Source organism: Solanum dulcamara, chromosome 10 (assembly GCF_947179165.1).
Source record: "Solanum dulcamara chromosome 10, daSolDulc1.2, whole genome shotgun sequence".
Taxonomy (NCBI): Eukaryota; Viridiplantae; Streptophyta; class Magnoliopsida; order Solanales; family Solanaceae; genus Solanum; species Solanum dulcamara.
In genome coordinates this window covers 48,821,189-48,893,277 of record NC_077246.1, presented here as the reverse complement: position 1 = coordinate 48,893,277, position 72,089 = coordinate 48,821,189, and the positions used below count along the sequence as shown (strand labels likewise).

At 38.5% G+C, this 72,089-nt stretch overlaps 1 protein-coding gene, 1 long non-coding RNA gene and 1 pseudogene across 3 annotated transcripts; all 3 read right to left on the bottom strand.

Moving 5' to 3' along the window:
* Nucleotides 1-20,844: 20,844 nt before the first annotated feature.
* Nucleotides 20,845-20,964, bottom strand: LOC129871801 (5S ribosomal RNA; annotated as a pseudogene).
* Nucleotides 20,965-27,666: 6,702 nt separating this feature from the next.
* Nucleotides 27,667-35,319, bottom strand: LOC129871475 (uncharacterized). The gene is made up of 2 exons (XM_055946393.1): nt 35,230-35,319; nt 27,667-32,307 (listed from the first exon to the last, which is right to left on the bottom strand). Exon 2 carries the CDS (start codon nt 32,285-32,287, stop codon nt 31,538-31,540), a length of 750 nt encoding a protein of 249 aa, XP_055802368.1. The 5' UTR covers nt 32,288-32,307; nt 35,230-35,319; the 3' UTR covers nt 27,667-31,537.
* Nucleotides 35,320-39,861: 4,542 nt separating this feature from the next.
* Nucleotides 39,862-44,281, bottom strand: LOC129871476 (uncharacterized). 2 transcript variants are annotated; one of them, XR_008762261.1, is made up of 2 exons: nt 43,908-44,281; nt 39,862-40,164 (listed from the first exon to the last, which is right to left on the bottom strand). It is a non-coding gene; the product is annotated as an uncharacterized LOC129871476 (long non-coding RNA). The 2 variants fall into 2 exon arrangements; XR_008762262.1 differs by having other exon boundaries at nt 39,862-40,023.
* Nucleotides 44,282-72,089: the final 27,808 nt, after the last annotated feature.

Below are 72,089 nucleotides of genomic sequence, written 5' to 3'. Positions count from 1 at the left end.
TGGTTTTTAGTGGTGGATAATGTAATGACCGAAGGTCATTTTTAGAAACTTTTGCAAAATGACCATTTTACCCCTCCCGATAGTTGCCCCGAGCCATATTTGACCCATTGGTGTGATTGGTTTTGGAGTTTTGAGGAAAGGTTGAGTAACATGTGAGTTTTTGATCTTTAAAGGCTTAAATTGATCAAAAAGTAATTTTTGGTACCAATCAAAGTTACGAGTCTCGAAATGAAATTCCGTTAGTTCCATCAGCTCCGTATGTGAAAATTGGTATAAGAGAATCGTCGCTTTTAGATTTGAGGTTGTTTTGTGGAATTGAGGTCCTAAGTTGGAAATTTGAGTTAAAATGGAACAAGGTTTGACTTTGGTCAACATTTTTAGTTCGTATACTCCAATCAGATTTATGGCCTAGAAGAGGCTTCGTCATAGTTTTTGGGAGTTTCGGGAGCATTTTGGTCATTTGAGCCTTAAGTTGGTTTAATTGAAACTAAACAAATTTCGATTCAAGGAGACCTCGATTCATCTTCTGACAATTCTTTTGAGTCTGAAATATCATTTTTAATCTAGTAGCATATTTGGTTTGTGTTCGGGAAATGCCGAATGAGTTTTGAGTGAGTTTTTAAGCTTTTTGGATGCTATGGTTCTGTTTCAACAAATTGTGATAGCTAAAAGGTTCATTATTAGTTTTAAAGATTGGAATATTATTTCAAAAGTTCTGAAATTTTGAGTATGAAGTTTAAGACTTATCTGCAAAGTTTGGTGCATTTTCGCTAAGCCGAGATTGAACTTTTATCACAAAATATGAAATAATAGTTTACCGAGCAGAAATAATATTTTACTGAGCAAACAAATATGAAATTGAGTTTTGATTGAAGAAATAAGTCCGTATCATTATTTAGGATATTTAGGAAAAAGAATTGGGTCATTTCGCTATCGTATGAGAAAGTTATGACCTTTTTACCAAAACAATTCACTGCTGGTTTCTGGTGCAAAAACAACCCTATAATGATATTTAAAATTTCAGACTGTGTTCATTTGGTATTTTGAGCATATTGGAAGTTGTAGAGCTCGGAATGAAGTGATTCTTGCGGGATTCTTCTCAAATTAATGTGGGGGTTAGTATCTGATCCTCAATTTGATATTTTTTCATGATTTCTTCATCTAGTTTTCTTTCCCTATCTGTAAATCTTTTGAGAAAAATTGGTATTTTATCAATTTGGATTCTATTTTTGATGAAAAAAGTATATTTAGGATCTTCGTATTATGGATAAACTGATTTTGACATAAACATGTTGATTTATCGATTATTTTCATCATATAAACCACATATAATTTGGATTTTTCTCGATAAAGTTAAAGTTTGGTAAATTGAGGATTTCAAGGCCGATTTTAATTACATTTTTGATGAAATTTCATCTTTGAATTTTTCTAAATATTGGTAAGATATTTTTCAAGAAATATTTCAGATTATAGTCGAGGTTTTAGATCTGGATATATTGGGATTTTCTCAAGAACATGAATTTTAGCAAGTCAAAATTCAAATTGGTTTTTATTATTAGTTTCTAAATACTTCAAGGATCATTTTCATATAGAAATTTCCTGATTTTTTGTTCGTTTACAAAATTGGGTTTTTCGGGTCAGATTCGGCCCAATTTTCAAAAATATTGATTTAGGTATCATTAGACTCATTTTCTTATTGAGATTGCATATTTGAATAGATTATCTTGATTCAGAATTTTGGCGTAAGAGTAAAGCTCAGATTTTAGAGTAGTTTGGGTTTGAATTCGAGGCAAGTGAATTTCTAAACCTTTGTTTAAGCTTTTGTATCATGTATTCTTGTTTTGTATGTTGAAAAATGATGGGAAGCGATTTGAGACTATTTTCTTATGTTATTGAGCTTTATAACGAAGAAATGGGGTAATAAATGGTAAATTTGATGAGTTATAATGATGTGTTCGATATGATTAAGTCTTTGACTAATTGTGGATATGTGAAGAGATTGTTGTGATATGAGTTATGACTTGTCATTGATATTGTTCCATTATTTTGATTTACATGAACATTGGCTATTTGAATAGGTTTTAATATTTATTGAGATAGAAATGTGGATAGATTGTTGTGATATGAGTTATGACTTCTTGTTTATATCATTCCATTATTGTGATTTAAATGAGGATTGCCTATTTGTATTGATTCTGATTTATTGAGATGGAATTAATTTGAGTATTATGCTAAAAGGAAATGGTTTCAGCGATGCCCAAGGAAAATGGTTTCAACGATGCCCAAGGGAAATGGTTCTGGCAAGTGATGATTATGCCAAAGAAAAATGGTTCCAACGATGCCCAAGGAAAATGGTTTCGGCGATTGATATTTATGCCGAAGGAAAATAGTTCCGGTGGATAAATGGTCCATGTTTGGCCTCCATGGGTTTCGGCCTGCTAATCAGCGGATGTGTATCATTAGAAAAAACATGCATCACTATACGTGACATTGCATTACACGACATTGCATCATACATCCTTTGCCATTTGTGGATTGTGTTTACCCATGATATTCTAGTGATTTATATTATTGATTGGTGTGATTTAACTGAGATTTAAGTTGTATCTGTTGATGGTACATATATATACTTGCGCTGTTAGAACTGTTAGACTGGGTTGAATTCTATGCAGGTTGTAGTCTAAGGTGTTCAGTTGGTATGACAGGAGTACGTGTATCTTATTAGTTTAGCTTAGTCTTAGTTGTTCACTTGCTGGGTACGGTATTAGTGGTACTCACCCTTGCTAACTACACTTGTGTAGGTTTCGAGTTCGGACAGTGACCCAATTCTCTTATCTTTATTCGAGGCTTTTTGAGGTGATTTGAGAGGTAGCTATTGATGCTGCCCATCTTTCCTATTTCTCTTTATTTATTACTTTGTTCTATTCGAGAAATAAAGATTGAGACTTGTATTTATTTTGGTATCTTGTATTTAGAAGGCTTGTACATGTGATAACCAGTCTGTGGGGGATTTTGTAGTGATTAAGATTTCCGCTTTTGTTATTTAAATTGCCTATTTTAAAACTGTTTACGTATTTATTTGTGCATTTATTGGGTTTAGGCTGACTTGTCCAATGGGAAAAGATAAGTGCCATTACACCAGAAACTTTTACCATGATTTCATCACTACCCATCAATTATTTACTGATTTAAGCTTGGATTTGGGGATTTCAATTGAGAAAATTAGGGTATTTTCAAGAACATGAAATTTTTGGTAAATTGATGATTGTGAGCTCATTTTAAGTCCAAATTTAATTTCGTTTTCACTTATAGATTCTAAATTCTTCAAGGATCATTTTTATGTAAAAATTTCTAGATTTTCTATTCATTTTTGGGATCGGGTTTTCTGGGTCATTTTCAGTCCGATTTTAAAATATTATGATCTAGGTGTCGTTAGACTCCTGTTGTTATTGGAATTGCATATTTGAACAAATTTTAGTGATTTGAAATGTTGGTGTAAGGGAAAGGCTCAGATTTTGGAGTAGTTCAAGTTTAATTTGAGGCAAGTGAACTTCTAAGTCTTTGTTTAAGCTTGTAGGATCATGTATTATTGTTTAGCATGTTGAGGAGTAGTGGAAAGTGGTCTGGGATTATTGGGTTATTCAATTAAACTTGATAACTAAGAATGGGGTAATAAATGGAAAATATGATGATTTGACGTGTTGTGTTTGATATGATTAAACCTTTGGCTTATTGCGAATACTTGAATATATTATTGTGATATGAGTTGTGACTTATTGTTGATAGCATTTCATCATTGTGATTTACCTGATCATTGTTTATTTGCATTGGTTTCAATATTTTGAGATGAAAATTTTATTAGAGGATTATGCCGAAGAGAAATGGTTTTGGCGAATGATGAATATGCCGAAAAAATAGTTCTGGCGCTTCTAAGGGAAATGGTTTCGGCGATTGATGATTATGCAGAAGGGAAATGGTTTCGGCGGATGCGTGGTCCATGTGTGTCCCCTATGGGTTCCATCCTGCTAATTAGCGAATGTGTATCATTAGGGCAGACATGCATCACTATACGTGATATTGCATTGCACTTCATTGCATCATACATATTTTGCCATTGTGGACTATTTTACCCCTGATATATCCCTGATTTGTATTATTGACTATTGTGATTTGATTGAGACTTGGTGTTGTTAAAACCGTTAGACTAGCCTAATTTCTACGCAGGTTGTAGTCTGAGATGTTGGATTGTATGGTAGGAGTATGTGTATTTTATTAACTTAGTTTAGTCTTAGTTATCCACTTGCTGGGTATCGTGTCATTGGTATTCACCCTTTCTATTTACACTTATGTAGGTTTCGAGCTCGAGCAATGACCCAATTTCTCTTTTCTTTCATCCGAGGCTTTTAGAGGTAGATATTGATGAGGCCAATCTTTCTTGTTCCTCTTTACTTTTAATTTGTTCTATTTGAGAGACAAAGATTGAGATTTGTAGTTATTTCAGTATCTTGTATTTAGAGGTTTATACATGTGACAATCAGTCCGTGATGGATTTTGTAGTAGACTAAGATTTTCGCGTTTGCCTTTTTATTATTTGTTTTAAACCTTTTCCACATTTATTTTCGCAATTGTTGGGTTTAGGCTGATTTGTCCAGTGGGGATGGATAAGTGCCATCACACTCGTATTTTGGGTCATGATAAGCTCACATGGTCTTAAATGTCAGTTAAGGTTAATATCCCACTATCTATATGCTTCTTATTACAAGTTCCTTAAATGATGGTTTTATGATGCATTGGCCTTATGGAATGATGTTTTATGATATTTTCTAGTTTTCATGATACTTGGTCATGCATCATATGTTCATATTGATTATGTTCGATTATTCTTGTTCATGCATTTTTCTCACATACTTAGTACATTCTATGTACTAATGCATACTTTTGTCTATATTGTATTATAATGTAGGATCCGAGGATCACTCGCATCCCACTCGTGCCTAGACATTTGGAGTTTACTTTCCTTTGTTGGTGAGTCCTCATGTTTCGAGGATGCAACACTTATTATTTTTTTGATGTTTCTATGACTTTCATTCATATGTTTTGGTCAACTAGAAACTTGTCCATTGCCCCATCTAAACTAGTAGAGGTATGTTAGATTTGTTATGTTTATGTTGTCCCATTCATTCAGAGATTTAGTTTGATTTCTTTTATATCAAGATGTTCATGTTGAGACTTCTATTTCACATTTACGTCTTACCTTATTGTCTTATTTACTTTATGTATGCTCTTGTATGATATACTAAGAGACTTGGTTGGGGTCTCTCAGGATCCTAATCATCGTGTCATGCCTAGAGCCTAGTTTGGGTCGTGACAAACATGGTATTAGAGCACAAGGTTTAAGGTATCCTAGGGAGTCTAACATGCCGCATTGAGTAGAGTATTGTTCATGGGTGTGAAGCGTGCCACATCTATGAATATGAGTCTATAAGATGTTTAGGAAACTTCACTTCTTTCATCATTCTTATGTCATGCTGGTGATAACATGCTTTAATTAATTGAAATTTTCACGTGTTTTGTGGTATGAACCCGGTTCCTTCATTGGATTTTCACTGCTGTTTTTGAGAAGGCACTTTCTAACACTTTTACTAATTTTAAATTGGTTTTAATGGGAGTCTTACTACCTGGATCACTTAAAGTACTAAATTTTAAGATTATGAGGCATCATGGATGTACTCCTTTTTCTACTTGAAATATTAGAGGCATCTAGGATGTACTCCGTTTTTACTTGACTAGCCGATGCATCGACACCCTTTCTTGCATGTGAATGGTCTTACTGATTCCCCTGGGTTACTTTTGCTAGCTGGGGGGTGCCTACTGCTAAACATAAAGCGAGTTATCGAGAAAGGGTTCAAAGTCAAATAGAGGGAGAAATATCTCTTGAATCGTCGCCTTACCCGAAATATGCCACTTCAGCTCCCGATGAGCACCACTAAGCAAAACTTACTGATACAATGAGCAACTGAGGTCTTAGGCACTAGCTCAAGGTATACCATTCGAAACATGCCCTATAGAAAGTTACGCCTAGGTATAAGGTCAATAGAGCATATGCTAAAAACACCTAAGGCTCGAACCTAGCATAAGGCCATATGTAACAATTCTAAAAAGGATAATAATGCTAAGGAAATACCACAACAAAGCTCATATCCCAAACTAAATATTTCATAGGACACTTCTAGTCTAAGGCTCAATCGGGAATCAAGAAAATGGAATGGGAGAAGGAAAACCCTATTCTCGGCAAGTACCAACCTAAATCATATCTACTATATACTAAACAATATCTAATAAAGCTCAGTCAAAGTGGGAGACCGTAGCCTATATCGAAGCCAATCACGCATGCTTTGAAACCACCAATTTGAATCTTTCCACCTTCAAATCACCTCCAATTGCCTCCACGCTAATAAAATATTTATCATGACATCAATAAAGACATTTTGACACCAAAATCATATTAATCAGAAGTGGACCCAAAATTAGGTCTAAAATAAGATTGTGGGACCCATGGTGGGAATCTTGAAATCGAATCTGTGAAAAGGTCATTTGAGCTTACTGAACTTGTGTCCCAAAATGGGACACAATTCGATGTGTAAAAGAGAAAAATTAGCTCATGCAATTAACTAACCATTAAAGCTTTAAAGGGAGAGAGGGCAACAACTAAAACTCAAAAATTACCTCAAATAGAGGTCCTCTGAGAGTCCCCGAGCACTCCAATACATAGCCACGATCCATACAAACACCTAGAACTTAAATTTTACCAAAAAGGTGCTCTAGAACTAGAGCTGTAAAAATGGGGTTAGCCTATGAGGTCGGCCCAACCCAACCTTTGAATTAAGTAGAGTTGGTCTAAATTTTTTAAGCCCATTTACGAACAAGGCGTTTTAGCCAAGCCGCATTTGGCCCGCCAATCTCATGGGCTCAACAAACGAGCCTTAGAGGCCGACCCGTTGGTCATGAATGTTAAAAATATTTATTATATATATTTTAGACAGTGTTTTATTTTGTCAAATTTTCAGAAATTAGGCAATTAAAGTTATTCTAACTATGAATCTTTAACCTTTTTTACTTTTGTATTTATGCCTAAATTCTCGTTTCTCCTTTCTTATCTTGTTTAGGAAAAAATGATCATTTAATGTATATTGTTATGATGAATCTTATGATTGTTGATTGTTGTATATTGAGTGTTCTATTGTTTTATAATTATTCCACTAAAGTGTGTAAAATTCACAGAGATGTGAATTTTTGACGTATTGGTGTTGTGTTGATCAATGTTCGACAGTCTTTCTAAGAGGTCAATATTGTCCATCTTTTGATTGAAGGGATAACCCATTCCAACCCGCAGCCCACTAGGGCTAGGTTGGATTGCTATTTTATAGGTCCTTTAGTTAAAAAGGACAGCCCGTCCTAACCTATTTCACTTGGTAGCCCTTTAGGGTTTGGTTGGGCCAGCCAAATTTGACAGCTCTATCTAGAACTTGAGATATCAATGTTTGAAGATATAAAGTAATGGTTGAAATTTAATTCCCAGTGATGGTAACAAAATCCAAGAAATTGTTACTAATGCGACCATCTCTTTAGCCACACTTGGTCGCAAAAGTGACTCTCGCTTAGGACGAGCTTGTTGCTAAAGAGACAGTTGGGTCGCTAAAGCGATTCTCGCAACACTCATCCCACTGATTCCTTTTGCAAAAAAAACTTTTGGTCGCTAAAACGACGGCAACAACCAACTTTCGATATGTAAATCCATGGTACCAGAAACCAGATAAAAGGCTAAGTGTCCCAAAACTTAACCAAGCCTTCAGAAATCGATTTGGAGTCCAAATGACGTAAACCAAAATGCAAACTACTTGTAATTGAAATTTTGGACTCAACGATAGTCGAAATTTCCACCCAAGGTCATCTCGGTGAAAAATAGGTCCCACATCTAAGAGCCATTTTAAGCCAAAATACATAAAGGGGCTCGGAATGAGACTGAACGCCTCAGGACCTAGATGAATGGTCGTTCTGGACCAAAGTCGACATTTCAGAGCTAATCACACTGGTAAAATTTTGATCCAAGTGCGTTTACCAAGGATGTTGACCAAAGTCAAACTTAGGCCAAAGCTTAAAGGCTAAAATTCTTAATGGCTCAAACTCGTACCGAAAGCCTCGGGACTCGAGCCGTTCATACTACAAGCCTAAAATGACCATTTCGGAGCTGATTGAACTATTAGAATTTCATTCTTTGGCTGTTTTCCTAGAGCTTTAACCAAAGTCAACTTTTTAAACTCCAAGATCTCCAAAATACAGAAACTAGCATAAAAACCAAATAATGATCAGGAGATTGATCTATCAGTGCCATTAAGTTATAAATGACTTGGGGTCGCTACATGAAAGCTCTAAATGCTTAAAAGATTGAAAAATAGAGGAAATAACCCGAGGGTCATTATAATATCTACTACTAAAATTACTTTTATCCGCAAAAGTAGAGGGACAGTTACTGCGTAAAGGCATGAAAAGACAAGGGTATTGAGCTGCATGCTTTGCTATATTCTCGGACACCCTCTTGGGCTGATCAAAGCCATCACTTAAATCAGTTTGATAGGAAAATCCTCAAATTTACCTCAAGGCTCCAAAACTCCTTTATTTCTCTTTTTGTCCTCCAATTCTCATCCAACAAATCCAAACTTGCCTTATGGTTCAAATTCATCTTCTTCTAGTCACCAAGAGCGTTGTGATTGTCCTTTGCTATTCTGAACATCTCTAATACCATCTAAAACTTGCTTACAAAACTAATCCACACAAACCTCAAAAGAGTTACATGCTCCACCATAATATTAGAAAATGAAAGCCAACAAAACAAGGAACTCAGCTCATGTCGAAGCTCAAAACCCAATCATAACTTCAAAAAAAATGAATAGGTTAAGTGGAAATACCACCTTCTGGAGCTAACCACTCTAGTTCCAAGTCGATCATCCCATTAATGATAAGGTTGCATTGAGCCCAGCTCCACGAATTTACCCTTAACATAGAAACTTCAATAAAAATGACCCCATGTGCCCATAAACCACTTTGCCATCTCAAATTTGAGCCAACCACCCCAATCTAGGGGAACCCAAGTCGGTAGGCGGCACACAAACATAGTCAACTGACTAATGTGGCCCAATGGTACTAACTCCCAACAAAGAACAACCCAAGCACCCAATAGGCCAAAAGTGAATCTTGTATCCTAAACGAATTCAAAATTATAGATTCCAAACTACTTTGAACCTATCCTGTAGGTGAAACTTCTAAACATCTTCCCATCCTCCAGCTTAGGATACATCTGAAGCCATCAATGAACACCATTGCTCCAACTCAAAATGACAAACAAAGCCTCGATAGCTACCAACATAATTGCAGAGAACCAACAACAACAGTTACAAGGCATAATGAGATATCACGCTCCCAAAATTCTCAACTAGACATAGTCAGCACCCAAACTCTCAAAAAAGATGATTTTAAAAGATTGAATGAGAGGACCACCATTTCACAGCCGAGATTAAAACTAAGGCAAAGGAAAGAGATGACCAACTAGGATTACTGCAATACCTCAGAAGGCTACACCACCTTTCTCAAGACTCCAACAACTACAAATCTCTCAACTACAACTAAACCCAGAAAACAAGACTTCCATAAAGGAACCAACTATGTAGGTAAAAGAGTAAACTTCAACTTTGCAGCCTAAGGACTAAAGATACTAATAAGGCATAGGAAATAATCGACAAGTGGGATCTAGCTCAACTTCAAAGATGCTAAACCTCCATTCACTCACCTCCTCAACAACCAACCTTTCATCTACAAACCAAACATTGCCAGCTAGCGAAGATAGCCGTCTAAGCCAAGAAAACTAGAATTGCAGTAGAGGAATACTAATAAAAGAAACACTAGCTATGCCCAAAGGTAAGAAGAGCCATTGAAACACTAGTCCAATAGGATCGAACGCAACTAAGGAGACCTTCTAAACCAACTAGATCCACCAGTAGTGCCACTTCCAGAACTAGTAAGCCTGGTCTAGCCATCTTCTAACAAGGATTGGTACCAAAGCAACAACAACTATCTAGGGAGACTAAAAGGAATAACTAACTAGTTTAGCTGCAAACTCATAACACTGTCACCAAGGAAAAGACATGGGGAGTTTCTTAACCACCTCTTCTCAGCATAAACACTCAACCTCATTGATCTACTACTAAAAAAAGTCTACTACAACACTAAAAACTCACACATATAAATCCAAATAAGGTTGGTACACAATTATAAGATGAATGGCAAGTCAAATAGGCACGGATGGGTATGAAACCCCAAGCCACACAATATAAATAGTGAATGAAAACACAATGAATTCGCACAAATATAATTGGTACCTGGGTCCTTAGCCTCTGGCTGACCTATAGAAGTATGAAATGGATCATAACTAACCTCAAACTGTGCACCCACACTACCACTTTCTACACTCAAGCACCATCACTGATAGATGTGTTGTGGACACATGAAACTAACTTGGCTGAACAAACTGCACCATGTTCCCATACTAAGGACACAATCTCGATCTGTGCCCAATCTCTCTATAAATATGACAAGCTCCGACCACTCTAGCCTGGGGAGTAAAAGATGCCGATGATGCCTAAATAATTAACTCCCATATGAGGAAATCCCTAGACCAGTGCCCAAGCTCACCACAATCAAAAAAATCCACCTAACCTAAGTTTCGATGTGAATAGTGTGATGATCTGCGTTGACTACCTATGAAAGGATGAAGACCATCACTGACACCTGGGGACCACCCCTATCTATCTGCACTAGGGCCCTATGACAATCTCTCTCTAAGTGTCCCAACTAACCGCATTTGAAACATGAATCACCAAATACAATTGGTTAAAATGACCCAACTAGACTAGCATGGGCTTTATGATCTGAATGTCCAGAGGGCAAGCCCTGAGAAGTCAAACCCATACTTTGTCTATTGCAGGCACCATAATCTGCCTTCGTATCCCCTGGAACCTAAGGTGTTGCTGCCATGGATTTGATGGAAGGAAGACCCTCACAAAATGGATACTCACTTCGAAAAGGGATTCTATCACCATTGTACAAATGATAAGTCTTCTTATTGCTATCTTTGTATGCCTAAATACATGCCTTCTCCATGACCCTCATATGGATCACTACCTGGGAGAAGGTAGACCCAGCTGTAATCAAATGATCCGATGCCAACCAAAGTGGCAAAGACAACCCCCCTGACAAATTCATAACTCATATCTCAATCCATAAGGGATGATGTAGGGTTATGCCCGACCCACTCAAGAAATCCCAAGACAATCTTCGATACTAATGCGAATCCTGCTGGGGAACTATCAACCTATATCTGTCCTGAGAACGATCAGCCAAAACGCTGGTAGAACATACTGATACTCCGATCGTGTTCATTAAAAACTTGTGCTATCCATCTAAGAAAGAATGTATTCCAAAGGATCAGTTTTGGAGGTTAATCAAAGTAAAAAATACGATAGGGATTCAATGAACAAAATTTCCTAAGAATCACCTATAACCCATACAGATAGGATATAGACGTCTTTGCACTGATCTGGAGGATTCTTCTAGGCAGTGCCTCATACCAACGATGCCGATCAACCTAGAACTCTGATACCAACTTATCGCGACCTAATTTCTAATGTCATGATGGAACCTACTACAACCCACCAGTAGGTAATCCTAACCCATATCCCGAAACCAGAAGCAATGGGCTATCAAATGGAAGAGGAACTAATGAAGCAATATATGACAATAAAGAGAAAAAAGAGGCATCAACATAAACATATCTAAGGAACCGTCCTCAAGACCTAGCATTAGTCAGTAATACAACGTCTAAACAAAATAAGATTACAATACAAAATATACAACATTAAGACTAGCCTAGGAAAAATAAATGAAAATCAACAACTCCGTACGCCAAGAGCTCACCAAATCACCGATTCCTAACTGCTCTTCACAAAGTCTAAATCACCAATGCCAACCCATACTATGATTTGTAGGGTGCAACATAAGTAACTAATCAGGAACTAGCATAAGGTAGATAAGGAAATAAGAACGAAGACATCGGATATAGAGAAAGGACCAGAGTCAAGGAACACACCTGAAAGTGCAAGATAATAACCTACTAACAATAATGATGTAGTGTAGGAGTCAACTAGTAAAGAACAAAAGCCGATGATCATCACTAATCACATAGTCACCTAAGGACCAATCCAACTCAACCTAGTTGGGAGTAACAACAACAAATACAAAATAAGACCCCCTATTAACCAACTATAATTAAAATATCAGATAGGTACAGTTATAATTAAACAATAACCAATCAGATGCCTATATACTCGAAAGGTACAAACAATACAAACATACCCCTGCCCCTATAAAACCGATGGACAAAATAACAAGCATGTAGACTAGTGATAGGCGATGTGTATAAATGCAAGTTCATAGTCAAAACTAATAATATCATCTGTTACCATCAGTGACCATCTGTAACCTCTAAGAATAAATACCTTAATAAGGGCTTGCCCAGCCAGCCAGTAAACTCTTAGGGCACTAGCCCAGCTAGCAAGAGTAAACCTAGAGGCTGTCCAGCCAGACAGTAAGCTCCCAGAGGCACCCGCCTAGCTAGAAAGTGTAACTCGGGGGAATTAGTAAGACCATTCATATGCAATAACGGGAGTTGACGCACCATCTAGTCAAATAAACATGGAGTACATCCCAAATGCCTCTAATATCTCCTGTAGAAAAAGTAGTACATCGCTGATGCCTCGTAATTTTAAAAATCAGTACTTCAAGTGACACAGGTTTTATGAATCTTGTTAATACTAGTTTAAAATTAGTAAAAGTGTGAGAAGATGCCTTCTAAAAAATAGTAGTGAAAATCTAATGAAGGAACTAGGATCATACCACAAAACTTGTGAAAATGCTCAATTAATGCAAGCATGCCATCAGCAACATCCAAAAAAGATACATGAAATCAAAAATGTAATTTCAAATCTAATCACATCACTATGGCAAAGAAAACTGACCTGGGATCCAATCGCTCCTCGAATATGGCCTCAGGTCCAACAATATCACTAGTTAATAAGGCATCACAAGCCTACTGCTAAACATAAAGCAAAGTAATTGAGAAAGGGCTCAAAGTTAGATAGAGGGAGAAATATCTCTAGGATCGATGCCTTACTCCAAATATGCCTCTTCATCTCCTAATGAGCAAAACTAAGCCAAACCTATGGCTATGACGAGCCACTAAGGTCTCAGGTACTAGCACAAGGTATACAATTCAAAACAAGTCCTACCGGAAGCATATGCTAAAGAACCTAAGGATCGAACCTAGCTTAAGTCTATCCATAAAAATCTTAAATAGGATAATAATGCTAAGGCAATACCACAACAAAGCCCATAGCCTAAACGAAGGATTTCACGGGACTATTCTAGTATAAGGCTCAACAGGGAATTAAGAAAATGGAACAGGAGGAGGCAAACCCTATTCTTGTGAAGTACCAACCTAAATCACATATAATACATACTAAGCAATATCTAATAAAACTCAGTCAAAGTAGGAGACCGAAACCTATATCAAACCGATCATGTGCTCTCTAAATCCACCAATTTCAAGCTTTCCACCTTCGAATAACCTTCAATTGCCGGCACGCTATAAAAATATTGATCACAATATTAATAGGGATGTTTTGACACCAAAATTGCATTAATCATAGACAAATCCAAAATTGGGTCAAAAATAGGATTGTGGGACCCACAATAGGAATCCCAAAATCGACTTTGTGAAAAGGTTTAGTTGAGCTTAGTGAATTTATGTCCCAAAATGGGATATAATTCGATGCTTGAAAGTGAAGAAATCATCCAATGCAATTAATTATCCATTAAAGCTTTAAAAGGAGAGAGGGCAGCAACTAAAACACAAAAATACCTCAAACGGAGGCCCCTTGATTATTCCCGACACTCCAATATGTATCTACGATCCACATGAAAACCAAATATTTGAAATCACCAAAAATAGAGATCTATAACTTGAGATATCAATGTTTGAAGAAATAGAGGAATGACTGAAATTTAATTCCCAGCGATGGTCATAAAAGCTAAAAAATTATCGCTAAAGCGACCATTGCCACCTAGGAGGCGCTTGTTGCTTAAGCGAAAGTTGGGTCGCTAAAGAGATGACCCTATTGATTTTGTGACACCTGTCTTACTTATCACGACCCAATCCTGTAGGCCGTGACTGGGTCCGACCTGGACCACCTTATACATACCTATCACCTATAGTCAAACCGAACTACGAATAATGTGAAAACATACATAAGAACCCCAATGGGTCATAACGTTTTCATATACATATAGCCCTTTCATTTGTCTCCTGAGGAGTCACTACTAATTATATCATGATAGGACATGCAAGCCGACAAGGCTGCCATTGCATATTAACATTCACAATATATCGTATAGACACAAATGAAAAAAACTTATATACAACCCACACACATATGTTTATAGACCTCTACGAGTATAAATAGTATCATATGGCGGGACAGGGCCCCCGCCGTACCCCTATACAAATAAATATATACATCAAAGTTGAGTACCAAAAATCTAGGCTTCGCCACAATAAAGCACTCCAAAATAGCTGAGTGAAGAATCGTAAGCTGACAGATCTCTAAAATGAGTATTTGTACCTGCGGGCATAAAACACAGCCCCCCAAAGAAAAAGGGTAAGTATGACATATGTACTGAGTATATAAAGCATAATATATTATAAATGAGATCATATCTGACGTAGAGATTCAGGAGACAAGTATGATACTCAATAAATCACTGTACATGTGCCGTATGAAATTAAATCATGCATGATCATATCATATATCATATCCGGCCCATTATGGACTCGGTGAATTTGTCATATACCTGTATCATATCTATTAGTGTGGAGAAACATACGACCCGATCCATATATATGTATAATAATGTCAAGGAATATATGGCTCGATCCATATATCATATAATAATGTCGAGGAACGTACGACCCATTCCATATTTACATATACCGTACCTGGTCCTCTAGTGAGGGACTCGGTGAATTAACCATATCATTGCATCATCATATCATCATATAGCGTATCCTCTCTTTAGTGAGGGACTCGGTGGACAATGCCATGAAACTATGCACGAATACATACCCGACCTGGGACTCGGTGAAAGATGTGTTACAGTATACACGAGTAGAGTAGTGAGTAGCCATATACAATTTAAATCATCATCTGAGACTCAATAGAAGAAATGGAATAAATCATCGTGTGAGGATCAGAATAGTGATCATCCCTAGTGCCCTCTAAATGTCATTAGGGGCCATATAAAATAGAGTCTCAGGAATCATAAACATTTATCAGGATAACGCCAAACTGCTTATGAAATCAGAGACCTTTATCATCGTAGAGTCCTTAGGAATAAGAGCTTATACTTCCAATTACTATTCAACATATAGAAGGCTCGAGGGTAGTAACTCAACTACTTTAAGAGTTTTATCATCAAAGAGTGAATAGAAGACACGAATCATATTCAAAACTTAGGAATGGAACTACCCCGGAGCTCGTATCATATATCACTTATCTTTGAGACATGCCCAAAAGAAAAGAAGGAATAGGCTTTACATACTTACTACTTTCTATCATATAGAAGACTTGAGAGGCAATAACTCAATTATTGTAGGAGTTCTAACATCAAGAAATGGGTAAGAGGCATGAATCATAATCGGAGCTTTATGAATGAAATTATCCCCACATTTCATATACAAACCACTTATGACTAAGACATGCCAAGAGAAAAGAAGGATAACTTTACATACCTCTTATGAATTAATCATAACCACGTTTGCTTCATCGCCCTATGAACCTATTTAACACGAAATTAATACTAATATTAATAACCTTCGACTTTCCAGCTTCTAAATCCACAACCAATCATCCATAGGAATCATTTCCTCATTCGCCTTTCTCAACTAGTCTATTAGTTAGTTAAGAAGTTAACGGAAATTGGGCAGCATCTCCCCTATAACTCGCCCTATCCGAACTTCCAATTATCCTCTGATTAACATAACCATACCAACAACAACATCCACCATTCATATACAATAAAACTACTCCAACGTTATTCAAAATGAGTTCCAAACAGTCCACTCAAAACCGCGATGTCAAAATATGGTTTTCGATCTTTATTTTGATAAAAATACAACCATACTGAATGGGACATGATGTGGCTGAAACAATCAGCACCCATACCCATTTTCACCATGTCTCCATCCCTTTAACACACAAAAACTACCTTCAAATACAACACCATGATAATAATGACACTACTCAACTTTAATCCAACTAGAACGACTTCAATTCCGTTTGTTTACAACGTCAATCAGAATTATGAAATTTTCTTACTTCCAACTTCATTTAAACCATGTAATATTTTCATTACAACATCATTAAATCTAATTCGAAAGGAAGAACCTTACCTTGCTGAAAATCGACCTCGAGAGCTCCTCAACATGGCTAAAAATTGGTGGACTGTTCGTTGCACTTTATTTCTGCCCCAAAAAGTAATTTACATTGTTAAAAACCTTCACATAATCAAAGAGTACCTTAGATAATTAATTTATGGAGCAAAAGTCGAGGGCTTACCTTGTTCCTTGCAAAGCCGTAGCTATACTCTCTTTCTCTCTAAGATTTTCTCTTAAGTTCTAAGTATAAGTTGATGAAGAAATGAAAGACTAGTCATCAACTTTTATATATATACCTTCTCTTAGAAGATTACATATGTCAGCCACTAAGGGTGACATGTGTCCAGTCCCTAGGATGCCACCTCACTTCATGCACCCACCCTCTGGCTGCCACATGGCTGGGTGGGGTCTATCCAAGTAGGTGCATCACCTACTTGGTCTAAGTATATGCATCACCTACTTAGTCCAAGTAGGTGCATCGCCTCCTTATTCCTCTTCTGTGGGTTCGTAATCTCGTCTCAATTTAAGAACCTATGTATTCCTTGATTCTCAAGTTCGACATGTACTCAAGTATCTTAATTATGTAAGACATCCAAGTTGGTAGATTACGCAAGTAGGTTGATGTCACGACCCAACCCCGTAGGTCGCAACTGGGGTCCGACCTGGACCCCCCGTACACATATCTATTAGATGTGGTCATATTGAACTGTAAATAAAACAATATCATATAACAGAGCCCCACTGGGCAATAATATTTACATATACTTGTAGCCCTTTTTGTTCGTATCACAACATGACCGGGCACGCAAGCCGACAAGGCTGCCATAACATAACAACATGTACAATATATCATATAGACCAGGCTGAACCAAACTGACATATACAACCCACATATACATGTCTGCAGACCTCTAAACATATAAATGACAACATATGGCGGGACAGGGCCCCCGCCGTACCCCTGAATGGATAAAACAATTTCTATACATTCGTGGACAGTATCAAAACTAGGCCCCGATACAATGGATACTCTTCCAACTGAGCTGCATGGAACCCTAAGCTGACGGACTTCCAAAATCTGTATTTGTACCTGCGGGCATGAACACAGCCCTCCGAGAAAGGGGGGTCAGTACGACATATGCACTGAGTATGTAAAATGTAACATAATACACTGGGGGTATATTCGAAATAGAGAAGTAGGGAAATAAATTATTAAATCAAAGTCATGTACCTGTACTCTGTGAATCATAAAAGCATGCATGCTCAATTTATACAATATAGCCGGCCCTTTCAGGGGTCCGATGAATCACATCTGTAGGACCATCATAGGCCCAGCGCCATCACCACCTTATTACAACACATCATCATATATCTATACACGTATCCTGGCCCTCTGTTGAGGGACTTAGGGAATAATGCAGTGAACTGTGCACGAGAACGTATCCTGGCCCGGGACTCAAGGAAAAAAGTGTTATAATAAGGTGGTGATGGCGCCGGGCCTATGATGGTCCTACAGATGTGATTCACCGGACCCCTGAAAGGGCCGACTATATTGTATAAATTAAGCATGCATGCTTTTGTGATTCACAGAGTACAGGTACATGACTTCGATTTAATAATTTGTTCCCCTGCTTCTCTATTTCGAATATACCCCCAGTGTATTATGTTACATTTTACATACTCAGTGCATATGTCGTACTGACCCCCTCTTTCCGGAGGGCTGCGTTCATGCTCGCAGGTACATATACAGATTTTGGGAGTCCATCAGCTTAGGGTTCCATGCAGATCAGCTGGAAGAGGATCCATTGTATTGGGGCCTAGTTTTGATACTATCCACGGATGTATAGAAATTGTTTTATCCATTCAGGGGTACGACGGGGGCCCTTTCCCGCTATATATTTTCATTTATATGTTTAGAGGTCTGTAGACATGTATATGTGGGTTGTATATGTTAGTTTGGTTCAGCTGGATCTATATGATGTATTATACATGTTGTTATGTTATGGCAGCCTTGTCGGCTTGCGTGCCCGATTATGTTGTGATACGAACAAAAAGGGCTACAGGTATATGTAAATGTTATCGCCCAGTGGGGCTCTGTTACATGATATTGTTTTATTTACAGTTCAATATGACCACATCTGATAGATATGTGTACGGGGGGTCCAGGTCGGACCCCAGTTGCGACCTACGGGGTTGGGTCGTAACAGAAGTGGTATCAGAGCAGTTCGTCCTTGGAGTGTCTGCAGACCGTGTCTAGTAGAGTCTTGTTTATTGGTGTGTTGCGCGCCACATCTATAAACAGAAAGCTACAGGGCATTTAGGATGTTACCTTCCTTTCACATCTGAGATCGTGCTATAGATCCGAGTCATAGAAAAACTCCTTATACTAACCTTGGATCTTAACAGAGGGAGAACACTAACAAAGGAGGTAACTAACGACGTAGGACATTACGAAGAACGCAGGTAAGTAAAGTAAAGGCACGGAAGATATCCGTTTGGTAAGGTATTGAACTAATATTGAAATGTAAAGTGAAACCTGAAAGGAAAACAGATAAGAAGTGCAACGAATGCAGTTTGAAGTTGGACATATGAGGTAAGTCCAGTATTTTTATATTATTGTGACATTGAAAACCCTGTGTGGCTGTGACATGAATATATATATGTGTTGGCCCTATGAGGCATTATTGGTATTTTCTGCGTGCAGGTTTTGGGATAGTAAGAAGTGTAGAGGAAACTCTGCCGAAATTTTCCCAGAACGGGGAAAAGGAAATGAAAGATATATTTTTGAGATGTTTGAGAAGTTGATACCAAGTACCCCTACTGTGTTCAACTAAAGTTGTAAGAGGTATCCTTCAGGTCGCCGATAAGGGGCATCCTTTTCACTTGAAGAATTTTATTTCGGAGGAACAAAAGCATATTTAAGTAGAAAGTTCAGACCATGGTATTTCCAGTCGTATTTGTACTGTAGGAATCTAAACAGAGGGCTCAGGGTGAATGATAAGATGTCCCGCGAACGAGTTTTACTCTTTTTGAAAAAAAAATACCAAGCCCTCAACTCCTATTGTAAATTAGATGAGTTGTTCGTAACTCGAAGATAAACTCGGAATGAGACCAGGAGGGTCAAGTATTAAAATGAGTACTGTGATGTTTCAGAGATTCTGGGTTCTTTCAACAATGATTGGGAAATGATTTATGACCACCGTTTATAGTTCTCCACCGACTAATTGGGGAAAGAGTTTCTAACAGAAGCACCACAAAGAGATGTCAGGAACTGAATGCGAATACGAATTAAAAGGGGGATATGTAAGTATGAATTGAACAGTGTGATACGAGTATGCAGGGATAAAGTGGAACCACTAGTCAGACGCACATAGTACGCTTTGACTAAGTTAAAGGCCTACATTGAAAACGTAGTAAGAGCATGGGGCTTACGATACAAAAAAAATGACGCGTGTACACAACGTCGCCCCAAAAATAGTGGAACCCTTAAGGGACGAGGATGGCAAACTTAAGGAATAAATGGCGCAACTTCTATTCGCCCCAAAAAGCACAGGATATAGGTTGGGATAAAGCTACTACTCCAAGAAAACCTTATCGTCGGAATATTAGCACTGCCTAATTGGAATTGGAACGACTACAAGTACAAACAAAGGAAATTATGAGTACCCTCTAAAGGGGGGAAGTTAATGAGAAAATGACAAAAGTAAGATGAAGGCAATCGATATGGGAATATATTTAAGATGGACGTCTAAACATCAACAAGATAACTTACCGAACCAAGTTAGAAAGGACCGGAAGCTACCAATAATTAGATGGAATCCAGAATGCTATATAAGGCAGCGTTAAGAAGTTTTTGACGAGACCTTGACTGACATAACACTAGAAGGCAACTGCGGATAAAAACAAAAGAGTGTAACCATGAAAGGATATCAACCAACTTAAGAGACATTACGAAGGATAATGACAGCATGCTAGACCAAAAGCCAAAATGTTGGTTATAGAGTTAGTCGCAAATGATGTTGCGATAGATAAATCACCAAAGAAAAAGGAATAGAAAGCCTCCTATGGTAGAAAATAAGGAGAACATAAAGTGAATAGAGGATAGTGGAGTTAAAGGTCTACGTCGGTACTGGATGCAAGATAACAGATGAAAGGACAGGGCGAAACATAAAGACTCGCGAGATAACGCTGAGGTAAATCTTGGGCTAAATCGAGTGCCCGCACATCGTGGAAAGGATTACAACGAAATGCGACACGAAGACTTCCTAGGGAGGTCACCCATCCCAGTATTACTCTCACCCCAGCACGCTTAACTTCAAAATTCTGATGGAACTTAATGTGTTAGTGCTGGTATGATCACACGAGATGGAAGAATCTGAACTAGCGACGGAGAAACGATATGAGATTATGTACCTGGAGTATTATAAGATACGTTAAGGTAATTCTAATAAGGACTTAAGCAAAACAAGAAGGATTAGCTAATTGCTAACTGACGACACATTCGAATGCCACAGTTCGTCAACATAGTACCTGTTAATAAGAGGCAAACCACCGAAGGGCTATATGGGCCAGTGGGCGAGGGAATTTTCGACACCACTGGGCAACCAACTCTGAGGCCAAGAAAAAGCAAAACCCAAAAGGTAAGGATATCAGTTGATGTAACTTACGGATGACAGGAAGTAATACCCAAGGTCGAAAATTCCGCAGTATGACCTGGGCTACAAGACTCACTTCACACTCCATTGACAGATGGCTCTAGAGGGAATGTTACCTGTGAATTAACGATATTAGTCCTTTCTCCTTCGATCACAGGTTACCTACTCCGCTGAGAAGGTATAAAGTTGTAAGGTAAAAAAGTGGTAGGACCTTACGGAGTCTCCGTAGCTATTGTCCTAGGCAAGGGAGCCCAAGTTATAATTAACTATCGAGAGATGCAAAGATAGGTTAAGTCAAACTATCGAGATGGAATTAATACTACGGGTGAAGTAAGACATGATCCCGAATGGACCAATGATCTACCCCGATATCGAGGGTAGGATAAAGGAGAAAAACACAGGGTAAAATAGGAACACTCGCAAGGTAACACTAGGGTACCTCTTGTACCCTCTCATAATCTTGCAAAGGTAAAGAATGACACGAGACAATGTGTCTAGAGGATTACAAGTGGGGGTAAGGGAAATTGTGAAAGGGTCTAAGTAAAACTGGCAGAACTAGCTGATTACTACAGGATTGCGAGCTTCTATGCCAAAATTCCTTCAGAGTTAGATCATGATAGGAAAAGCACAGAACGACTATGAGATCTACTATATGAGAGGACTTCTGCATTATTCAATAACCAACCCCTAAGGATTGGGAAAAAGAGAAGAGGAACCCAAAAGATAAAGTGCCAGTTGAAGTCTGGGAGAGAGTCGAGAAGAACTATACGAGGTTAAGGAGCCCTAAGTTATCAACGTTATTATGAACCTATCTTATACTCTGTAAGAGTAGGGTGCTATGTGGGTTATTGCGAATAGGTCGATGAATCATCCCATTTGCTCCAATCAAAAGCACCTATGCAGCTGAAATTAGGTGGAATTATAAAATATGAAAAAGGGTAAAGTTCTGTGAGGTTTCCCTAGTTAATATCTCAGATAGAGGGACTTTGATTATGGTTAACGTCTAGAGATCAGTCCAAGAAAAGGTTGGGAGCGCAGACAGGTCTTCATACCATATTCTTCCTCGAGCTATTGAGTAGACTAAGCATACTATTATATGGTTGGCTTAGGAGCATCTGAGATGATCGTCCACCACTTATTAAGATTACCTACCATAATGGCTACCACTCTGGTATCCCAATGGCTCCATACAAGACTGGTAGAGTAAGACGTGTAAGTCCCCTATTGGATGGGTAGATGTTAGAAAGACTAAGCTAAGAAGGCCCCGACATGATTAAGCAAGTTATTGACTAAAAGCCCAAAGTCGGCAGAAAATGATATACAGATAATCGACATCGACATTCAAAGTTTAAACGGATGATTGGATGTTCATAACAGAGTCACCCAGAAAAGGGGACTTAACCCAAAAATATATTAGACTGTATTAGGTTGCGTGTAAGGTGGGCAACACGGCTGATAAGTTGAGCTCACCACCTAATTTGGAAACCATACGCCCAGTCTATCAGATATAGAAGTTTCGCAAAGGTACTAGTGATCCACCCATAGTATGTCTCATAAATAAAGTCCATGAGATAGAAGAGTTATCCTACGAGGAGAAACTTATTGCCATCTTTGATTGGCAAATTGGAACGTTACGAACTGAGGATGTGCCTTCCGTTAAGATATGGTGGAAAAACCAAAACCAAAAAGAGGATGACCGGGGAAATTAAAGAGAACATGAAACACAAGTATTCGCACCTGTAACCGATGTCTACAGGTAACTCCAACTCTTGAGCACTCGTATGTTAATAATATAGATGGAAATGTATGTGCTAGCATAAAGGAAAATAACCCCTCTATAATTTTTATAAAGTCTTAAAGGAAGTTGCATTTAACATTCGGGAACGAATGTTCTAAAGGAGGGAAGGATGTTACACCCCACATATTTGAACTCGGAAGGTTCCTCAAGTTACTTAGAAGCTAGTATGTGAGCTACTTAAGTTACGACCCTATTGAACAACTCTAAGAAGGGAGAATGTGATACCTCATGGTAGGGAAGGTTGGAAATAGGGTCAAGAGAGGTCGAAAGGAGTCGGAGGCCAAGTAACGCATCGTAGGACTTGACTTATCTACGTAAGATACTAATTTGGAAGTCTTACATACATGAGTTACTTGATTACATACCAAGCTTACGTAACAAGGGTCTCATAGGCTCTTAAAGTGAGACGATATTACGAACGAGATTACGAACCCATGAGGGAGGAAAAAAAAATTGGACATGTGGCAGCCTAGGAGGGTGACACATGGCAGCACCTCAAGCAGGCAGGTGACCCACCTGCTTGGGGTCAAGTAGGTGACCCACCTGCTTGGGGGAGGTGGACCCCACTGCCACGTGGCAGCACCCCATTGGCCGCATGTTTGAGGTGGCCCAATAAGGGCCTGACATATGTCACCCTTAGGGGATGACACGTGTCACCTCATATACATATGTGTATATGACTCTTCATGGATTCATTTATCCAAAAGCAGTAGCAACATAGGGAGAAAACGTGAAAGAGAAAGGCAGCCATAGCTTGGAAGCTTAAAGGTGAGTTTTCTAATTTTTTCTCCGTGAATTAATTATATGTGACGTTCCTAAAATACGTGGAGGTGTATATATGTATATTACGATGCTTACAGAACCATATTTTCAGTTCTACACTTGAAAAACTAAAAGAAGCTCAAAGAAGAAAACCTAGAGGATCAAAGGGAGAAGGCTACGGGTTGGGCCCTTTTGGGGTGAGATTCCGGGTTTCGTTCCGTGAATTAATTATTTGAAGTGTCCCTCAGCTGTATAATGATGTTTAATAACATAAAATTTTAATTTGGGGCAGCGAGGAAGTCGCACAAACAGCCCGCTCAAGTTCAGCGCGTTTGAAAAAGTTCCGAGTTGCGATTTGGCTAGTTTTGGCCAATTTCGGGTAAGGTAAGACTTCTCCTTTAAATTTGGAATTTGTGGTGTTATTATAGGGTGTATTACACACCTTTTGGGCTGCTGGAAGTTGTGGAAAAGTCGTAAAAAATTCGACGTTCGGAATAAACTAAATTGAAGTCGCTATAGTTGAATTGTTGCCGAAATAGAGTGTTGTTCTTGTGAGGTGCTGCTGCAGGGGTGTGTCTTGTGGTTGCAGGGTCTAAAATTTTTCTAAATGAGGTGGGGGATCTGCTGGTTTCAGACACACGACCCCCCGCTTCGTACAGTTAAAGGTTTGACAAAAATGGAAACTAGAAATCCTATTTTGATATCGTAATTTTGAATAAGTCGTTTGGAATTTATGTTGTTTATGGTTGGTATGAATTGCTGCAGGTTGTTGTTGTTGGTTGGCTGTAGGTCTTAGGGACCTAATTGTAAATTTGGATAGGGCATATTATAGGGGAGGTGCTGCCCAATATTCGTCGACGCCTTAGCAAATAACAGAACTAGTCGGGAAAACGACTAAGGAAATAGATTCCATTAATACTAAGATGTAACGTAAGGTGCTGGAAAGTTAAGAGGGGTTGATATTCATATTACTTTCATGTTGAATAGGTTCAAAGGACGACGAGGCGAACAGGATGAGGAATAACTCAGACAAGGTATGTAAAGCTTTCTCTTGGCATGTTTTGGTATAAGTTCGTACAACTATCTTTCTTTCCTTTTCGCAATGTTTAGCCTTAAGTGAATTGTATATGAAGTGCGGGGATAATTTTATTCCCAGAATTCTGAGTACGCCTCATAACCCCTATCCACTGTTCAGTATTAGAGTTCCTGTGAAGATTAAGTATTGCCTAGTAGGGCTTCTATGTGTCAGAATGTAATGTATGGGAAGCTATTTCTCATTTTCATTGAGATGTATTTGATACGAAAATGAGGTTACAATGCCATAGTGTTTCACCGATCCCCGTGAAGGGTCGGGTACGAAATATGTATATGAAGATCACCTGAAGGAAAGTACAGACTAGATAGAGCTTATTCTCTTTCTTCTTTTGGGGCATGTCCTTGTCTTAGTTGTAAGTTGAATCTGATCTGAACTCCGAGGTAACTCCATTCTTAAACATCTCTTAATTACGTTTGAATATCGAACTCTGATAGTAGTTGAACTATTTCCCTGGAAACTTTTATATGTTAAAGAGGTAACAAATGTACAGGCTCCAAGTCTTATAGACTATATGTTAACAAATGTTTCTAGTTCCATAAGCGATTTGGCTTCACTTTAGTACATGTCTAGGAGCCCCGAGATTATAATTGATATTGCCCATAATGGCATTTAGAAGTCACTCGAGATGACTACACTACTACTCGAGTCCTCCGACAAAATTTTAAATCTTCTTATTCGGTCAAGTCTCTAATAATGATTTAAATTGCATATAGTTACTCACTACTCTACTCGTGTATATTGTTTTATTTACAGTTCAATGTGACCACAGCTGATAGATATGTGTACGGGGGGTCCAGGTCGGACCCCAGTCGCGACCTACGGGGTTGGGTCGTGACAGTTGATTACCACGATTCATTATTTGGCCTCCAACTCCTTCCAAATCCCTCTAGACATATTTCCAACCATCGCTACTCACATAGAACTTCATAGATAACATGGATTACATGGCAATCTTTTAGAAGAAAAAACATGTTCCAATGTACAAAAGTGTGGGGTATAACATCCTTCCCCCTTTTAGAACATTCGTCCTCGAATGTTAACTAGTCTCATAAGGTCTTAAAAGGATTTTGGGAAATCTCGGTAATAGTTGGCATATATAAGTCTCTTATTAACCAATACAAACGATTTAGGAGGTTAGATTACCTATAGACATGGGGAACAAGTGTGGATATTTATTCTTCATATCTTTCTCGGCTTCCCAGGTCATCTCTTCTCTATTCTTATTTCTCCACAATACTTTGACGGAGGCCACATCCTTGGTACATAACCTTCTGACTTGGCGATTAAGTATGGATATAGGGTGTTCCTGATACGAGAGTTCCTCTATCACCTGGACATCATCCACAGGGAATACTCTAGAAGGATTACAAATACACTTGTGAAGCATCGACAAATGAAAGACTGGTTGTACTGCTTCCAGATTCGGTGGTAAGTCCAACTTATAGGCAACTTTGCCTATTCTACAGATGATTTGATAAGGACCAATGTATCTTGGGCTAAGCTTCCCTTTCTGGCCAAACCTTATTACCCCCTTTATGGGTGACACCTTTAAGAATACCCAATCATCAACCTGAAAGTCTAAAGGTCAACGTCGATTATCTGTATATAATTTTTGTAGACTCTGGGGTGCCAATAACCTTTCCTGAATCAGCTTGACTTTATCCACAGTTTGCTGAACCAGGTCTGGGCCTATTAGATCTGTTTCACCAATATCAAACCAACCAATATGTGACCTACACTTCCTTTCATACAAACCCTCGTACGGCGCCATTTGGATGCTAGAATGATAGCTATTATTAAACTTCTTAACTCACTAATAGACTAGTCAAGAAAGGCGAATGAGGAAATGATTCTTATGGATGATTGGTTGTGGATTTAGAAGCTGGAAAGTCAAAGGTTATTAATATTAGTACTATTTTTGTGTTAAATAGGTTCAGAGGGCGATGAAGAAAGCGTGGTTATAATTAATCTATAAGAGGTATGTAAAGCTATCCTTCTTTTCTCTTGTCATGTCTTAGCCATAAGTGGTTTGTATATGAAATGTGGGGATAATTCCATTCATAAAGCTTCGAGTATGATTCATGACTCTTACCCATTTATTGATGTTAGAACTCCTACAATAATTATGTTATTGCCTCTCAAGTCTTCTATAAGATAGAAAGTAGTAAATATGTAAAGCCTATTCCTTCTTTTCTTTTGGGCATGTCTCAGAGATAAGTGATATATGATACGAGCTCCGGGGTAGTTCCATTCCTAAGTTTTGAATATGATTCATGTCTCTTATTCACTCTTTGATGATAAAACTCTTAAAGTAGTTGAGTTACTACCCTCGAGCCTTCTATATGTTGAATAGTAATTGGAAGTATAAGCTCCTATTTATAAGGACTCTATGATGACAAAGGTCTCTGATTTCATAAGCCGTTTGGCGTTATACTGATAAATGTTTATGATACCTGAGACTCTATTTGATATGACCCCTAATGACATTTAGAGGGCACTGGGGATGATCACTATTCTGATCCTCACACGATGATTTATTTCACTTCTTCTATTGAATCTCAGATGATGATTTAAATTGCATATGGCTACGCACTACTCTACTCGTGTATACTGTAACACATCTTTCACCGAGTCCCAGGATGAGTATGTATTTGTGCACAGTTTTATGGTATTGTCCACCGAGTCCCTCACTAAAGGGCCGGGTATGCTATATGATGACATGATAATGCAATGATATAGTTAATTCATCGAGTCCCGCACTAGAGGGACGGATACGGTATATGTAAATATGGATCGAGCCGTACGTTCCTCGATATTATTATATGATATATGGATTGAGTCGTACATTTCTTAAAATTATTATATGTATATATGAATTGGGCCGTACGTTCTTTGTCACTAACAGATATGATACGGGTATATGACAAATTCACCGAGTCCATAATGGGTCGGATATGATATATGATATATAATATGATCATTCATGATTTGATTTCATAAGGCACATGTACAGTGATTTCTTGAGTATCATACTTGTCTCCTGAATCTCTATGTTAGATATGATCTCATTTATGATATGTTATGCTTTATATACTCGGTACATATGTCCTACTGACCCCCTTTCTTCGGGGGGCTGCATTTCATGCATGCAGGTACATATACTCATTTCGGAGATCCGCCAGCATAGGACTCTCCACTCAACTATTTTGGAGTGCTCCATTATGCCGGAGCCCAGATTTTTGGTACTCAGCTTTGATGTATATATTTGTTTGTACAGGGGTACGGTGGGCCCCTATCCCTCCATATGATACCATTGATACTTTTAGAGGTCTGTAGACATATGTGTGTGGGTTTTATGTAAGTTTTGTTCAGTTGTGTCTATACGATGTATTGTAAATGTTAATATATAATAGCAGCCTTGTTGGCTTGCGTGTTCTTCATTAGTGGTGACTCTTCAAGAGACAAATGAAAACCCTATATGTATATGAAAACGTTATGACCCATTGGGGTTCTTATATATGGTATCATATTGTTCATAGTTCGATTTGACTATTGTTGATAGGAAACTCCTTTCAAACCCCTCTAGACCTATTTCCAACCATCGCTACTCACATAGAACTTCATAGATAACATGGATCATATGGCAATCTTTTAGAAGAAAAAAAACATGTTCTAATATACAAAAGTGTGGGGTATAACATCCTTCCCCCCTTTAGAATATTCGTCCTCGAATGTTAACTAGTCTCATAAGTCTTAAAAGGGTTTTGGGAAATCTCTGTAATAGTTTCCATATATAAGTCTCTTATTACCCAATACAAATGATTTAGGAGGTTAGATTACCTGTAGACATTGGGAACAAGTATGGATATTTATTCTTCATCTCTTCCTCGGCTTCCCAGGTTATCTCTTCTCTATTCTTATTTCACCATAATACTTTGACGGAGGCCACATCCTTGGTGCGCAACCTTCTGACTTGGCAATCAAGTATGGCTATAGGGTGTTCCTCATACGAGAGTTCCTCTATCACCTGGACATCATCCATGGGGAATACTCTAGAAGGATTACCAATACACTTGCGAAGCATTGATACATGAAAGACTGTGTGTACTGCTTTCAGATCCAATGGTAAGTCCACCTCATAGGACACTTTGCCTATTCTACAGATGATTTGATAAGGACCAATGTATCTTGGGCTAAGCTTCCTTTTCTTGCCGAACATCATTACCTCCTTCATGGGTGACACCATCAAAAACACCCAATCGTCAACCTGAAACTCTAAAGGTCGTCGTCGATTATGTGTATATGATTTCTGTAGACTCTGGGCTGCCAATAACCTTTCTTGAATTAGCTTGACTTTATCCATAATTTACTGAACCAGGTCTAGGCCTATTAGTTTTGTTTCACCAATATCAAACCAACCAATAGGTGACCTACACTTTCTTCTATATAAAGCCTCATAGGCGCCATTTGGATGCTAGAATGATATCTATTATTATAGGCAAACTCAATAAGTGGCAAATGATCATCCCAGCTGCCTCTGAAGTTAATTATACAGGCCCGCAACATATCTTCTAGCATTTGATTAGTATGCTCGGCCTGTCCGTCAGTCTGAGGGTGAAATATTGTACTAAGATTCACCTGTGTTCCCAATCCTTTCTATAATGATCTCCAGAAGTTAGCTGTAAATTGAGCTCCTCTGTCTGATATAATAGACTTGGGAACCTTGTGAAATCTTACTATTTCCTTGACGTACAATTTTGCATAGTCCTCAGCTGAATATGTAGTCCTAACTGGAAGGAAATAGGCTGATTTTGTCAGCCTATTTACATAAACCCATATGGAATCATACTTCCATAGAGTGAGAGGTAAGCCTGTAATAAAATCCATATTAATCACTTCTTATTTCCAAGTCGGGATTTCCTTTTCTTGTAACTGTCTGCCAAGCTTTTGATGCTCACTCTTAACCTGTTGATAATTCGGGCACTAGGCTACGAACTCTGCTATGTCCTTCTTCATGCCATCCCACAATATAAACATCTGAGGTCATAATACATCTTGGTTGACCCTGGATGAACAGAATAACGGGCATAGTGTGCCTCTCCCATCACCTGCTGTCGTAGCCCAACAATCTTAGGTACACAGATTCTGCCTCTATATCTTAGCACTTCGCCAGACGTGATCTCGAATGGGGTCTTTTCCTTTTGAAGAGATGAGTCCCTATACTATACCAGAATAGGGTCCTTATACTGGCATTTCTTTACTTCTTCTATGATAGAGGATTTAGCAATTCCTCGAATAGAAACTCTACCATTATCCAAATCAACTAAACTGACTCCAAGGCTAGCTAACTGGCAAATCTTGTGGACTATCTCTATTCATCCTGGTTATACATCTGCCAAGCTACCCATTGATTTACGGATGAGTGCATCTGCTACTACATTTGCTTTCCCTGGGTGGTATAGGATGTCAACATCATAATCCTTCAGCAACTCTAGCCACCTTTTCTGCCGTAAATTCTGCTCTTTCTGCTTAAAGATGTATTGGAGGCTTTTGTGATCCATATAGATATCAACATGTACGCCATATAGATAGTGCCTCCATATTTTGAAAGCATAAATTACTGCTTCTAACTCCAGATCATGAGTTGGATAATTCCTTTCGTGCTTCCTGAGCTGTAGGGAGGCATATGCTATGACTCTACCATGTTGCATCAGTACACAACCTAGACCAACACTGGAAACATTACAATAAATAACATAGAAATCTGGTCCTTCAAGAAGAGTTAAAACTGGGGTCGTAGTCAACTTATCTTTCAGCAACTGAAAGCTTTGTTCACAAGCATCAGTCCACTGGAACTTAGCCCCCTCTTGAGTTAGCCTTGTCAAAGATGGGGAAATCAAAGCAAAGTTCTTTACAAACCTTCTGTAATACCCTGCTAGCCCTAGAAAACTACGTACCTTCATAGGTGTTGTAGGTCTTAGCCAAGCCCATACGATCTCAATCTTCTGTGTATGTACTCGAATGTCATCCATTCCAATAACATGCCCCAAGAATGCTATTGAAGTCAACCAGAATTCACATTTAGGGAACTTAGAATACAACTTCTGGTGTTGGAGCTTCCCAAGTACCATTCGCAAATGATCCATGTGTTCCTCTTCCGATCGTAAATAGACCAGAATATCATCAATAAATACAATCACGAACAAGTCTAGAAATGGTTTGAACACTTGGTTTATTAGATCCATAAACATCAGTAGAGAATTAGTCAGCCCAAAAGACATTACTTTAAACTCATAATGCCCGTATCGGGTTCTGAACGCAGTCTTTGGGATATCAGCTTCTTTTACCCGTACCTGATGATAGCTTGACCGCAGGACTATCTTCGAAAAACACTTAGTACTCTGCAACTGGTCAAACAGTTCATCAATCCTAGGGAGGGGATATCTATTCTTTATTGTTACTTTATTCAGCTGCCTATAATCAATACACATTCGCAGCGACCCATCTTTCTTTCTCACAAATAATACCGGTACTCCCCAAGGTGATGTACTGGGCCTAATGAAGCAATTTTCTAACAAGTCTTTTAGCTATTCCTTTAATTCCTTCAGTTCCGCAGATGCCATATTTTAAGGAGGGATAGATATGGGCTGAGTATCTAGTAACACATCTACAGTGAACTCTATCTCCCATTCAGGAGGAAGACCTGGGAGTTCATCTGCGAATACATCTGGATATTCATTAACTACTGGCACTGACTGAAAAGTCAGTACCTCTATTTCCAAGTAATGTACACGAACTAGATAATAAATATACCCTTTTCTAACCATCTTCCTTGCCTTGAGGTATGAGATAAATTTGCCCCTCGACAATGTCGTATTCCCCAACCATTCGATAATTGGCTCATTTGGGAGCTGCAACCGAACTACTTTGTTTCTACAATCAATGTTAGCATAACAAGAAGATAACCAGTCCATACCTATAATAACGTCGAACACCGTCATATCTAATTCCAGCAAATCAGCCAAGGTATAACAACCACATATACTCACTGAGCAATTTTTGTATCCTTGCTTTACTCTAATAGAGTCTCCTACCGATGTAGCTATCTCAAACGGGTCTATTGATTCGGGTTTTATTCCCACTCTACCATCAACAAAGGGAGATACATATGATAAAGTGGAGCCTAGATCTATCAATGCATATATATCTCGAGAGAAGATTGATAATATACCTGTAACCACATTTGGTGACGCCTGTTGATCCCATCGGCTAGCTAAGGCATAGATGTGATTTGAAGGACCGCTAACACTGGAAGTTCCACCACGGCCTCTACCATGGCCTGCTGATATATGAATACCCTGCCCCATAGGGTGCATAGCCACCAAAGAAGATGAACCTGCAATTGACCCAATAGGCTGAGCCGCACCATTTGGATTCCCCCTAAGTGGACACTCTAGCATGATATGGCATTGACGGCCGCAAGTAAAACAAGCACTTGTAACACACAACATTCCCCAAAATGAGTCCCACCACAACAGGGGCACTAAGGCAAAGGTGATCTTGACTGTCGTGAACCCCGATTCATTTGTGAACTTGAAATCTTGGAGCTCTGACCGGCTCCTGAATACCCTGTGCTATCGAATCTCCTACCTATGAATTGTGGGGGTACACTCTGAGTTGGATGGGAAGGATGCCTACTATACCGATGAGGCTGCCCACTTTGAAACTCCCCCCAAATAACCAACCGACCTAGCTCTCTTATGCTGGCCATTATCATAATATCTATCGGGCCGACGCCCTTTGTGCCGATCCTCTACCCCTTAAGCGTATGCCTATACCCGAGCAATATCCATACCTGGCTAAGAAGCCATGACCATATAACTATCAACCAAATAATGATCCAACCCCATCACATAACGTTGCACTCTATCAGCCATATCAGCTACAATAGTGGGTGCATGCCTCGCCAATGAGTCAGACTCAAGGCTATAATGTCTAACGCTCCTGCTATTCTACCTCAACTGTAAAAATCTATCAACTCTGGCTCATCTCATTTTCATAGGTAGAAAATGGCCAAGGCTTCTACAATTTCATTCTATGCTGCTAGAGGAGCACCCTCGCCCTTCGATAATTCCCAAGACTCATACCAATTAACAGCTACATCACGTAGCCGATATGAAGCCAATTCAATAGACTCAGTCTCCGAGGCCCTAATTATTCTCAATATACGCCGCATCTATCAAATAAACTCCTATGGGTCCTCTGCAGGTCTTGACCTATAAAACTCAGGGGGTTACAAGTCAGGAAGTCACGAACCCTCAAACTCTCATGTCTATTTGCATCATCCCCTCCTAGCCCATGCCTTTGAGCCTGCCCTGCCATTAATCCAGTCAGCAACTGAACCGCATCTCTCATAGCCCTATCCTCTGGCCCTGGCAGCAGCATCCAACAACAACTCCTTTCAACAACAATCCAAGCAACCTCCAATACACAAGGAACACCTACAAGTTCTTGTTTGTATTTTTATTTATCTATTAGTACAGGTACATTAAGGAGCTACAACAATTGGTTATGGACTTCCAGCATGTTTACACACAACAACAAGCTCTTCAACAACTAAAAACCTGTAACAATCTCCAGAATTGTAAAATCAAGTCTTGCAAAAACTCAACCAACAGTTTCAAAAAGCTATAAAAGATGCAGGTTGCTGGAGCTAAGGTGGATTGGAAAGGATACATCTGCATTTGCAAAGCTGCAACACCAACTCCAACCAACAAAGTACTGAGCTGCAACAAACTCCACTCCTGCAGCTACTCCAAAGATGTTGCAGTTGGGCTCCCTTGGATGCAAGCTGCAACTTACAACAACAACATCCAACAACAACTCCTGAAATGCTTAGCTACATTGGGACAGAACTAAAGCTGCATTTTGGCCATCCTTTGGACATTAACATCTTCAGCTTTCACTCTTCAACAAGAGGAGCATTCACAACTCCTAGACTGAGTATTTGCAAAGCTGCAGGGACTTAATTCCTCCACTTCTTGGACAATCTTGGTATGACAAGATTAATAAGAACAAAGATGAAAATAATTTTCTTGATCCATGCAAAATAGAAGGTTCGTATACTTGCTTTTCTTCATACTAGCTATGTTGATATGTAGCTTATTTGAATAAGACTAGTATAGGCTACTTTATTGTATTCTCATGGAAGGGGAGAGTCTCCCTCATTTACGTTTTTTTCTTAGTCATAGTGTACCGAGAGGAGTCCTCTCATTGGTTTATCTTTTTCTAGTTAGTAGATAGCACCTTTTTGTATCGGAGATAAGTTAGCCGACCTTAGTAGGTTAGTCGACTTGCGAACCAACTTAGGTTTGAGGTAAGGTTTTATGTCCCCCTCCTTGTATCTTTCACTTTATGTATAATAAGGCTTGGGGTGCTGCTTAACCCTGGCTGTGCACGAGAGGTGGGAGCCTTGTGTAGGGTCTGTTCCCGCAAAAAAAAAATCCTCTGGCCCTGGCTGTGGGGCTCGAGGATTCGGTACTAAAGTCTCAGGATCTATAGCTGTTGTTTCTCTAAGATCCTCTGGAGGTGGTGGCATAGTAGAGCTCGCCGACTGGAGCACAATCCCCGGTATAAACTGGGCACGAGCCCTAGTAACTCCCAGGGTCTGACTAGTTTCTCCCGCTACTGACTTGCCTTTCTAGGCAGTTGTTACTTTCCTCGAAGGCATCACTGTAATGGTATGTTAGTGAAAGATCATCCTAATAGCATAACTCTATCGCACGATGTAAGGCAAGAAACAAGGACAATAACCTAAATGTCTTGTAGCCTCATATTTATAGATGTGGTGCACAACACATCGATAAATAAGACTCTACTAGACATGGTCTGTAGACACTCCAAGGATGAACTCCTCTGATACTACTTCTTTCACGACCCAACCCCATAGACTATGACTGAGGTCCGAGTTGGATCCCCGTATACATACCTATTAGCTGTATTCAAATTGAACTATGAACAATGTGATAACATATATAAGAACCCCAATGGGTCATAACATTTTCATATACATATAACCCTTTCATTTATCTCCTGAGGAGTTACCACTAATCATATCATGAAAGGACACGCAAGATGACAAGGCTTCCATTGCATATTAATATTCACAAAACATCGTATAGACACAGCTGAACAAAACTTACATACAACCCACACACATATGTCTACAGACCTCTAAGAGTATAAACGATATCATATGGTGGAATAGGGCCCCCACCGTATCCCTGTATAAACAAATATATACATTAAAGTTGAGTACCAAAAATCTGGGCTTCGGCACAATGGAGCACTCCAAAATAGCTGAGTGAAGAGTCGTAAGCTGGCGGATCTCCGAAATGAGTATCTGTACCTGTGGGCATAAAACGCAGCCCCCCCGAAGAAAAGAGGTCAGTACGACATATGTACTGAGTATATAAAGCATAATATATCATAAATGAGATCATATCTAACGTAGAGATTCAGGAGACAAGTATGATACTCAAAAAATCACTGTACATGTGCCTTATGAAATCAAATCATGCATGATCATATCATATATCATATCCGGCCCATTATGGACTCGGTGAATTTGTCATATACCCGTATCATATTTGTTAGTGCCGAAAAACGTATGGCTCAATTCATATATATAATAATGCCAAGGAACGTACGACCCGATCCATATATCATATAATAATGCCGAGGAATGTATGGCCCGATCCATATTTACATATACCGTACCCGTCCCTCTAGTGCGGGACTCGTGAATTAACCATATCATTGCATCATCATGTCATCATATAGCATACCCGGCCCTTTAGTGAGGGACTCGGTGGACAATGCCATGAAACTGTGCATAAATACATACCGTGCTCGGTACTCGGTGAAAGATATGTTACAGTATACATTAGTAGAGTAGTGTGTAACCATATGCAATTTAAATCATCATCTGAGACTCAATAGAAGAAGTGGAATAAACCACCTTGTGAGGATCAGAATAGTGATCATCCCAGTGCCCTCTAAATGTCATTAGGGGCCATATCAAATGGAGTCTCAGGTATCATAAACATTTATCAGTATAACGCCAAACGGCTTATGAAATCAGAGACCTTTGTCATCATAGAGTCCTTATAAATAGGAGCTTATACTTCCAATTACTATTCAACATATAGAAGGCTCGAGGGTAGTAACTCAACTACTTTAAGAGTTTTATCATCAAAGAGTGAATAAGAGACATGAATCATATTCAAAACTTAGGAATGGAACTACCCCAAAGCTCGTATCCTATATCACTTATCTCTGAGACATGCCCAAAAGAAAAGAAGGAATAAGCTTTACATACTTACTACTTTCTATCATATAAAAGACTTGAGAGGCAATAACTTAATTATTGTAGGAGTTCTAACATCAAGAAATGGGTAAGAGGCATGAATCATACTCAGAGGTTTATGAATGGAATTATCCCCACATTTCATATACAAACCACTTATGACTAAGACATGCCAAGAGAAAAGAAGGATAGCTTTACATACCTCTTATGGATTAATCATAACCACGCTTGCTTCGTCGCTCTCTAAACCTATGTAACACGAATGTAATACTAATATTAATAACCTTTGAATTTCCAGCTTCTAAATCCACAACCAATCATCCATAGGAATCATTTCCTCATTCGCCTTTCTCAACTAATCTATTAGTTAGTTAAGAAGTTAATGGAAATCGGGCAGCATCTCCCCTATAACTCGCCCTATCCGAACTTTCAATTATCTTTTGATTAACACAGCCATACCAACAACAACAGGCACCATTCATATACAATAAAACTACTCCAACGTTATTCAAAACGAGTTCCAAATAGTCCACTCAAAACCACGATGTCAAAATATGATTTTCGATCTTTATTTCATAAAACTACAACCACATGGAAAGGGAAATGATGTGGATGCAACCATCAGCACCCATACCCATTTTAAACCAATTTTACATCCCTTTAACACATACAAACTACCTTCAAATACAACACCATGATAGTAACGACACTACTCAACTTTAATCCAACTAGAACGACTTCAATTCCGTTTGTTTACAACGTCAATCATAATTATGCAATTTTCTTACTTCCAACTTCATTTAACACAAGTAATATTTCCATTAAAACATCATTAACTATAATTCAAAAGGAAGAACCTTACCTTGCTGAAAATCGACCTCGAGAGCTCCTTAACGTGGCTGAAAATTAGTGGACTACTCGTTGCACTTTCTTGCTGCCCCAACAAGTAATTTATGTTGTTAAACACCTTCACGTGATCGAAGAGTACCTTAGATAATTAATTTATGGACCAAAAGTCAAGGGCTTACCTTGTTCCTTGCAAATCCGTAGCTACTCTCTCTTGCTCTCTAAGATTTTCTCTCAAGTTTTAAGTATAAGTTGATGAAGAAATGAAAGACTAGTCATCAAATTTTTTATATATATACCTTCTCTTAGAAGGTGACATGTGTCCATCCCCTAGGATGCCACCTCACTTCATGCACCCACCCCCTGGCTGCCACGTGGCTGGGTGGGGTCCACCCAAGTAGGTGCATCACCTACTTGGTCCAAGTAGGTGCATCTCCTCTTTATTCCTCTTCCGTGGTTTTATAATCTCGTCTCACTTTAAGAACCTATGTAATCCTTGCTACTCAAGTTTGACATGTACTCAAGTAGCTTAATTATGTAAGATATCCAAGTCGGTAGATTATACAAGTAGGTTGATTACCACGACTCATTATTTGGCCTCCAACTCCTTTCAAATCCCTCTAAACCTATTTCCAACCATCGCTACTCATATAGAACTTCATAGATAACATGGATCACATGAAAATCTTTTAGAAGAAAAAAACATGTTTCAATGTACAAAAGTGCGGGATATAACATCACTGATACCCTTTGGAAAAACCAACTTTTGGTCGCTAAAGCGACTGCTATAAAAGCCTACTTTAGGCCGCGAAAGCCATGACACCAGAAACCAGAAAAAAGGTCAAGTGTCCCAAACCTTCGAACAAGCTCTTGAAAATCATTCGGTGTGCAAAACAAAAGTGCAAACCACTTGTAAATGATATTTCAGACTCAATGGCACTGTCAAAATTTCCATCCAAGGTCATGTCGAAGAAAAGTGGGTTCCATACCTAAGAGCCATTTTAAGACAAAATCAACAAAGGGGCTCAAAATGAGATCGAAAGCCTCGAGACCCAGATAAAAGGTTGTTCTGGAATAAAGTCAACATTTTAGAGCTAACCACATTGATAGAATTTTGATCTGAGCGCATTTATCAAAGAATGTTGACTAAAGTCAAACCTAGCATAAAGCTTAAATTCTAAAACACCTAATGCCTCAAACCCATATCGAAAGCCTCAAAACTCGAGCCATTCATGATACTAGCCTTTAATGACCATTTTATAGCTGATAGAACCGTCCTAATTTCATTTTGAGGCACTTTTCCTTGAGTCTTGACTAAAGTCAATCGTTCAAACTCCAAGAGCTTCAAAAATATAAAAACTAGAATAAAAACCAAATGAATGACCGCGATCGAACTATTAGTGCCAGCAAGTAATAAATGAGTTGGAATCACTATAGGAAAGCTTTAAATACTGAAAAGATTAGAAAATGGAGGAAATGACCTGGAGGAACATTTCAAACTCGATTATTTCTTTCTTCAGGCCAAGCCAACAGTAAATCCTCTTCAAATATCCATACATCTTGGTCACACCTGGATGGATATAATACCATGAACCATGAGACTCTGTCAGCACTTTCTGAATAAACTCATCCACTCATGTAACACAAATTTTTCCTCCAAAACTGAGCACCGTACTTGAATCAAGAGGTGCATTCTGTGCATTTTGATTACGTGTTGTAGGCTGCGATGATCAGTAAACACTTCACACTTGAAACTATACAAATAATGTCGCTAAATATTAAGATAAAATACTACCGCTGCCAACTCCAAATCATACATCGAGTAATTGCTCTAATAAACCTTCAACTACCACGAGGCAAAAGTTATGACATTCTTATCCTACATCAACACAACGCCCGAGCTTGAATGTAAAGAATCACAATAAATAATGAAATCCTTACCTTCAACTGGCAGTGTCAAAATAGGTGTCGTGGTCAAAAGAATCTTGAGCTTTTGGAAGCTCTATTCACATTTGACAGTCCACTCAAAAGGTACCTCTTTTTGAGTCTGCCTTGTCAAGTGTGTGGAAATAAACGTCAATCAATTTTGACCCTCACATTTGACCTTTCTTAGTAATGTTTATCTCCTAATTTGAGTTTCTGCTATTTTTCATCAAATTTAACAAAAATTTTCAAGAATTTTCCTTTTTTATTTAATTAATTAAAATTATATATAGCTTAGTATATATGAGTTGACTATTAGAAAATTGAAATTTTATATTCAAATTCTTGTTGTATTATATATTTTACAACTTAGCATGATTTTCTTATAATTTTTCAAGTCTTTAAGAACAAGTTTTTTAAAGAACTTTGAGAAAATTGGTCGTTTCATTTTTACTGTTCACCTACAAGTCAAAAATTGTTACGAATTTTTTGTTTCGAGAAAAATGACAAAAAAGGTCATTTATATATGAAAGTAGGTTCAAAATAGTTCTTTAAGTATGGACATAATAGTTTTGACCCTTTAAATTTATCAAAAGTTAACAGTTTTAAGGAAAAATCGAGACAAACACATTACTAATAAAGGTCAAACATGAAGGTCAAAATCGATGGACGTTTGTTGATTAAAAGGAAAAATCGAGAAAAGCTAACAGAATAATTCCGTGAAACACAATATCTAACGACCTCCATCGTTAAAACCTAACCAGTCTATCAGCAAGGTAAATTACACTAATTTTGATTATTATTGAAATTCAATATAAAAATAAATACTTTTATTACTCTTGATTTTACTCCTCACTTGCTTGCCTCTCACAACAACTGATACCAGGACATCCATTACATTTTTCTCGAAATTCATCTATGATCCATCTTCTAGAACTTAAACCTCTTCGGCTGCCGACTCTTTTTGAAATTTCCCTTGTAGAACCAAAAACATTGGGTATGATTAATACACCTAGCCAATAGAGAGCATTATGCGTCATGGCTTTGAAATACCTAGAATTGTACCCTCTTCTTATCCTCGAGGTATTGGTATATACTTGTCACCTTTTCTCTCACCTAAAAATAGGTATGCATTGTTAGCTCTTGAACTAGTTCATTTTTGTTGTTTTTTTAATTATTCCACATTTCATTAATTATATTTGGTGCTTGTTATTGATTGTGTGTGTAGTAAAATGATGAACATGTGAAATAATTAAGAAAACACCAAAACTGAACCTGTTCAAGAGCTAGCAATGCGTTCCTATTTTGAGGTGAGCAAAAAGGAGACAAATATATACCAACACCATGAGGATGAGAATCGGGTACAATCTTAGACATTTCAAGGCCATGACACATAATACTCTCCACATTCTTGGTCGTTTCCGCTAATCATCGGTGGTGTTTTCATCATCATATAATTCAAATCATTGTCACTAAAAATGAGAATCAATTTGTATAAAATTTTATCTTGAGAAGCTATTGTAATACAAGAAAAACCAAATAAGAACTTCTCATATTTGCACCACTGTTGATTGGAGATGACATTCAAAGAAAATGACAGTCATAGCCTTGGTTTTAGGTCATTTATGAGAGTAACTATTTATTTTATGGGAAGGATATTTTGGGTAGTATAAAATAGTGAAGTGTGAAAAGTGTGACTTGCTGACTAGCATTTAGATTAACGTAACTCTTATAATAATAAAATAAAATTATATTTATGATTTGCTGACGAGGATTGACTTTTTCCTTTAGTAGGCTATTTGCACTTTTACCTAATTTGTGTATTTTTTTTGTCTTTAATAAGAAACTAGTGAACCCCACTTTTTGTAACTAAGGAAAAAGATAATACTGCATCAACAGCAGGTGCTTAGTGTTAATGGTGATAGTGCTTGTGGACCTAATGGATTCACATGTCACTTTTATCATAAACCTGTTGGGAGATAGTGGGTAAAGATATTTTTAATATTGTGCATGCTTTGTTCTAGGGATTTACCTTATCAAAATCAATTACTCATACTAATTTGGTATTTATTCCTAAAAAGTCTGTCATTCAGGCATTTTCACATCTAAGGCCAATTAACTTGAGTGATTCCATTAACAAGGTGATTTCAAGAATATTACATGACATATTGGAAAGCTTATTATCTAGATTGATTTCCTAGAATCAGTCAGGGCTTGTGATGGAAAGGAGTATTTCACAAAATATTGTACTGGCACAAGAGATTATTCCAGACATCAGGAAGAGGGGAAAGCCAACAAATGTTGTTATTAAACTATAAATGGCTAAAGATTATGATAGAGTGAATTTGAGCTTCTTAATACATGTGTTAAACCAAATGGGTTTTGATGCAGGGGCTGTTGATATGATTTACGGAATTGTGGCTAACAATTAGTATTCTATTCTTATTAATGATCAGGCTCACGATTTCTTTCATTATACTAGAGGAGCAAAGAAGGGAGATCCTCTATCTCCTGCTTTATTCATTCTTATTGCAAAAGTATTATCCAAAGCATTAAATCTATTTCATAATAATGAGTTTAAGAGCTTTGGGATACCCAAATAGAGTGAACTTGAATTACTTGGCATATGTAGATGATACCATTATTTTTTTACAGTAGATAGATATATATAATGGAGGTTTTTAAGAAATATGAATGTCAATGAGGACAGAAGGTTAATAAGGATAAGAGTTTTTTCTACATGTTTAATAAGGCACCTCAAATTTGTGTAAAGGTGGAGAAGAAGGCTACTGGACTAATAAGAGGTAATTTCCCTTTGATATACCTAGGATGTCCTATTGGCTATGCTAAGATGAGAAAAGTTCATTTCTCTGTTAATAAAAAAATCCAGAATACGCTTCAAATGTGTAAGGGTAAACTATTATCTTTTTGGGGTAAAGCAATTCTCATCAATCATGTGCTACAAAGCATGACTATGTACTTGTTATCTGTTATAGTACCTCCAAAGTATGTTATTTATGTTATACTAAGAATGTTCGCAAAATTTCTCTGGAATTTTAAGATGGAGGTGAGGGCAAAACATTGGATTGCCTGGAAAGAGATCTGCCTACCAAAGGAAGAAGGAGGGCTTTGATTTAAATCTTTATTTGATATTTCAAAAGCTCTCTTTGCTAAACTATGGTGGAGTTTCAGAACAAAAATACTTTGTGGTCCAAATTTATTTGGAACAATTATTGCAAGAGACACAGACCTCAAGTGGTTGAATGGAGGGGTGGATCTAAAGTTTGAAAAATAATGTTATTAGCAAGGAATAATATGCATCAAACAATATAGTGGGAGACTAGATGTGGTCATGCTAGCATTTGGTATGATAATTGGACTCAACTTGGTTCTCTTATTTATGTACTACCTATTAATCACGGGGCAGTTGAAACATAGAGGAGGTCAATAAAATTATGCATAATGGGGTATGAAATGAAAACTTGAATTTGGAGATGTTCAAGGGAGAAATTTGTAATAATGTTAACGATGTCATGGGAAATTTGCAGCCCAAAAAAGAGTGAATAAACCATGGTGTATGATTGGTGATACAGGAAAGTTTTCTGTTGGGAGTGCTTGAAAACTAATCAGACAACAAAAATAATAAGGAGGGTATCATGAACATTTGGGAGAAAGGTATTTCTTACAAAATATCTTTTCTGCTATGGCGAATTTGGTTTAAAGGGATTCCTATCGAGGAGGTTCTTGTTAGAAATAGAATTATTGATTATGTTAAATGTTTTTGTTGTAATAATAACATACAAGCATCCTTTGATCATTTAGTTATTGCATGCTCAAATTCTATCTATGTATGAAGTTTGTTTGTAGGAACAATAGGGATACATGATCCTTTTATTCAACTGAAATAAGCTATTGATAAATGGTGGGATACTAAGTGTACAATTAAACTAAAACCTTTGTTTAAAGTTGTCCAAGCTTTAATTATTTGATAGATTTGAAAAATAAGAAATGTTATTAAACATGGAGGCAGTATGACTAGACATGCAATGGTCATGGAAATAAATAGAAACATCTATATGTTCATTGTTTCTAGGTACCCTTGGCTTTCAGAAGTTCCACAGACTTGGCCTTTGATTGTGATTTTTCTAGAAGCTTACATCCCTATCCTCTCTAGTAAAGTAATAAGGTGGAATTTTTTAGTGAAGGAACTTTTAAATACAATACTTATAGGTCCAGCAAGGATAGTATATCTCTCAACGCTATGACTTTTTTGAGTGATAAATGAACTTGGAGATCTGATTTTTTCTGAAACTAGAAGTATTGAGCTATGTTCAGCTTTAGAGGTAGAAGTGAAAGCATTCAAAATGGAATTGGTGTTTTGCTTAGACAATAATTTGTCTCCTTTTATTATAGAAACTAATCCATTCATTGTAAAGAAGGTTCTTGATGGGATTTGAAAGATCTTGTGGGATATATAAGTTAATATTAAAGTTATTAAAAGTGCAATGGAGAATAAGAAAGTGGGAGTGATTCATACATACAGAGAAGGGAACAAGTTGGCAGATTTTTTAACTAACTTTGTTTTTGATTTTGTAGGTACAATTCATATCCAATTTCACTAATTTCGGGATTTGCCTCAACAAGCTAAAGACATCTCATTGCTAGACAAAAACAACATACGAAATCTTTGGATAAGGAAATGTCAAAATAAATTTTTTAGGGTTCCTACATCTAACGAAGCATAACACCATGAATTCATAGGGAAGCTGCATATCAGATACAACAACCAAACATGTTTGATGAGAATGATCTGAATAGATAAAGTTTGTGAGCTTAATTAGAAGGATGTTCGAACTTACTAGATCCAAGTTTGTTGAAGTGGTATTAGTTCTTCGAAACTTTGCCTGCACAAATAATGGAACTGATAGGTTAAAACATTCATATTAGCTCATTTCAAGATTCTTTGAGAAGTTGCTATATCTTTAAACATATGATGTTGGGTTGAAAGCTGAAGAAGTCTTTATTAAGATAGAATGCACGACATTTATGACAATCTGAAATGCCTAAGGTGGAATTCACTCGAGCTTGTAGCCTTTCTCATCATCGTCATCGTCAACTGATCGCCGGAGCTACGATTGAAGATAAAGGTCGAGTGTTCTCTAAAGAGTTCCAACAGTATCTATTGGCTTTCTTTATTAGATTTGATTTATTATTTTTTCCTTCTCTTGTTTATTATTTGCTTAGGTTAGAGTTAGGCATTTTCCAGTTGGGCTTAGGCTAGTTTTGGGCCTAAGTTCTTTATGTGTATCTGTTCTATTGTGATTCAATAAAAGGGCTTTGTTCTCAATTTTTATCAAAAAAAAATACCATAGACATAAGTTAAGAAAATGATCATGTGATGCAAATTTCGATTCAAAACTTCAAAAATTCAACCTTTTTGAAACCAAATTGAGGAAAATACATAGAAAGAAAATCACACTTTTTATAATTAAGGGAAACAACATATAAATAATGCAGTAAAGCAAATCAACCAAAGATGCAAATTAAGATCAAGAACTTTAGCAAGATACAAACTTTGAGAAACCCAATTGAGAAAAATGGAAAAAAACCATAAAACAATGCAATAAATTAAATCAACCATAGATGCAGATTTGGATCAAGAACTTCAACAAGATACAAACTTTAAGAAATCCAATTGAGAAAATGGAAACAAACCTTATAAACAATGCAGTAAAGCATATCAACCAGAGATGGAAATTCGGATCAAGAACTTCAGCAAAATACAAACTTTAAGAACCCAATTGAGAAAAATGAAAAAACCATATAAGAAATGTAGTAGGGAAAATCAACCATGGATGTAAATTTGGATCAAGACTTCAAAAAAATATAAACTTTAAGAAACCCAATTGAGAAAAAAAAAAAAAAAAAAGAAAACCCCACTAACCTTTGTGTAACTGATTGATCAAAGACATAAGGTGGACAAATGCAAGAAATCAAAACAAAAGAGTGAATGGACAATGAGTTGTTTGCATTTTTTATGGTTTTGCTTCTTCAGTAAGCTTTACTGTCCTGGGTATGAATTTTATTTTGTTTATTTTATTTTGCTTTTTGGATTTGGAATGTTTCTTAATATATTGAATTGTATAATATTATTTAAAATCACCATTTTATAATAATTCTTTTGTTCATTTAGTCAAAGTTAAGCAAATGGATATAAGGAAAATCTATAAGTAATTAAAACTAATCAATATATTGTTGGTGTCCATTCCATGCACAATTTTTCTTCTTTGTTAGGTTGAAAAATTAGTGAGTAAAAAATGTAGATTGATAGTTAAAAAATCTCAACAACCAAATCTCACCATTTGTTTCTACTAAGAAATCTAACAAAGTTTGAATTGGTTTCTAATTAATGTCATCAGTGACATCAAAAGAAACAAATTTCTCCTATAAATGGGGAATTCATGCTCATTTGTTAAACACACAAAAATAGAGAAAAAACAATATTAGAAAGCAAAGTGGGTATACCATAGACTATAGAAAAATAGTCTGTGAAGAAAAATAGAGTGTGAGCGATATTTTAGTAAGGTGGAAAATCAAAACAGTGTTTTTCTTTTGAGTGTGTTGTGGTCACTTTGAATATTTTGACCATTTATATTTTCGTATTAGTCCGCGTTTTCCAACATATATATCTTACATACAAAGCTACGTAATGACCATTAATAGTGAAAAAGAAAATGATAATGACATCTTATCATTTATGCTTTAATCTACCATCTTCGATTTGATTTTATAATTTTTACTTATGCTTGTGAAAAGTGTTACCATTTGATATTTTTGGTGAACCAAATAAACATCAACGTGATACACTAAAATTTCTAGTAAAAAAATAATTATTGGTGAAGGGAAAAACAAATTTAAAAGGCAGAAAAAAACGTGAAGAAGTATTCTAATTTTAACTTGTAGAAAGTTCACCCCTATATTTTGCTTTACATGAATCATTTTAAAGTTCACCATTCAAATGTATCATAAGAAATGATTAAAATTGAAAATAAAATGGCTCATATTGAAATCTATTCTTATCTTAGTATCGAGAAACACATCTATTACTTCAAGAAAAGTGTTTCAAACTTGCAGTTAAATTTGAGAATCTATCCATACTTCATGTTGAATGTGAGCAAATAATGTATTATATAGTTATTGATGTCTTGGGATTAAAAGAGGCTTCAGTCCAGTCATATTCCTCTATAAGTTGTCTGGCACAACATCCTCGAAACCATGTCAAAATTTTATTACTTCTTATCTTTTTGCAATGGTTCACTTACTATATGAAGGTAAGATAAGATTTTTAAGGTCTTTATGTTCTTACGAACCAAGATCCATGATACGAAAACCAAAATCCAGACAAGTAAGAACAGGAAATCCTGATGTAGCATACCAGATTTAGAGTCCGTTTGGATGGACTTAAATAAAGTAACTTTTATGTATGAAGTACTTTAGAACTTTGAAGTGCTGAAAGTTATTTTTATAAATAAGCAGTTGAGTGTTTGGATAAAAGTGCTAATGCCGAAGAAATGAGGAAAATAATGTGAATTTTAGGGTTAAAAGAATAAAAAGGGTAGTTTGAGAATTTAGTTAAAATATAGGGATATAAAAGTAATTTTTATGGTAAAAAAAAATGGCTTTGAACACTTAGAAAAAAAAGTTAGAAATCCTAACTTTTCATTTTTGACTGAGTTTAAAAACTTTGTGGCTTAAAGTTAGCATTAGACTTTAAACTTTTTCTTCAAGAGATGCTAGTATAAATCTTTAAAGGAGTTTTTTTTATTTTACCTTCAACAATTTCAGTAGCGAAAATTTGCGTGAATACTCAATTAACATGTACTACAAATATCAATTCAAAGGTCTAATAAATGATATTGACCTTCAATCCATATTGTAGCACCCCTAGACAATAAAAAAGGCTCAACTCAAATCATCATAGGGAAAAGATAGATAATAGACAATCGGTAGACTAATGCATGCAACAATGCAAGTATACATAGGATTAAAGGAGGAACATTCACAATTCCATTAAAAAGACAAATTCTTGAGGTAACTATTATAGAGCCCGCTAACTCACATAGTTTGGCTCAATACTTCAATCTGTTACCTATTGGTTAAACTTAAGTTTGGCCTAGTAGATCCAATCTGGCAACCAGTTGATTAGGTAAGATCAAAGGGGGATGATATCTATATCTCTGTGATGCCATACAAGAAATCCACAACGCCCTTTGGTAGCTTGAATATTTTGAGGGAGCTAACGATTTTCCCTGACATCAGATTCAAAGGATGGAAGTTAAAAAAGAATTGGAAGTAGCTCGAAGTGGAAAATTGATTGGCTCCAATTTATAGGCCAAGGTGTATCTCTATTGTTCTAATGAAAGCCTGTCCGAGCTAATAAAAAAAATATGCGAACCTACAAATGAGGTAGATGCTGTAATTCACATATTTATAACATCTCAGATAAACTGCAATACTCAATTTAATTTTGTATAGTTAGGACTGATATTCAATGTTCTATAGGCCTTGGTAGAATGTTCTACATGTTCTAAATGCTCCCTTTACATGATTTTTATGAGAACCAACCTTCCCTGATGAGCAAAACTAAGCCAAACCTACGGCTATGATGAGCCACTGAGGTCTCAGGCACTAGCACAAGGTATATCATTCGAAACAAGTCCTACCGAAAGCATATGCTAAAGAACCTAAGGCTCGAACCTAGTCTAAGTCCATCCAAAACAACCCTAAAAAGGATAATAATGCTAAGGCAATACCACAACAAAGCCCATCGCCTAAACCAAGGATTTCACGGGACTATTCTAGTATAAGGCTCAGCCTGGAATAAAGAAAATGGAACATGAGGAGGCAAACCCTGGTCTTGTGAAGTACCAACCTAAATCAAATGTAATAAATACTAAGCATATCTAATAAAGCTTAGTCAAAGTGGGAGATCGTAGCCTACATCAAATTCGATCACGAGCTCTCTGAATCCACCAATTTAAAGCTTTCCACCTTTGAATCACCTCCAATCGCCGCCACGCTAACAAAATATTGATCATAATATATATTAATACAGATGTTTTAACACCAAAATTGCATTAATCAAAGACAATTCCAATATTGGTTCTAAAACAAGATTGTGGAACCCACAATGAAAATCTCGAAATTGACTCTGTGAAAAGGTTCATTTGAGCTTAGTGAATTTGTGTCCCAAAATGGGACACAATTCGATGCTCAAAAGTGAAGAAATCATCCCATGGAATTAATTAGCCATTAAAGCTCTAAAAGTAGAGAGGGCAGCAACTAAAACTCAAAAAATACCTCTAAAAGAGGAATCCCAATTATTCCCAAGCACTCCAATACGTGTCTACGATCCACACGAAAACCCAATATTTGAAATCGCCCAAAATGGAGATCCAAAATTTGAGATATCAATGTTTGAAGAAATGGAGGAATGACTAAAATTTAATTCCAAGCGATGGTCGTAAAAGCCAACAAATTATTGCTAAAGCGACCATCGCCGCCTAGGAGGCACTTGTGGCTAAAGCAGCCTAAAGCGATGACCATATTGCTTTCGCAACACCCGCCTCACTGATGCCCTTTGCAAAAACCAACTTTTGGTCGCTAAAGTGGCTACCACAAAAGCCAACTTTTGGTCGCTAAAGCCATGGCACCAAACACCAGAAAAGGTTAAGTGTCCCAAAACTTTGAATAAGCCCTCAAAAATCATTTGGTCGAAACGGTGCAAACCAAAAGTTCAAACTACTTGTAAATGATATTCTAGACTCAATGGCTACCAAAGTCATGTAGATGAAAAGTTGTCCCACATCCAAGAGCCATTCTAAGACAAAACCAACAAAGGGGCTGGAAATGAGATTGAAAGCTTTGGGACCCGAATAAAAGGTTGTTCTAGACCAAAGTCAACATTTCATAGCTAACCACATTGATAAAATTTTGATTTGAGTGCATTTACCAAAAATATTGACTAAAGTCAAACCTAGGATAAAGCTTAAATGCTAAAACACCTAATGGCTCAAACTCGTATCGAAAGCCTCAGAACTCGAGTCGTTCATGCTACTAGCATTTAATGACCATTTTAGTGCTGATGAAACCATTAGAATTTCATTCTAAGGCCTTTTTTCTTAAGTCTTGACTGAAGTCAATCGTTTAAACTCTAAGAGCTCCAAACACAGAAAAACTAGAATAAAAACCAAATGAATGATCGCGACCAAAATATTAGTGCCAACAAGTAATAAATGACTTGTAGTTTCTACAAGAAAGCTTTAAATGCTGAAAAGATTAGAAAATAGAGGAAATGACCTGGAGGAACATTACAAACTCGATTATTTCTTTCTTCAGGCCAGGTCAGTAGTAAAGCCGCTTCAAATGTCCATACATCTTCTTCACACCAGGATGGATATAATACCATGAACTATGAGACTCTGTCAACACTTTCTGAATCAATTCATCCACTTATTTAACACAAATCCTTCCTAAAAAAGTAAGCACCTCACTTGCATCAAGAGGTGCATTCTGTGCTTTACCAGAGACTATCTTCCTCCTACGCTCATTTAAGTTCTCATCTTCAAACTGGTTCGCCTTGATCTCTTCAATGAAAGTGGGCCTAAACTCAATACCAGCCAACACCCTACCATTCTCTAAGATACCTAGGGTAATGACCTCTAAGGTCATTTTTGTTCTTTTGCGTGTTTTTACCATTTCACCCCTTCTTGTATCTTCTTTATAGCTCATATATGATGTTTGGATGGGTGGAACACTTTCCAAGGTGTCTGATTTAGTTTTGAGGTGGTTTGGCCATTTTTGAGGCTTAAGATTTCAAAGAATTGACTTTAATCAACATCCAAAGATTCGGGCGTCGTATGATAATTCTGATGGTTCCATTAACTCTGGAAGGTCCATTTTGGTCTAGAAGGAAAGTTTTTTTTGGGTTTTAGAGTCTTCGTTTTGAGTTTGTGCGATTTGTTGTTTTAACTTTAAAGTTTTGGCTAAGTTTGACTTCAGTCAATATTTTGAGTAAACACACTTGAATAAAAACTTCATTAGTGCGGTTATCTTCAAACATCGATTTTGATCTAGAATGACCGTTGGTTTGGTTTTTGAGGTTATCGGAATGAGTTTTAGGTCATTGTGCATTTTGAAACCTTTTTTTGGAAAGTGTTGACTTTGGTCAACATTTCAATAAAATGATCTCCGTTGGAAAATCCATCAATTCCATTGAATATGGAATGCTGATTCTAGTTGGGTAGCATAGTTCGTTTGTATTTGTAGGTTTCCAAATCAATTCCAAACCCCCCATCGGAGAGAAATCTCATTCTCCAAAGTTCAGCACCAACTGAACTACTTGTGCAAGAGCTCTTTCTTTCTTCGTTCGCGATCTATGGGTCCATGATCACGAAGGTCTAAGTCCCTAAACATCGCGATCGTGTGACTGATCATCGCGATCATGATGGGTTAGCTGGAGCAGACCTCGCAATCGCGAGGCCCAGCTCGCGATCGCGATGAGTAAATTTACTGATTTCAGTGAATTAAAAGACCTATTTCCAGTAGCTAAGTCTCATTTTGGGACTTAGTAAATTTTGGATTTTGAGAGGTTTTCTTGGCTACTTTTGATCATTCTTACTTTGGTGTGTTGAGAATTCTTGCAGGGACGTTCCGAGACCCTTTTTTCATCCTAAAAACATTGTAAGTTTCGCATAAATTTTGTTGTTTCTTGAATTTTTGAACTATTCTAGGGTTTGAAATTGGTGGGTTTGTTTGAACTATTTAGTGCTCGGAATGTCCCTATTTTTGGAGCACAAGTTCCTTGAGCCTTTTGGGACCTTATGACGGAGTTGGTTTTTTAATTTCATATGTAGGTCCTAATGTCAAATTTTGACCCGATTTTAATTATGTTTTTAATTATAGCAAAATGGGTATCATTGGATTTGTTTTGATGTATTCTTTGATAATTTGATAGAGTGGCATCATTTGGAGGTGGCTTAGAAGGGAAAGACTCAAGTTTAGAAGTTTGGGTGTGATTTTGGCTTAAGGTAGGCTATGACTTACTCTTGTTAGGCTTGACTTGGTTTGAATTGGTATATTTTGAGTAGTAACGCATGATTAGGTTGGTGATTTAGGTGTTGATATTCCATTGAGAAGTTTGAAGTCGATGATCATCGTTAGTGACTAGTTTGGGGTTTAATCGTTGGATCCTTAGCCTAGGTGATATGTTGACTTAATTACATCAATTAGAATCCTTAGAGCTTTCTCCTAGGTGATTTGAACATAGGATGCTATTTTCTTAACTTGCTTGATTTTGGTTGCCGCTTGATGTGATTTCCTAAGATTCAGACCCTTCTTGTATTCGAGTAGGGTCGAACTCTATTATTGTGAAGTATATGCTTGAGCTAAGAGGAGTCCCTGAGAAATTGAAATGTTGGAGGTGATGTGGGGTCACAAAGGACCCTTAGGACTAAGCTAAGTCCAAAAGGTTCATCGTGGCTAAGTTTTAGGATGAGTTCGTTTAAAGGGGTCGACTTCTAACAACCCTATCTTTTGACAGACAATAATCTGGGTGGCCCACGACCTATCAAATTAAAGTTCGTTGAGTTTTCTTTCCAACGCCACCAAGAATGTAATTTTTGGAGTTCGGAGTCAAAAGATACGACGATCCCAAGATAAACTAGCATGACAGGAATTTCAGGCCTGGGGTGCAACTGCTGGAAATCTGGGCTTGGCACCGCAGTAGCGCGATGCGCCACTATTGCACTAAGAACAAGCCTCAGTAGTTTGGCCCCTGGAACGGCGCGCCACTACGAGGTGTGCAGGGTTTTCAAGCCTATTTTCTAGAACCCAGAAAATATAGCCTTAGCGCTATAAGGGCGCGACACACCACTATCACGCCAAGAACATGCCTCAGTAGTTCGGTCAATGGCGCGGCGCACCACTAACTGATGTGCAGGTTTTAGGCCTAATCGACCTGGCACTGCAATGGCGCGATGCGCCACTATCGCGCCAGAAGCATTTTTAGCTTATTTTTTAGAATTTTAGAGAAAGGGCAATTTGGGAATTGTCCCAAATTATATATGTATCAGCCTTAGCACGTTTTGGGACCATTTTCAATCCCTCACTCTCTCTCTAAAAAGCCCAATAAATCCCTCTCTCTTCTTCTTCTTCTTTTTCTCCATTTCCAACAAAAGATTGTTCCAAGAGCTCCAAGACTCCAAGTTTCCATTGAAGGCCCAACAACAAGGTTTCTTCAAGAATCTACTCTAAGGTATGTAAGGCTACTCAAAGCATGGGTTGAGTCCCCCCATGTGCCCTACTCTTCTTTGAAGTTAGATGTCCATGAGAATAAAGTTTCTTGATATGGTTCATGTTTGAATGAATCTTGCCTACTATCAATTTGATTCTTATTGTGTTGAAGTTGTTGAGCTAAGAATTTCTAAACCTTCATGTTAGCATTAGTTAATGGAGATGGTTTGTTAATATGCCTTGTTGATTTCCTTAACCATGTGATTATGTGGAATGTGTCAATTTCCTTAAATGTGTTATTCTTCTTGAATTGTTGGTTTAAAACCTTAGAGTTGTGACGAGTCCTAATGAGGTGATAAATGAGGAGAGGATTGGTTTGTTATATTTGTGGGATGTTATGAATGCTTATTGAATTAGGCTTGATTGGAGGATAGAATTGGCGAGTGGACAGGGTCCTAAATGAGACTTGCCATTATGACTTGATTGAGTTGAAATGAGAATATAGTTGATGAGTTGACAAAGTCCTAAATGAAAGTAGCCGTGAGGGCTTGTTTGAGATGATTGGAGGGAGTCTTATGAGCATGGAGTCATGGGAGGAGTATCGAGCACCAAAGCGGGTGAGAGTATATTCCATACTTGAACCCCAGAAACTATGCCGCCAACGTAGGTAGGGATGGAACCGTTAAAGTCGGATGCTTCCCATGGGATCGAACTGTTAAAGTCGGATGTTTCCCCTTTTATTGTCCTGAAATGATAGGACTTGACTAATTGATGGAATCCATGATTAGGGAGGCGTTCATGCCCTGATAAGGTATGGACAGACGTGGCGACAACGTCTGATTATTGTACTATCACTCGCTCATAAGTGATGGTTGTCGGATAAGAGAAACTCCCATTTAGGTCTTGATAGTGCTCTGAGTCAGTTGAGTTGAGTGGCATGTGAATTGGTCCCGTCTAAACCATTTCTTGTTAGACTTAGGACACTTGAGTGAGTTGTCACTTTTTTATGAGTTGAGATTTTCGAGTTGGTTGATCTTTTTCTGATGTTGTTTTATTCGGCCATTTTACATACTCGTACATTCCATGTACTAACGCCATTTGGCCTGCATCATTTCATGATGCAGAGACAGGTACCAGAGATCATCAACCGGTGCACCGTTGAAGATCTTTACCCTTCCAGCTACTTTGTAAGTCCTCCTAGTTTCCGAAGGATGTGGAGCTCCCTGTATAGTTATGTTGTTTCATGTTTTTTTATTGTTGGTAGCCATGGGCTTGTCATTGGCACCTCCTAGACTTTGATTGAGGCTTCATAGACTAGAGTGTGGAGAGGTTGGACTGTTATTTTGAGGAGTCTTATTGTATTCGTTTTGTTGAGCTGATAGTGTTTGGCCTTCGGCCCCCATAATGTGAATAGTGTGTATGATTGAATGCTCCATTGAGTGAATGTGACTGAATCAGGTGGTTCGCTTGAAGGCCAGAAATGGCTTTCGAGTGCCGGTCGCGCCTAGGATACCCTCCCGGGGCGTGACAGATTCCGTTGGTGGGATTTTTACTGGGCTTGAGGGATTCGTGTTTTGATAGACTACTTGTATTGATTTGCCTTCCGGTGTTAAAAACCTTTTTTTAAAAGAAAGAAAAAACTGATGATATTTAGACTTTGGTTAATGAATAAGGGTAAATATTTTATTAAGGAAATACTAGTGATATTTTATTTATGGCATTTCATTTGTGAGAAGCTCGAGGTGTAAATTTCGGGCGGCCCCGTTGATACATACTCGGGTTACTACTATTACTATTATTATTGAGAAGCTCGAGGTGTGAATTCCGGGTGGCCCATTGATACATATTTAGGTTATTATTATTGTTATTATCATCACTATTGAGAAGCTCGAGGTGTGAATTCTGGGCACCCCATGACACTGTTGAGGTAATATTGACCTATATCTACTATTTTATATTGATGCTCTTCTCTGATATTTTGTGGGTTGAGATTATTAATATGATTACCTATTTGGTTGGAATTTATTTGATTACCATAAGATTCTTTCAGTACCCTTTTTCCCGTTACTATAGTTTTGTGCTTTTATCTTATTACTAGTGGTATCATCATGCTACTTATTAGATATTTATTATTTTTGAGCTCCATCGGCCTATGATACCTATTGAATACCCCATGTTTTGATACTCATACTGCACTTCTGCATCTTTTTTATGCAACTCCAAGTTTAAGTCACCCCCAACGTGCGCCTGATCATCGTAGCGGTGCCAAACTCGGATTGTGGTAAGCTCCCGATGTTCAGAGACTTAAAACTTTCCCATTTTCTATATTGACTTACACTTGTACTTTTGGATAGTCAAATCTATATTGTATATATACATTGTCAGCTTTTGTACTTAGTAGCTCTTGTATAGGTGACACTAGGTCCAGTGTCATTCTATCATATTTGGTCATTTTCAGGTGTTTTCGTATATTTTGTATCATATTTACATATCTTGTTACGGGGGTAATTTTCAGCCCAAATTTTTCACCTCAAAGCACCCACGCACGGCAGACAGCGCCCCACGCCGACCTCAGCCTACCAACACGTTTGACACTTAGAATCAAACACACAAATAATATAATTACAGACACGCAGCATTACGGACAACTTGCCCAACCTTTTATTAAATCTCTTGCCCAGATTACAAAAAGGACTCGTGTATATGGAAAGGCTAACAAGATTTGTCTCCACTTCCTCGGAGACAAAGGCTATGAGACTCACAATCGTTCTTCTCGCCCAAGAACAATTCTGCTCACACGTGAACACTCACACTTTTTCTCACAAGTGCTTTCATTCACTAACACTTGTGAGAAAAAGTGCTAGTGCTTTCATTCATACCTTGGCCTGATTTCTTTTATTATATTTGTCTTGCTTCTGCCTTCTTATGTTATTTATTATGTAATTAAATTGAGGTTTGACTTCCGCTTGATTTTGGGTGTGGCTTGCCTACTTATAGGTTATAGTAGGTGCCATCATGACTCAAATTTGGGTCATGGCAGAGTGGTATTAGAGCTTAGTTCACCAGTCTCACAATTACAGGAGAAAATGTCTAGTAGAGTCCCTCGGATTGATACGATAATGTCCGTCTCCAATCTTCAGGAGGTTATCGGACATTGTTAAGAGTTAATTCACTATTCTTTTTTCTAATCGAGTGTTAATGATGATGAACACTTCTAAATTCTAATTGTTTCAATCTTTCTTAGATAGAGAGGACGAGATTTAGTTAGGGTGAACGAGGGCCCCCTACGCAGCTCGGGGTCGAGGTCGAGGTCAACACCATGGATGGGTCATAGCTTAAGTCATAGCACAAGTATGGGAGCCAGATATAGAGGTTGAGAAGTTTGAGCATCAGCCGGTGGAGGAGGATCCCGCCCAACCCACATATGGATTCGTGGCCATACTATTGTTATAGGATACTATGGCCTGGATCCTCAGTTTTATGGAGGAGATGCCTCGAGTAGGGACACTGCCTAAAACTTCAGTTGGATCTCAAGTCCGAGAGGAGACACAGACTTCAGGCTAAGCTGGGGCACAATATGATCAGCCCCCAGTCCTATAGCCCACTATTACTGTTTCTCACCCGGTGATTCTGCCTATTTCTACAGTTGTTCAGCACATGGAGACTAGGTCGGTTATGACCGTAGAGAAGTAGTAGATGTTAGAGAGGTTTATCAAATTGGCCACTCCCAGATTCTCAGGCGCCACGGCCGAGGATACCCACGAGTTTCTGGTTAGTTGCTAGGAGAGGTTGCATAACCTTGGATTGGTGGAGTCCCATAGGGTCGATTACACTACTTTCCAGTAGGATGGACTAGCGAAGCAGCGGTGGAGATCATATATTAACTGCATACCTAGGGATCGCTACCCATGTCATGGACTCAATTTTTTGAGGCCTTTTTGGAGAAGTATGTACCCCCTAGCTTGAGGGAGAGAGTGAGAGATAAGTTCAAAATATTGGTGCAGGGATCGATGATGGTCACAGAATATGAGTCTCGATTCCATGAGCTCTCTAGAAACACTACCATGATAATGCTGATAGAAGAAAAGCGGGTACGCCGATATGCATCGGGTTACAAAGAAGATGGTTGCATCAGGTTGTTCGTTGTTGTAGATAGTAGATGATGCCCATACTATTGAGGCTATACGTCGTGAGGCCTATAGAGGTAGCGACAAAGAGCCTTGCCGCCAGGGCAGTTTTAGTGGACGCCAGTCATACGGTAGGGGTTCTTTTGGCAAAGGCTATCCACAGCAGTATCCACCTAGTAGACCGATTCAACAACCTAATATCTTACTGACAATGGATCAGCAGGTGCCGCCAGTCAGAGCAGCCAAACATTAGATCAGTCTTCTTGGGGTTAGGCTTTTGGGTATTCAGGCCATGGTGGCTATTCAGGTTCAATTGGGGCATCACAAGAGGGTTCATTTAGAGGGCTATGCTATGAGTGTGGTGTGATAGGTCACTTTGCTAGGGAGTGTCCTATTATTAGCCATCACAAACGTCAAATACTGCAGGGTCAGTAGGTTTAGGCCCCTAGTTCCCTAGTTCATCCGCCTAGAGAGAGTGTGCAAGGTGGTAGAGATGAGTTTTAGGGTACTAGAGGTGGTTTCTAGGCAAGAGGGACAAGTGGTAGAGGTGGACATAGTCACATGTATGCTTTTCTAGGTAGGCAGAGGAAGAGACATCAGATGCTGTCATAATAAGTATGATCTCCTCTCTCATCAGCCTGCCTATGCTTTATTTGATCTAGGGTCCACCTAATCATATGTGTCTACTTGTTATGCTATTTGATGGGATGTTTTATATGAGACATTGCCTATGCCTATGTGTGTAGCTACTTCGGTAGGTGATTCTTTAGTAGTGGATCAAGTGTATTGATCCTGTATGGTGACTATCGTGGGATATAATACTAGAGAAGATCTAATTATGCTAGATATGGTAGACTTTGACTTAATTCTAGACATAGATTGGTTGTTTACTCATCATGCATTTTTGGATTGCTTCTCCAAGACCGTTACTCTGTGTATGCCTGGTATTTCTCCGATTGTATGGGCAAGTGTAGTTAGTCATATACCATGTGGTGTGATTTCCTTCCTCAGGGCTTAGCAGTTAGTGGGAAAGAAGTGTCTAGCCTATCTTGCTTATGTCTATGACAGTATTGCTGACACTCCTTATATTGATTCTATTTCGATGGTCCAAGAGTTCCCTGATGTGTTTTCCAATAATTTACCTGGCCTTCCTCCTAAGCGTGATATTAATTTTGGCATTGATGTTGAGTAGGGTGCATAGCCAGTCTCTATTCCACCATATCAAATGTCTCCAGTTGAGTTGAGGGAGCTTAAGGTGTAGTTACAGGACCTCTTGAGTAAGGGGTTTATCAGGCCCAGCGTGTCTTCCTGGGGTGCTCCTATTCTGTTTCTGAAGATGAAGGATAGTACGTTGCACATGTGTATTAATTACATGCAGTTGGATAAGGTGACTATCAAGAATAGGCACCCGATATCACAGATTAATAACTTGTTTGACCAGCTCCAGGGTACATGCACCAGTGTTCACTAGAATAGATTTGGGGTTAGGGTATCATGAGTTGAGGATTAGGGAGTCAGATATCCCTACGACTACTTTCAGGACTCGATATGGGCATTGTGAGTTCTTAGTAATGTCTTTTAGGTAGACTAATAGCCCCGCAACATTCATGGATTTGATGAACTGTGTGTTCAGGACATATTTGGACTCCTCTTTCATTGTATTCATTGATGATATTGTAGTCTACTCTGGGAATAGAGAGTAGTATGAGAAGCACCTAAGGATAGTACTTCAGACCTTGCGGGATCAGCAATTATATGCCAAATTCCATAAGTTTGAATTTTGGCTTGATTCTGTGGCATTCCTAAGGCACATAGTGTCCAAGGATGGGATTATGGTAGATCCGACGAAGATAGCGGCAGTTTGTGATTGGGCTAGGCCCACTTTTACTACTGAGGTTTATAGTTTCATCGGGTTGGCAGGGTAGTATAGGCGGTTGGTGGAGGAGTTCTTTTCTATTGCATCGCCTTTGACCAGACTGACTTAGAAGAATGTTCCTTTCTAGTGGTCTAACGAGTGTGAGGCGAGCTTCCTGAAGCTCAAGGCCTTGTTGACTTCTGCTCTGATTATTACTTTTCTTGTTGAGGTCCATGGATTTACAGTGTATTGTGATGCTTCAGGCATTCTTGGGTTGCGTTCTGATACAGCAGGCTAGAGTTATTGCATATGCTTCCAGGCAGCTGAAGGTATATGAGAGGAACTATCTCTCACATGATTTAGAGTTGGAAGCGGTAGTCTTCACATTGAAAATTTAGAGGCATTACTTGTATGGAACCCATTGTTAGATCTACACTGACCATCGTAGCCTTCAGTACATATTTAGCAAGAAAGACCTTAATTTGAGACAGTGCAGGTGGTTGGAGTTGCTAAAGGGATATGACGTCACCATTCTCTATCACTTGGGCAAGGCAAATATAGTAGCAGATGCTTTGAGCTGGAAGATGGTGAGTATGTAGAGTTTGGCATTCCTTTTAGTTGAGGAGTGGATTTTAGCGTCAGACATTCAGTCATTAGCTAACTAGATGGTTCATCTTGATATTTCTGAGTCGAGTAAGGTACTTGCTTATGTAGAGGCTAGATCTTCCTTGATAGAGCAGATTCAGGCACAACATTTTGAGGACCCACAGTTGAGGGTGATTCATGATAAGGTACTCAGTGGGGAGTCTAAGAAGGTAACCTTAGATATGGAGGGCATTTTTAGGATTGAGGGTCGTAGCTGTGTTTTTAGATTTAAAGATCTAGTCAGGCTCATCCTTAAGGAAGCCCATTGTTTCCAGATACTCCATTCATTCCGATGTGGCAAAGATGTATCGCGACTATGGAAATATTACTGGTGGTATGGGATGAAGCAGGACATTGCATCTTTTGTGGCTAGGTGCTTGAATTGTTAGTAGGTGAGGTTCGAGCATTAGAGGCGAGTTGGTTTGACTTAGCGACTACCCATTCTAGAGTGGAAGTGGGAGCGGATAGCTGTGGACTTTTTCGTGGGTTTACCACATACCTCTAGAGGTTTTGATTCTATTTGGGTCATCGTAGATCGATTGACAAAGTCTTCTTACTTCTTACCGGTCCAGACTATCTACACTTCACAAAAGTTGGCTCAGATTTACATCCGAGAGGTGGTTCGATTGCATAGGGTGCCCGTATCTATCATTTAAGACCGTGGTACTCAGTTCACTTCGCATTTCTAGGGGTCTATACAGAAGGGGTTGGGTACCTGAGTCGAGCTCAGCAAAACTTTTCACCCCCAGACCTATGGCTAGTCAGAGAGGACTATTCAGGTCTAGAAGGACATGTTACAGGCCTGTGTTATTGATTTTGGAGGTCAAAGGGATCAGTCCTTGGCTTTGACAGAGTTTACATATATAATACCTACCATTTGAGCATCGAGATGTGTCACGATCTAATTTCTCAAGCCGTGATGACATTGGCTAATACCTACTTGCAGGTAAACCTAACCCTTAAACCTTAGCTCGAAAACAAAGGCAACGGGCTATAAAGCGAAAGATGAATAAATAAGTAGAAAGTAAGTAATAATGAGAAAAAAGATGATGACCGAAACAAATACAAAAAACCACCCCAAGACCTGGTATCAGTCAGTAACTGAGAACCTAAACCAAAACAGAAGTATAAGGCTTTTACAAATACAATATGAGTACATACAGTCTTGGAAAGCAAGTAAAGACTAGTCCTAATCTAGCATGGATAGGAATCGGCAACTTCGAACTCCAGGAGCTCACTGAATATCCAAGTTAGAAGTTTCTCCGCACTAGTCCAAATCAACAACGATAACCCATACTATAATCTATAGGGGGTAGAAATGTAGTATGACTACCAAACGAATGGTACTCACTAGGCATAAGCCAACTGAGCTCCACAGATAAAGTAAGCGTAATGAACATATAATCATGTAAATACTACACAAGTAACTAATCAAGAATTATCCCAATAATGATAGGGAAGAAGATAAGGGGACCAGAGACACATATAAAGGAGAAGAGTTAAAGAACGCACCTGTAACCCAATCTGGCAACCAAGTAACTGGAAGGATGCATCATAGGAGTCTACTAATGAAAACACAATGCTAATTAAAAACTCTAACCACATAATCACCTAGGAACTATTCCGATTGAGCCTAGTAGGAAGGACCAACCGCAATCCAACTCAAATACCACATAGACAAACTATTAATCCAACAAAAATTACCAACGACAAGTACAACAAGAGATAAGAGCAAGTATAATCAGACAATAACCGATCGGACGCTCATACCCCCGAAAGGTACAAACAATGACAAAAAAAACCCCAGTCCCCATAAAACCGAGGGACCACACCATACAAGCATGCTGGTGATAGATAATGCTAATGAATGTAAGTCTATAGTAAAAAGCATTGATATCATCAATGGCTCTTAGAGATCAATAACAACAAGTGTATAGACCCACCCCTGCCCTCGGCCTACCAAGTGGGACCCATGCGACTCCCTCATCCAGTTCAGTGATACACAGGCCAAAGGGGCCATAGGGGATGTGAGAAGTCCATATACACTGCCTGAACCCAAACCAGGTCTTACATAGACATACAAAATCCCTATAGTGGTACCGAAGAGCAAGCAGCCAAGACGATGCAGAAACTGTGATGCCACGACGGATATCAATAAAAATTGAGCACATCATCAATGCCTCTGATACTGTCAGTATAAAAGGAGCACGTCCTTGACGCCTAGTGGATCTCAAAAACAGTATCCAATATCCCAGGTGGTACGACTCCCTTTAAAGCAAGTTTAAAAGTAGAAAAAATGTGAGAGCTCCTTCTCAAACATGTTATTAAAAAGCAATGAAATACCAGGATCGTACCATAAAATGAGTGAATATGCTCAATCAATTCAAGCATGCCATCACCACCATCCAAACAAGAACCATATATTATAAACAGTAACATCGAACTAAATTACAAAGTCAGGGGCAAAAAAGGACTAACCTGGGATCCAATCAATCCTCGAGCACGACCTCGGGCCCAATCAATAGGTAATAAATAAGATGGCATCATAAGCCTACTGCTATACAAAAGCAAAATTATCAAGGTATAGCTTGAAATCATAAAGAGGGAGAAATATCTCTAGGTACGATGCCTTATCACAAAATAAGCCACCTCATCTCCCAACCAACCCAGCTAAACCAAACCGACGGCTACGACGAGCCCCAAACATCTAAGGCACTATCATAAAAGGGTATCCTATCCATAATAATCCCTATAAAAATCTACGCCTAGCTAAGAGGGAAACAACCACATTATAAAGCACCTAAGGTTAAATCCTAGCCTAAGGCCATTAACATCGATCCTAAACAAGATAATAAATGCTAAGTCAACACCACAATAAAGGCCCATAACCTAATCTAAGGATTTTACGAGACCATTCTAGGATAATGCTCACCCGAGAATAAGAAGGTGGAATCGGATAAGGAAAATGCTAATCTTGGCAATAACTCACTTATGGCATATGTAAAATATACTACACGATATCTAATAGAGTTCAGTCAAAAAAGAGGAGAATGTAGCCTACCTCGAAGCAGATCTGGCGCGCTCCAAATCTACCACAATGAAGCTCTCGTCCTCTGATTTGCCTCTAATCTCCACCAATCTAACAAAATTTTAATCATCTCGTCAATACAATCGTTTTGATACTAAAATTATTGGATTAGGAGAAGGGCTAATTTTGGGGTCTAAAATGAGAAATGTGGAATCTGCATTTGGAATTTTGGAATTGACCCAAAAAATAGATTCTAAAAAGAACCCCAAGCTCAAGGATAAAATTAAAACATAATTCGGGGTGGGAAAACAACATAAGACAACCATGCAAAACATTCACATAATTTGAGCTAAGAATGTGAAAATGACAGCAACTTGATCAACGATTCCTCAAAAATGGAACTCTCCCAATCTAAACAAATTATACCATAATGTTCCTTATGAAAAAACACACAATCTAGCCTAAAAAATCACAAAAAATAGAGCTAAATTGGGCAAGTTATAATTCTCCAAAGTTCAACAAAATCCCACTCCGAAATAACTAGAACAATAGCTAATTATGAACTTTTACCTCATACAAAGCTTCTTCTTGAGATTCTGAGCTCACCACCGGATCCCCCACAAAATAATCTTGAGTTTGGACCTTTGAATCACCTAAATTGAGCTTGTAATGAAGAAGAAATGTATGTTTGAAGTTGAGGAAGAAGTGTTGAAACCGCCCTTGGTTTTTTATTAACAAACCAGGATTTCGCCTTCGCGAACGTAGCTACAGTGCTCCGTGAATGCGGAGGCCAAGAAGATTGACCTTCGCGAACGCAGTCAGAGGCCCTGTGAACGCGCAGTCAAAGGACTTAAGCCTCCGGGAACGTAGCTAAGGCTCCGTGAACGCGCAGTCAAGGGAACTTAAGCCTCCGGGAATGCAGCCAAGGCTCCGTGAACGCAGAGAGAAACTTCCAAGACCTCCGCTAATATGGCCAAGGGTCCTCGATCGCAGAGAACAAAACTCCTTGCACCAGATATCAACTAAAAAGCTGATATTTCTCAAGTTCAAATATTCCAACGGGGTGCTCGAAATTCATTCAGAATCCCGTGCGCGCAAACGAGTATGCTACCCCACAAAATTTGACATTTTGAACTCATTGCTGCAGTTGAAATTCCATAAGAGGTCATTATGATTGAAAGTGGGTCCCACACCCAAAGGCCATTTTAAGCCAAATTCTAAAAAGGACCTCATCATTAGATCGGAAGCCTTGAGAAGCAAACGAAAGGTCGTTCTAGACTAAACTCAACATCCCAGAACTAACCTCGCTGTAAGAATTTTTATTTGAGCGCATTTTCCAAGAATGTTGACCAAAGTCAACTCTTGGCTAAATTTCGAAGGCAAAATCGCCAAATGTTCCTAAACTCATACTGATTGCCTAGGTACTCATACCGACCATGCAACTAGCCCAATTTGTCTATTTCGGAGCTAATGGAACCATTAGGTTTCTATTTTGAGGCTGTTTTCCTGAAGTTATGACCGAAGTCAATTTTTCAAGTTACAAAAGCTTTAAAATAGAGAAACGGGCATAAAACCCAAATGAATGACCAAACGACCAAACTGCCAGTGCAGCCATGTCATAAATAACTTGGAGTCGCTGCAGAAAATATCTAACCGCTGAAACTATCGGAGCATAAAGAAAATGACTTGGAGGGTCATTACAACATCTACTACTAAAAAAACTTTCATCCGTAAAAGTAAAAGTACAATTGCAACTGGAGACATGAAATGATGAGAGTACTAGGTCCGCATGCTCTGCCAGACCCTCGGACACCCTTTTGAATCAAATGATACCATCACGAAACTCGAGCTGAGAGGAAAATTCTCAAATTCCATTCAAACTCCCAAAACTCCTCTAATTCCTTGCTGGGTTCCAACTCTCACTCACTTAGTCCGAACTTGACCAAAAACACTAAATTTCAATTAGGGGTGACTAATTAAACCAAACCACCATAATAAACAATACAGGACCATGGCAAATGAAACTCCCACTAAATTCCAAATACTTGTCTTATGCTTTTAAATCCCTTTCTCCGAGCCACTAAAGGCGTTTTGCCGGTCCTTAGCTATCCTGAATACTACTAACATCATCTGAAACTTGCTTATCGAACCACACCACAAAACCTTAGGGAAGTCACATCACTCAACTGAACCTTAAGGGATAACAACATCTAAAACAAGAAAACTAAACCGCGGCAAAGCCCAAAATTCTAATCACAACTTCAAAATCCAAAAACCCAACTGAAACTCACCTTCTGAAACTGAACGTTCTACTCCAAAAAATAATTTACCCTGTAAAGGACAAGACTGCATTGAGTCCAGCTCTGCCAACTTACTCATATCATAGAAACTTCAGAAACACTGGCACTAGGTGCCCACAAATAACTTTGCCACCTCAAGTCTGAGCCAACCATCCTAATCCAAAGAAGCCAAATTGGTAAGTGATATACTAACCTGAACAACTGATCAGTAATGGTCTAAAGGCATATACTCTTACTCACAACCATCGCAATCTACTGAATATGCCAAAATCAAGACTTCCATCCTAAACTAATTCAAAATCCCATACTCCACGAATTACTTTGACTTCTGTAGATTAAGTTTCTAACAACTCCCCAACTTCCAACTTAGGCTATATCTTAATCCCCCAAAGAAAACCACTGCTCCAACTCTAACTGACCAACAAAACCTCAGGAGCTACCAACACCACCACGAAGAACTAATAAAAGCAGCAACAAGACACAATGGGAGATCACCCATCCCAAATTCTCAATAAGCCATAATCGGCACCAAGCTCTTAAAGGGACTGCTCCCAAAAGATTGAACGAATAGACCACAACGTGCAACTGAGAACAAGACTGAGGTAAATAGGAAGAGGCGGCCAACTAGGATTACTACAAAGGATCGAACTCAGTAGGATAACGGAGAAACCCTCAATCCCAACATAAAACTGAACCAAACATTACTCAATAACGGAGATAGCCGTTTAAGACAAGAAACTAGAATGGATGGAGAGAAGTTATAATCAAGGCAACAGTAGTTATGCTCAGGGATATGAGGAACCATTCAACTACTAACCCAATAGGGTAACCTGTAACTAAGGAAACCTTTTAATCCAACAAAACCTCCCGCACCACAACTCCCGAGACTAAAACAGCTGGTCTAGCCACCTATCTAACAAGGATCGACACCACAGCAAAATTAATGTTAAGGGAGGCAAAAAAGAAGACTAACTATCCTGGTCGCAACTTGAAGCAATACCTCCTAAGCAAGGCACGAGGAGTTTTTCAACCGCAACTATTAAAAGAAATCAACTACAGAGCTAAAACACACACATAAGTCCAGATAAGGCTACCACGACAATCAGGAGATAATGGGGGTGAAAACCCAAAAATCACACCAAATGAACAATATTAAGCAAACTAAGGAAATGGAGCGGCTATCACCGATACCTGGATCTTCAACCTCTAACCGACTCATGGAAGCATGTAATAGATCACAAACAACTTTGGCCTGAACAACTAAAGCATTAACAACAACCCTCTGAGCTCTACCTCCAACAGGAGGCAACATAAAACCCTGATACTTACCTGACTGAGCAAACTGTGCATGGGTCCCACATCTTTAGATCGATGGCCAAGCCCTCCACAGGTACGACAAGACCCAACAACTCTGGTCTTGCTGAGCCTGAAACATCGAATCGCTCCTAGGGCACTCCCGAGAACAATGGTCAAGTGAACTGCAGTCATAACACCCTGTGGCTGCCGATTGAGAGTTGGAGTTTAGCCATCTCAGCCCTGACTCAAACTGGCACTAGGTCCACTCTGACGGGGATGGCTGCCATACCTATCCCTTTCCCTATCTAACTGCACCGGGCCCTGCGATGCTCCCTAACAAACTGGCCTTCCTTGCCAGCCTCATAGCAACCATCACCAATAACATCTTGCTGAAAGGACCCACATAGGGTAGGATAAGCTCCAATACCTGAAGACCCAATATGCTCATCCTGAGAAGTCTAACCTGTACCCTGTCCACTATAAACCCCAAATCCTACCCCAAAACCTTATGGGACCTGAGGTACTATCGTTGTGGGCCTGATGGGTTGAGAAGGAAGATGACCCTTACTAAACTGATACTCACTCTGAAGTAGGATGCTATCACCACTATGCTGATGGAGAGGCCTATTACCACTACATCATATGCCTCAATGTATGCCTACTCTACCGCCGTCACGTGGCTGACAAATCGGGGAAAGGTAGACCCAACTGCTATTAAATATTTTAATGCTAAATGGAGCGGCAATGATAACCCCCTGATGAACTCCTGGCTCATATCCAGATTCGTTGGGGATGATGTGGTGTTATTCCAAGACCACTTAAGAAATTCCATGACATAGTTTGATACTGAGGATGAACCTTGCCAAGGAATTGCTATCCCATCTCTGGACTGAGAACTGCCTGCCAAAACTCTAGTAGAACATATTAATGCTCCAATCATATCAATCGAGAAACTCATGCTATCCATCTAAGAAGAAATGGAATCCAAATGATCTGTTTAGAGATTATTCAAAACAAGGACACACGATAAGGAGTCAATAACAAAATTCCTTAAAAATGCTCCATAGCCTCCTGAAGATAGGATACGGACGTGTCCGCACCAATCCGCAGGATTCTACTAGGCATTTCCCTCATACCAATGATGTCGGTCAACCTAGAGCTCTGATACCAACTTTTCACCACCTTATTTCTTAGGTCATGATGACACCTGCTAACACCCACCCGCAGGTAAGCCTAACGCATAAACCTTAGCCAGAACCAAAGGCAATGAGCTATCTAGCAAAAGATAAATAAATAAGTAGAAAGTAATTAATAATAAGAAGAAAGAGGACAAATGAAACAAATTCAAGAAACCACCCCAATTCCTAGCATTAGTCAGTAATCGATCACCTAACCCAAATCATAAGTAAAAGGCTTTTACAAATACAATATGAGTATAGACAGTCTTTGAAAGCAAGTAAAGACTAGTCCTAATCTGGTATGGATGGAAATCGGCAAATCCAAACGCCAAGAACTCACCAAATCTCCGAGTCAGAAGCTGCTCTACACCAATCCAAATTAATAGAGATAACCCATACTATGAGCTATAGAGGACAGAAGTGTTGTATGAGTACCAAACGAATGGTACTTAGTAGGCATAGGCCGACTAAGCTCCACAAATAAAGTAAGTATAATGAACATATAATCAGGTAAATACTGCACAAGTAACTAATCAGGAATTATCATAATAATGACAAGGAAGAAGATAAGAGGACCGAAGAAACAAATATAGGAGAAGAGTCAAACAATGCACCTGAAACGCTATCTGTCAACTTAGTAATAGGAAGAATGCATCGTAGGATTCTACTAATGAAAACAAAGTGCTAACTGACAACTCTAACCGTATAATCACCTAGGAACTATTCCGATTAAGGCTAGTATAAAGGACTAACTGCAATCCAACTGAAATACCTCATAGACCAACTATCAATCCAACCAAAGGTACAAACGACAAGTACAACAAGAGATAAGAGCAAGTATAATCAGATAATAATCAATTAGATGCCTATACCTTTGGAAGGTAAAAATAATGACAAACATACCCCCGGCCCTCATAAAACATGGGGACCATACCATACAAGTATGCTGGTGATAGGCAACACTAATAAATGTTAGCATTTAGTAAAAACTAGTGATATCATCGGTGGCTCTTAGAGATCAACAACAACAAGTGTATAGACCCACCCTGTCCCCCATCCTACTAGGTGGGACCTATGCGACTCCCTTATCCAGTTCAGTAGTGCACTGACTAGAGGGGCCCATAACGGAATGTAGGAAGTTCGTATACACTGCCTGGGCCCAAACCAAGTCTTACATAGACATATAAAATCTCCGTAGTGGTACTGTAGAGTGAGCAGCCAAGCCGATGTAGAAAGGAAGATGCCGCGTTGGATATCAATAAAAACTAAGCGCATCCTTGATGCCTCTGAAACTGTCAGTATAAAAGGGGCACATCCTTAATGCCTTGTGGATCTCAAAACTAGTATCCAATATCAGGTGGTACAACTCCCTTTAAAACCAATTTAAAGGTAGAAAAAAGTGTGAGAACTCCTTCTCAAAATAATCATTAAAAACCAATGAAATACCAGGATCATACCACAAAAGGAGTGAATATGCTCAATCAATGCAAATATGTCATCACCAACATCAAAGAAAGAACCACACAATACAAATAGTAACATCAAACTAAACCACACTGTTAAGGGCAAAAAGGGACTAACTTCGGATCCAGTCTCTCCTCGAGCATGGCCTCGGGTCCAATCAATAGGTAATAGATAAGATTGAATCATAAGCCTACCGCTAAACAAAAGCAAAAAAATCAAGGCATGAAATCATAAAGGGGGAGAAATATCTCTAGGTATGATGCCTTACCCCAAAATAAGCCACCTCAGCTCCCAACCATCCCAGCTAAGCCAAACTTACCCCTACGATAAGCCCCAGAGGTCTCAGACACTAGCATAAAAGGGTATCCTATCCATAATAAGCCCTACCAAAAGCTATGCCTAGCTAAGAGGGCAACAACCACATGATAAAGCACCTAAGGCTCAAACCTAGCCTATGTCCATGAATATTGATCTTAAATAGGGTAATAAATGCTAAGTCAACACTACAACCAAGGCCCACAACCTAATCTAATAATTTCATGAGACCATTCTAGCCTAAAGCTCAGCCGGGAACAAGAAGGCAGAATCGGAAGAGGAGAATGCTAATCTTGATAATTACTCACCTAGGTCATATGTAAAATATACTACATGATATCTAACAGAGTGTAGTAATAAAGGTGGAGATCGTAGCTTACCTCAAAATCGATCATGCGTTGCTCTAAATCTACCAAAATAAAGCTCTCATCCTCCGAATCGCCTCCACTCTCCGCCACACTAACAAAATGTTAATCATCTCATCAATAAGATTATTTTGATACTAAAATTATTGGATTCAAAGAGGTCTAATTTCAGGGTCTAAAATGAGAAATATGGGACCCACATCTGGAATTCAAGAATTGACCTCAAAAATAGGTTCTAAAAATCACCCAAACCTCAAGGATAAAATTACAACACAATTCGTGGTGGAAAATTAACTTAAGACGATCATGCAACAAAATTCAAATAATTTGAGCTAAATATGTGAAAATGACAGAAACTTGATCAATGATTCCTCATAATTGGAACTCTCCCAATCCAAACGAATTATACCATGATGTTCCTTATGAAAAACCCAACAATCGAGCCTCAAAAATTACTAAAATGGAGTTAAATTGGCCTAGTTACAATTCTTCAAAGTTCAACAAAATCCCACTCCAAAAAAAAACTAGAACCGTAGTTAATTATGAAATTTTACCTCACACAAAGCTACTCCTCGAGATTCTGAGCACATCACCAGATCCCCCATGAAATTATATTGAGTTTGGACCCTTGAATCTCCTAAATTGAGCTTGTAATAAAGGAGAAATCTATGTTTGAAGTTGAGGAAGAAGTGCTGAAATCGCCCTTGGTGTTTTATTGAAAGACTAGGTTTTTGCCTTCGGGAAAGCAGGTATAGTTCTCTGCAAATGCGGAGGCCAAGAAGATTGGCCTTCGTAAACATGGTCAGAGGCCAGCGAAAGCTGAGGCAAAGCTCTCAAACTTCTGCGAACTCAGCCAAGGCCTAATGAACGTGGTGGCATAGGACTTAAGCCTCCACGAACGTGGCCAAGGCTTCGCAAACGTAGAGAGAAATTTCTAGGACCTCTGTGAACGCGGACAAGGGCTCGTGATCATAGAGAACAAAACTCCTTGCACTAGATACTAGCTAAAAAGAGGATATTTTTCAAGTTCAAATATTCCGGCGGGGTTCTCGGAATTCATTCAGAATTCCATGCGCGCAAATGAGATATGTTGCCCCACCAAATTTGACGTTTTAGACTCAATGAAGAATTCAAAATTTCCATACAAGTTCGTTACAACTGAAATTGGATCCCATACCCAAGGGTCATTTTGATCCAAATTCCACAACGAGCCTAGGGATTAGATCGAAAGCCTCGAAAAGTGAGCAAAGGGTGGTTGTAGACCAAACTCGATATTCTAAAATAAATTGCACTATTAGAATTTTTATCTGATTGCAATTTCCAAGAATGTTGATCAAAGTCAACTATAGGCCAAATTTTAAGGGCAAAAGCGCCAAATGGTCCTAAACTCGTACCGATTACGTCGATACTCGTGTTAACTATGATACTAGCCTAATTTGGCCATTCTGAAGTTGATGGAACTGTCAGATTTCCATTTTGAGGCCATTTCTTGAAGTCAACTTTTCAAGTTATAAAAGCTCTAGAACAAGAAAATGGGCATAAAATCCAAATGAATGATCAGGCGACCGAACAGTCAGCGCCAGCAAGTCATAAATGACTTGAAGTCTCTTCAAAAAAGCTCTAAACACTGAAACTATTGGATAATGAAGAAAATAACCTAAAGGGTCATTATAAGATGGCCCCTTTTGAGGCTTTGTATGGTAGGAGATGTCGTTCCCAATGGGCTAGTTTAATGCCTTTGAGGTTTGGCCTTGGGGATCCGATTTGATTTGTGAGTTAATGTAAAGAGTTTGAATGAATTAGGAGAGGCTCCATACTTTCCAGAGTAGGCATAAGAGTTATGCTGATCGGAAGGTGTGACCTTTGGAATTTATAGTTGGAGACCGAGTATTCCTGCAAGTGACGCCCATGAAAGGCGTGATGAGATTCGGGATAAGGGGTAAGCTTAGCCCAGGTTCATTGTCCCTTTTGAAATATTGAGATGGGTAGGGGAGGTATCTTATATGTTCACCCTTTGTTCTATGTTTCTATGCTACGGCGGTACAATCCAGATGAGTCTCACATGCTTCAGTGGGATTCAGTTCAGTTTGATGAGTCCTTGTCCTTTGAGGAGGAGCCCGTGGCTATTTTGGACAGGTAGGTTAGAAAGTTAAGGTCCAACAAGATTCCATTGGTGAAAGTCCAATGGAGGCATCGTCCGATCGAGGAGGATACTCGGAAGACCAAGAAGTACATGCGGACGCGATATCCTCACCTTTTTGAGACACCAGGTACCTTTTTTCCTTGACTTTCAAGGACAAAAATCCTTTTAGTAGTGGATGTTGTAATGATCTCCAAGGTCATTTTTATGTTTTTGCATATTTTTATCATTTTACCCCTTCCTATAGCTTCTTTATAACTCATATGTGATGTTGGGATTAGTCGCATGATTCCCAAGGTATACATTGAGTTTTGAGGTGGTTTGGCCATTTTAAGACAAAACAAACAAAAGGACTCGAAATGAAATTGAAAGCCTCGGGACCGTGACAAAAGGTTATTTTAGACCAAAGTCAATATTTCAGAGCTAACCACATTGATAGAATTTTGATCTAAGTACGTTTACCAAGAATATTGACTAAAGTCAAACCTAGGATAAAGCTTAAATGCTAAAACACCTAAAGGCTCAAACTCGTATTGAAAGACTCAAAACTCGAGTCGTTCATGCTACTAGCCTTAAATGACCATTTTAGAGCTGATGGAACTGTTAGAATTTCATTTTGTGGCCTTTTTCATTGAGTCTTGACCGAAGTAAATTGTTCAAACTCTAAGAGCTCCAAGCATACAAAAACTAGAATAAAAACCAAATGAATGACCGCAACCAAACTATCAGTGCCAGCAAGTAATAAATGACTTGGAGTTGCTACAGGAAAGCTTTAAATGTTGAAAAGATAAGAAAATGGAGGAAATGACCTAGAGGAACATTACAAACTCGATTATTTCTTTCTTCAGGTCAGGGCACCAGTAAATTTGCTTCAAATATCCATGCATCTTGGTCACACCTGAATGGATATGATACCGTGAACTATGAGACTCTGTCAACACTTTCGGAATCAAGTCATCCACTCATTTAACACAAATCTTTCCTCTAAAATTGAGCACCCCACTTGCATTAAGAGGTGCATTCTGAGCTTTGCCA

Bases quoted from the DNA above. Each gene is read 5' to 3' on its own strand.
- LOC129871475 (XM_055946393.1), bottom strand. From the start codon at position 32,287: ATGCACCCTATGGGGCAGGGTATTCATATATCAGCAGGCCATGGTAGA.